The 60,948-nt window shown below is 41.2% G+C and overlaps 1 pseudogene; it reads right to left on the bottom strand.

The window, feature by feature from the left end:
• Positions 1–18,094: 18,094 nt before the first annotated feature.
• On the bottom strand, positions 18,095–20,263 carry LOC136335568 (60 kDa heat shock protein, mitochondrial-like; annotated as a pseudogene).
• Positions 20,264–60,948: the final 40,685 nt, after the last annotated feature.

The following is a 60,948-nucleotide window of genomic DNA, read 5'->3' as shown; positions in this document are numbered from 1 at the left end:
TAGACAACCAACACCTAAAAGCAAATCATTTTACTCTTGACTCAAATCTTTTCCTTATTTGCTTTTTGTGAGTGCACACCCCCCGACTTTTGTTTTGTTTTGTTTTTGCTTCTTTATTACTTCTCCCCAATTCAGGCCCTCCATTATAGGCATTGTTTGTTCTATTTAGTACAATATAATTTACAGTTCACCACAAGATTTTCTCAAGAAAGAGGAGAGGAGAGGAGAGGAAAAAAGGAGGAGGGGAAATAATTTCTTTTTTTAATTTTTATTTTATTTTTCTTTATTTCATTATTAATTTTTTAAAAAAACAACTCTTTTCAATTTTTTATTTTTTTTAACTTTTTATTCTTTATTAAATCTCATTAATACTATCAACAAAACCACCCTCAGATGCCATTAAGGAAGAGAAAATCGAATATCATGGATAAAAAAGAAAGAGAAGTAACACAGATAGATGAGAAAAAAATCTATGGAGAAAAAATTTAATATATTGGAAACCTTGGAGTTAAGCGACAGAGAATTTAAAATAGAAATTCTAAAAATACTCAGAGATACAAGAAAACACAGAAAGGCAATTTAGGGAGCTCAGGAAATAACTCAGTGAACACAAAGAATATATTTCCAAGGAAATTGAAACTATAAAAACAAATCAAACAGAGATGAAAAACTCAATTCACGAGCTGAAAAACGAAGTGACAAGCTTAGCTAATAGAAAAGGCCAGATAGAAGGTAGAATTAGTGAAATAGAAGACAAACAACTTGAGGCACAACAGAGAGAAGAAGAAAGAGACTCAGAAATTAAAAAAAATGAGATATCCTACAGGAGTTATCTGACTCCATCAAAAAGAATAATGTAACAATAATAGGTATATCAGAGGGAGAAGAGAGAGAAAATGGAATGGAGAACATACTCAAACAAATAATAGATGAGAACTTCCCAAGCCTGTGGAAAGAACTAAAGCCTCAAGTTCAAGAAACAAACAGAAATCCGAGTTTTCTTAACCCCAACAAACCTACACCAAGGCACATCATAATGAAATTGGCACAAACCAATGGCAAAGAAAAAATTCTCAAGGCAGCCAGGGAAAAGAAGAATACAACATATAAAGGAAGGCCCATTAGATTATCATCAGATTTCTCAACAGAAACTCTACAAGCTAGAAGAGAGTGGACGCCAATATTTAAAGTCCTGAAAGAGAGGAACTTTCAGCCATGAATACTATACCTATCAAAGCTATCCTTCAAATATAAAGGAGAAATAAAAACATTCACAGATACAGAAAAGATGAGGGAATTTATCATCAGAAAACTCCCACTCCAGGAATTACTAAAGGGGGTTCTCCAATCAGATACAAAGAACAACAACAACAAAAAAACAAAGCCACAAGTAAAAGCTCCAAGAAGAACACAATAAAACCAAATTTAAACTGTGACAACAACAAAAAGAAAGGGGAGGAGAGGATGGAGATTAACAGTAGCAAAGGATGATGGAGTGCAAAAGTACTCACAAAATAGTGCACTACAATAAACAGGGTAGGAATGCTTTTTATTACTTAAAGGTAACCACCATTGAAAAAACCACCACAGAAGCATATGATTTAAAAAAGATAGCAACAGAGGAAAGGTGTATGGAATACAACCAAATAAAAACAAAAGATAGAAAAATGAAAGAGAAGGATCAAACAAGACACAAAACTAACAGAAAGCAATCTATAAAATGGCAATAGGAAACTCACAAGTGTCAATAATTACACTAAATGTAAACGGATTAAACTCACCAATAAAAAGGCACAGAGTAGCAGAATGGATTAAAAAAGAAAATCCAATTGTATGCTGTCTACAAGAAACTCATTTAAGTAACAAGAATAAAAACAAATTCAAAGTGAAAGGCTGGAAAACAATACTCCAAGCAAATAACATCCAAAAAAAGCAGGCATAGCAATACTCATATCTGATAATGCTGACTACAAGACAGCAAAAGTACTCAGAGACAAAAATGGTCATTTCATAATGGCTAAAGGGACACTTAATCAAGAAGACCTAACAATTCTTAATATATATGCACCAAACCAAGGAGCACCAAAATATATAAGACAGCTACTTATTGACCTTAAAACAAAAACTGACAAAAATACAATCATACTTGGAAACCTCAATACACTGCTGATGGCTCTAGATCGGTCATCCAAAGAGAGAATCAACAAAGATATAGTGGCCTTAAACAAATCACTAGAGCACCTGGATATGATAGACATCTACAGGACATTTCATCCCAAAGTGACTGAGTATACATTTTTCTCCAGTGTACATGGATCATTCTCAAGAATTGACCATATATTGGGCCACAAAAACAACATCAGGAAATTCAGAAAAATTGAAGTTGTACCAAGCATATTTTCTGATCATAAAGCCTTGAAACTAGAATTCAACTACAAAAAAGAGGAAAAAATCCCACAAAAATGTGGAAACTAAACAACATACTTTTAAAAAATGAATGGATCAAAGAAGAAATAAGTGCAGAGATCAAAAGATATATACAGACAAATGAAAATGACAATACAACATATCAGAATCTATGGGATGCAGCAAAAGCAGTGATAAGAGGGAAGTTCATATCACTTCAGGCATATATGAACAAACAAGAGAGAGCCCAAGTGAACCACTTAACTTCACACCTTAAGGAACTAGAAAAAGAAGAACAAAGACAACCCAAAACCAGCTGAAGAAAGGAGATAATAAAAATCAGAGCAGAAATAAATGAAATAGAGAACAGAAAAACTATAGAAAAAATTAATAGAACAAGGAGCTGGTTCTTAGAAGAGATCAAAAAAATTAACAAACCCTTGGCAAGACTTACCAAGGAAAAAAGAGAAAGAACTCATATAAACAAAATCTTTTGGCACGCATGGGTGTGGGTGGTTCTAGCCAAAGTTTCCGGGCCTGGTTCCTCACGTGACCTTCCCCCATTGCCAAGTGACCTCACATTCTGACCTTTTATGTTAGATAGGGGTGCCGCTATTCGTCTGGCTACTTCCTGCTGGTTAGGGGCATTGTGGGGAAGGGAGGTCAGAAGGTGGTGGCTCTGAGGGTAGTCGCGTATATGGGTGTAGAAACATCTGTTTGACCATGACTTGAGAAACCTCGCACATGCAGCCTCTGGTGGCAGGTTTCTGGTGGGAGGCATATGAGCAACAGGAGGATCTACAGGTCCCAACCTTTTGGTGAGCCAGAGACGGATAGGGCCCAGTGGTTCCGACTGCCAACAGTCCTGCAGGGGGGCAAGCTTGAGGCGAGAGACATGGTTAGAAATGAGGGTAGTATTGATTATGGGAGAGACCATGGTAGTGAGGAAGATGCTGTCAGCTGGATAGTGGCTTCGAGACTTTGTAGACTATCCTGACCCAGAAGGGGTATAGGGCATGAGGGCATAACTAAGAACGAGTGCGAAAAGGGGATTCCGTCCAAACTGCATGTCAGGGATGGCGTGTGAAGGGAAAAAAAGGAGTCCCATCCACTCCCATAACCGAGACCTGTGAGGGAACTAGAGGTCCAGAATGTGATGGCAAAACAGAGAAGGTAGCCCCCGTGTCCACAAGAAATGAGATGGATATATCCGCTACTTGCAACATTACTCTGGGCTCAATGAGGGTGATGGGGGTCTCCGAGTCCCGTCCATGCCAGTTGTCCATGAGGGCCTAGGAATTCGAGTGGTGAGCCCACCTGGCTGGCTTGGCCTCCCATTTGGGTGGCTTGTCCTCCACGTAGAGGCGCCAAGGAAGAAGAGCCTGTTACCTGAAGGGGGCAATCGCTCCGTCAGTGACCGGGCTGCTTGCAGTTAGGGCAGGGCTTAGTGGGCAGCCTCGGGCAGGGGCACTGCTGGGACCAGTGACCCTCCTTGCCACACTTAAAGCAGGTTCCTGGTGGGATTCCTCTTTGTGGCTCGACTTGGGTCTGGCACCTCCTATGTCTTGCCCCTATTGCTCTGCTGGCCTCAGGGCTGCCACAATAGCCTGGGTTTGGAGTGTCACCCTTCTGCTGCATGCAGGCCTGGCAAACAGCCTTGGCCCTTTCCTACTAACCATGACCATTAAAAACTTTAAATGCCATGTTCATCAGGTCTCGGATAGGGGTTTGGGGGTTGAGAATAAGAGGAGGGGGGCTCCTGGGAAGCCCGGCACCCAGATCCAGCTGGAAATGCTGCAGCCAGAGGCAGGACAGGGCAGGCCTTCCTGAAAGAAGATCGGGGTTGGGCTGTGGGGTCAGGAGCCCTGCAAACTGGTGTGAGGGCCAATGGCTGGCAGAGGAGGGCCTGGCAGGGGAAGGGCTTAAGAATACAGCGGAGAAGGGAGAGGCTCCTGACCGGCAGGGAAGGGGGCTTCCTGGAAGGAAGAGACCTGCATAGAAGAGGTCCACAGAGGGGCCAGAGAGGGGTCCCAAGAGAGGGGTGCCCCCAGGGGTCGGGCAGGAGGGGGAGAGAGATGAGGGTCAGCAAAGGAGGAAAGATCAAGAGTGAAGGGTTTAGCTGGGGTTTCTCTGGCCAAAAAGGGCCTGCACCATAAAACAGGCAGCACAGAGATTAGGACAGGAGCGTAAACACTAGAAGCCCTAAATGTAAGGAATCTCCAACCCGTTTCCAGTTCTGTGGCAATAGTTAAATTGGTGAGGGTGTTAAAATTGAAAGTTCCTTCAGGAGGCCACCTGGTACAATTATCCAGTGAGTTCTGTGGCCTGGCCACAGTGGAGAAGAACAATTTTTTCTTCTTTAGAGAGAAAGAGATTTCAAATAAGGCAACTCCAGGAGTGTTTTTGAGTCAGGTTTAGATTCCTGTGCCCCCCATAGCCACCCTCAGCCCTCAGAGTGATCAGAGATGAGAATTGGCATCCCGCAACTCAAGCTCTGGCCACCAGACGGTTAGGTAGAGTGGGTGTGTCTGGGACATCTCCATGGGCACACATGCACTCGGAATGGATAAGAGGTCCCTGACGCAGCTGAGATTATGGACAGGGAGTTTTGGCAGAAAGAACTGAGGGGAGGCTTGTGGCAGGGGACTTACCGCACCATGTGCTGAAGTGGGTGGAAAGTCAGAGGTCCTGGTTCTTCCTCGGAAGGGAAGGGGAGAGGAGCAGTCCCTTGCGGGCTTCAAACTCCTCCTGGGTTTCAGCACCAAATGTAAGGTATTTTCCCCATTGAGGAAGAAAGAAGGACTTAGCCACCAGATGTGGAACACCAAAAGCTTTATTTAGTAGAGTGCATCCCAGATGAGGTTCTCTGGTCTGCGAGACGGGGGCCAGAGAAGTCATGCCGCTTCCCTGTTTGGGGGTAATTTATAGTGTCAGTAGGGTGGTCGGGTTGATATGATGTGGTGAAATTTCATTGGTTGACAGACAGGTGTTCTTTTTCAAAGGGCTCTTGGGAAGTTTCTTTTGGCGTGCATGGGTGAGGGCAGTTCTAGCCAAAGTTTCCGGGCCTGGTTCCTCACGTGACCTTCCCCCATTGCCAACCGACCTCACAGAAACCACTGTGGTTATTAGACCTCCTATCAGATTCTGTTATTTGATGTAGGAAGCACATGCATTACCACATCATGCAAGTTTAATATTTTGTTAATTATATATTTAAATTTTATCAAATTTATTGGGGTAACATTGGTTTAATAACATTATGTGGGTGTCAGGTGTACAACTTTATAATATGACATCTGTATACACTATGGAGTGCTCACCACCCAAAGACTAGTCTCCTTCTGTCATCATGCATTTGACTCCCCTTACCCTCTTTATTCCCGCCCAACCCCCTTTCCCTGGTTTCCATTCTGTTGTATCTATGCGTTTGTTTTTTGTTTGTTTGCATGTTTGCTTTGTTTGTTCATTTGTTGCTTTTTTTTTACATCCAAAATACGAGTAAAATCATACAGTTCTTGTCTTTTTCCATCTGACTTACTTCACTTATAATAACACTCTTGAGATCCACCCATGTTTCACAAATGACACAATATTTCATCTTCTTTATGGCAGAATAGTATTCCACTGTATATATATATATCATATCTTCTTTATCCAGACATTTGTTGAAGGACACTTAGGTTGTTTCCATGTCTTGGCTACTGTGAATAATGCTGCAATGAACATAGGGGTACATATATCTTTATGAATGAGTGTTTGCAAAAACATATTTTTAGGTAGATATGCAGAAGAAGAATTGCTGGGTCTTAAATTTTTGAGAACCCTCTATACTATTTTCCATAGAAGCTTCACAAACTTACATTCTCTCCAGCAGTGAATGAGTGTTCCTTCTTCTCCACATCCTCTCCAACACTTATTATTTCTTGTCTTGTTGATAACAGCCATTCTGACAGGTGTGAGTTGGTATCTCACTTTGGTTTTTTATTTTATTTTGCTTATAACTAGTGATGTTGGGCATTTCTAAAAAATAATTTATTGATTTTACGGGAGAGGTAATGAGAAGAAGTTGCTTTACTCTGAGCTGTTCATTAGTTGCTTGTCATATGTGCCTTGATCAGGCAAGCCCAGGGTTTCAAACTAGTGACCTCAGTGTTCCAGGTTGGCATTCTATCCACTGCACCACCACAGGCCAGGTGAGCATCTTTTCATATACACTGCTCACAAAAATGAGGAGATCAGGAAATGTGCAGATACTCCAGTACTTTCAGCCTTTTGTATAGTGCATTTTCACCAATGAAATATAAGTTGCTTTTGCATCTCATTTGCATAATTGAACAAGTTTCTTTGACTTGTTTGCTTTTCTCATGTTCTTGTTTAATAAAAATAAATCAAATCCTTTTTTAAAAAAATTACTTCATATTCATTTTGAACTATCCCCTAATTTTTGTGAGCAGTATATCTGTTGTCCATCTGTATGTCTAGTCAGGTCTTCTGCCCATTTTTTTTTTATCAAATTGTTTTTTTCTAGTGTTGAGTTGTATGAGTTCTTTATATATTTTGGACATTAGTCCCTTTTCTGAGGCACTGTTTTTAAATATCTTCTCTTATTTGGTTGGCTGCCTTTTTGTTTTATTGATGGTTTCTTTGGCTGTGCAGAAGCTTTTTAGTTTCATGTAGTCCCATTCATTTATTTTTTCTTTTACTTTCCTGGATTTTGAAGCCAACTTCACAAAAACTCCTTTGAGATCAAGGTCTGTAAGTTTAGTGCCTATGTTTTCTTCTATGTAATTTACTGTTTCAAGTCTTATATTTAAGTCTTTAATTCAGTTAGAGTTAATTTTTGTGTATACTTCCAGTATTTTGAATATTTCATTCCATTCTCTCCTGGCTTGTAAGATTTCTGCTGAAAAATCTGATGACAATCTAATGTGGTTTCCTTGCAGCTTACTGTCTTTCCCCACCAGCTGCCTTGAGACTTCTTTCTTTGTCATTAAGGCAACTTTTGACAATTTTAACATAAAATTTTGGAGAAGATCCTTTTTGCATTGAGATAGTTAAATATTCTGTTAGCTTCTTGAATAGCAGGGTCCTGGTCTTTCCATAGGTTTGATTATATTTGTTTAAAAAATCTCTCTGTTCCCTTCTCCCTCTCTTCTCCTCTCGGTATACTCATTATCCTTATGTTACTCTTTCTAATGGAGTCAGATTATTCTCATTGAGTTCTTTCATTTTTTAAAAACTCTCAGTTCTCTCTCTTCTTCCTCCTGAGTCATTTTTAGGTTCTATCTTAAGGTCACTAACTCTGTCTTCTATCTGTTCTGCTCTGTTTCCAATGCTCTCAAAGGCAGTGATTTTTCAACTGCCAGTCTGCCAGAACTTTTGTACTGGTTTGCAAAGGAGTTCTCAGAATAGTTAACTCTTTTTCAGACTGGCAAAACATTTCTGGCAGACTGGCACTGGTCTATGGACCAGTGGTTGAAAACCTACTCTAAGGGATTCCTCATCTCATTTATTGGGTTCTTCAGCTTCAGAATTTCTATTTGATTCATTTTTATAGTTTCAATCTCTGTGGTAAAGTACTACTTTTGTTCATTATTTTTCTTCCTGATCTCATTGACCTGCCTTTCTGAGTTCTCTTGTATTCCACTGATATTATTTATAACTGCAATCTTAAATTCTCTGTCACTTATGTCACAGCCTTCCATGACTTTGAGATCTGTTTCTGGAGACTTTTTATTTTCTGGGCTTCCATGTTACCTTGGTTGTTTGTGGTACTTGATGAATTGTTTGTCTGCATGCATATTTGAAGTAGTATGTTAATTTCCTAGTTAGAAACTTTTGCTCTCAACAATTCAGAGATCAATAGGCAGGACATTTTTAAAAATTTTCCAGTAGATGGTGTTATAAAACAAGTTTTTGTTTTCTCTTTCCTCTTTGTGCCTCTGGGATCACAGTAGAGCAGCATTATTTCAGTTAGGAAAATACTACATGTCCACTAGGATCAGGATTGTCTACTCTGTGACCAGCTCACCTCTGTTGTGGAGCACTGCTCCTGTGGTGCAGTATGTGGCTGGTGGTGGAGAACTGATTTTTCAAGTTCTTAGAACTGCCTCCTTTTTACTAATGGACACTGATCCTGCTGTGTTTTTGGTGGTGTCTCCACCGTTGCCTCTGCCAGTCTCTGCCAGGATGGGTGGGTGGGGTAAAAACTTGATGACTTCACAGCCCTGCTGTACTGTGTACTGTTTGAGGCATTTCAGTTTTCTCTACCTGGCTCTGTCCAGGTGATGGGGCTGTGGAGGCAGGTTCCCTATCCTGCAGCTGCCCCCTCTTCCAGTAATGGCTATCGATGGTGGTGTTCTGCTGTTTTTAGTTTCCCAGACACCCTGCTGCTGAGCTCATGGGAGTCTCAATGAATACCGACTGCATCTGCGGTGACCTTCCTATACTCCCCTCCTTGCTGCCTACCCTTCTCATTCTAGTTGCCCACCTTCAAATGTCTAATGGCTGGGTGTGTTTTTGTATTGAGCAGGGATCCTTTGTTGAGTTATAGTTGTCCAACTTGTTGCACTGACATACTTCCTTAGTTTAAATTTTTTTTTTTTACAGAGTCAGAGAGAGAAGGACAGATAGGGACTGACAGGAAGGGAGAGAGATGAGAAGCATAAATTTTTTGTTGTGGCACCTTAGTTGTTCATTGATTGCTTTCTTATACCTTAGTTTGATTTTTAACTTTATTTGTTAAACAATATATCAGGCCACAAAATGACTTTAGAATGCTTTTATTTTCAAATGAATTTATTTTAAAAAATGTATATAGAGAACCCTGCAAATCAATAAGTAAAAGATAAACAAATGGTAACTAATTAAAATTAAGTCATAAGGTAAAATCTAAATGTCTAATTAAAATATAAAAAATATTTAACCTCATAGTTAATCAGTGACTGCAAAATAAAAACCACAGAGAGATATCATTAGATACCATAAAACTGGCAAAAATAAAAAGAGTCTGTGAAATAATAGGCAAAAACATATTGAAAACTGAAACTCAGATATTCCTAGTAGAACATAAACTCAATAAGAGTTTATGAGTTTGGTGCTATTTAATAAACCTCAGTTAAGTTTCACTTCTGACAATATACTCTATGAATTGCCTGCTAGGGAAGTGACAAATCTGATGCCATAGGCTGTTCAGTCTTTCTTGGGATCTAAGCGTTGCAGAAGAAACTTTAGGCTGGGATGTTGAGTACATAGGAGTCCAGCAAGTTGTTCTAGAACAGTCTTTCTTAAAAATTTTTAAAGATAAAATGTGTCACACTTGTTTACTCCTTATTACCAACTCAAACACGTGTTCCTATGATGCACTGGTTAAAAGTTCATTTGTTCAGCAATTACCTCAGCTTCACACAGTTTATCCAGCAAACTTTTCTCATATTACTCTAAGAGCCCTGCACTTCAAGTGACTGCATGAGCATAAGATGATCAAGACACGCTAGAAAGAGGAGTTCTGCCAAAGAGGAGAAAGTGGAAAATTCATAACCAAGGAATACTGCCTGAAAGCAGAAACCTCTTTTCATTTGACTTCTCTCTTGGCACAGTAAGTTTGGGAAATTCTTCTATAGGAATTATTATGATTATTATTTTACTTATAGTGACAACTAGTTTTTAAAATCACAAATTTCCTGGGTTCAAATTAGACACTGCCAATTAATGACTATATAATCTCAGATAAGTTTTACAATGCCTCTCTGCCTCAGTTTTCTCAACAGTAAATGGGGCAAGTCACTATTTATCTTAATGTATGATTAAGTTATATGTGCAAAATACTGCAGTAGGCTGAACCACGGCTCCCAAAGATATCTGGTCTTGATCTCTGGAGCCTATAAATGCTACCTTATATGGTAAATAGTAGCTTTGAAGATGTGATCTAGTTAAGGATCCTAAGATGGGGAGATTATCCAGGTTGACCCTGAATCAATCACATATGAAGGAGGCAGAGGGAGACTTGAGCACAGACAGACACAGAAGAAGATCAGGTAAAGGAAGAGGCAGTGATTGGAATGATGTGATCACAAGCCAAAGAATGCCAGCAGCCACAAGAAGCAGAAGAGGCAAGGAATAGGTTCTCCTCTAGTCTTCGCTGGCCTCTCCATTTCAGCTCAGTGATACTGATTTCAGACTTCTGGACTCTACGACTGGGAGAGAGTAACTTCTGTTGTTTTAAGTCATCTAGTTTGTGGCAATTTGTTACAGCAGGCCAGGAAACCAACACAAATACTTAGACCCATGCTTATAGCATACTAAGCATTAAAAAAATGTTTGTTTTTTTAAAAAAATTAATATTCCAAGAAAATGGCCAGAAGTTCACACCATAAGATACTGAGAACTGGACAGCTCAAGAACCATTAACTGTGTATTTTCAGGTCATTTGAGTCTGAATACAGAAGGGAGTACCAGGAAGAAGCTTATTCTGGTGAGGGAAATGAATAGAATGTGTCATCTGGAAGTCTACCTTTCTTCAGCAGACCTTTTTATCAGCCACAAGAGTGAAAGGACCCTTGTAAGCCTTACAGGGAGGCAGAGGTCACACTCCAAAGCCTTCCCCTTCTGCTTAATTAAGAGGATGTCCAGTTTCTAGGCAGCAAAATAACCTGAAAGGGTATGGAAGATATTTTTCAAAGCCTTGAAAACAGTGGTTATAATCAGTATCTAAAGCAGAACTAAAGTTTGCTTCCCAATAAATTATAAGAAACTCATACAAACCCTGGCCAGATGGCTCTGCTGGTTGGAGCATCATCCTAATGCACAAAGGTTGCTGGTTTTTTTTTTTTTTGTTGTTGTTGTTTGTATTTTTCTGAACTTGGAAACAGGGAGGCAGTCAGACAGACTCCCGCATGTGCCTGACCAGGATCCAGCCGGCATGCCCACCAGGGGGCGATGCTCTGCCCATCTGGGGCATTGCTCTGTTGCAACCAGAGCCATTCTAGTGCCTGAGGCAGAGGCCATGGAGCCATCCTCAGCGCCCGGGCAAACTTTGCTCCAATGGAGCCTTGGCTGCGGGAGGGGAAGAGAGAGACAGAGAGGAAGGAGAGGAGGAGGGGTGGAGAAGCAGATGGGCGCTTCTCCTGTGTGCCCTGGCCGGGAATCAAACCCGGGACTCCTGTATGCCAGGCCGATGATCTACCACTGAGCCAAACGGCCAGGGCTAAGGTTGCTGTTTTGAACTCTGATCAAGGGACATACCGGAGAGATAAATGTTTCTGTTTCTCTCTCTCTCTCAAATCAATCAATCAATCAATCAATCAAAGAAACTTATGCAAGAGAAGGTGGTCTACAATAGTGATTTGGAGTCAAATACACTGGTCCCCTATTGAGTCCCTACTCTGCAGGTGCAGGATACATAACCCCAAGCAGCCATATCACCTTTTTGGACCTCAGGTGTTTTGTTTTTGTTTTTGCTTTTTGTAGGGCCAGTAGCCACGGCCACCATCACAGCCGCCTGGCCAATGCGGGTTCGCATTTGATTCAGACAGACGGTAATGAAACAATGGAGCCAAGAACTGGTGGGCTATTAGCTTTAGTCCTAGCTTGCACCCGACGGGAAAGAAATACACACAGTTGGAAAATACTTCCCTTTCCATTCAAGGCTCCCAAAGCCACTAACTCATCTGAGTTTCCCAGAATCAAAGATTTCTACCTCATCAGCCTTATTCACCTCTGTTCCCCATCTCCTTCTCTCTGCACAAACTGGCTTCTCCTTCAGCACTTTGCCATCTTGGCTGCTTCTCCTCTCCTCCATGTGGCCTTTCTCTGCTCTCTTCTAGCATAGTCTCCTCTGTCCCGCTTTATAGTGTAGAAATCAAAACCTTTAATCCAATATGCAAACAAGGAAGTTTCTCATAAAAAGTCACTTAGGGTGGGAAAGGCTTAGTCTTAAAACTAGGCCTTAGGCTATAATGACCCTGCCTGCTTAAAGCCTGTCCCCCATACCCAATGCAAAGAAACTATAAGCTAGCAAATATATATATATATTATATTTACAAACTTATTTGACCAACATTCCACCTCTTTTGCTCGCTTACAATCTAAAGCACAGGTATTCCTGCACAAGGAAATTAGGCACATTATACAAATTACAACAACATGACAAATCATACAATTTCAACAATTACAAAGATACACTTCACTAGTCTCTGAGCACTTTGCCAAAAGTGTAAAATGTCCTCGGCCTTCTTTCCAGCCATGGGAAAAGCTTCTCAGGGCAAGGGGAGGACCTCTGGCAAAGCCACCCCCCACCCCCCATCAGGGTATTTCACATTGTCCAAAATCTGTAAGTCCATCCAACAAAGGAGCCAGTGCCCACTCCGGTTGTAGTCCAGGAATCAGTCCATGCACATGGGGCCTTAGCCACCCGCCTCATCTGTGTCATCCTGGCAGGTCTTACATTGTCCCAAAGAGGAGCACGTGGCAATGGCAGTCAGCATTTCCATCTCTCCTCTGGAGAGCACGATGGCATTCACCCCTTGTCCAAAAATTGCAGACCTACCAGGGACATATTAGGTATTTCTTGCTGCTGGGCTCTCATATTCTGGACACTAAGAATCGCAACTCCAGCCCGATTCTCCTCATCCTCCAAAGAGGAACTGGAAACACCAGCTCTTGCTGCTGGGCTCGAGCTCCGGGCCTCCCACCACTGCTGGCTCTCCACAACATCCAGGGCAAGCTCTAACTCATGAACCTGTGATTCCTTCTCCAGCGGCTGCTCCATTTCCAAGTGAATCTCACGAACCTAGTTGGCCTCCTCTGGTGCTTGCTCTAGCTCCAGGGTCGGCATCTCTTTCTCCGATGTTTGCTCCAGCTTCTTCCACTGCTCGGTTTGCATGTCCTGGGCAGCCTCTTCCACAGAACTCTCAGTTTCCTCACGCATGGCTATAAAAGTCAGCCAGCCTACGGACCCCAAAAGGACAGCCATGGGGAATCATAACAGCAGCCAGTCCTCTACGCCACTGCTCAAAGGTGGTAGGGGCTTCATACTGATCTCTGAATCCGGCCACAGACTACACCAAATGTAAAGCCAGTAGCCGTGGCCACCATCACAGCCGCTTGGCCCATGCAGTTTCGCATTTGATTCGGAAAGACGGTAATTAAACAACGAAGCCAAGAACTGGTGGGCCATTAGCTTTAATCCTAGCTTGCACCGGACGGGCAAGAAATACACACAGTGGGAAAACACTTCCCTTTCCATTCAGAGCTCCCCAAGCCACTGACTTATCTGAGTTTCCCAGAATCAAAGTTTCTACCTCACCAACCTTATTCACCTCTGTTCCCCATCTCTTTCTCTCTGCACAAACTCTGCACAAACTTGCTTCTCCTTCAGCACTCCGCCATCTTGGCTGCTTCTCCCCTCCTCCACGTGGCCTTTCTCTGCTCTCCCTTCTAATGCTAATCTCAGGAACCAAGAGAGAGCAAGCTCCTGGTCTTCCCCACTTTATAGTGTAGAAATCAAGACCTTTAATCCAATATACAAACAAGGAAGTCTCTGATACAAAGTCATTTGGGAGGGAAAGCCTTAGTCTTAAAACTAAGCCTTAGGGTACAAAAACCCTGCCTGCTTACAGCCTGTCTCCTACACCCAATGCAAACTATAAACAAGCAAACCTATATATTATATTTACAAACTTATTTGACCAACACCTTTGTTTTTTTGTAAACTGTGGGGCATCTGAGGGGGAGGGGAGGAAGAAAATATTGTCTCATCGGATTATTGTATGAATCAAATTAAAGAATACAGGCAAAATGCTTAGTCTTGTACCTTCTAAGCTGTAAATATTCGATAAATAGTATCCACTGCCCTGGCCAGATAGCTCCATTGGTTAGAGTGTCAGCCTGAGCACAGAGGTTGCTGGTTTGATCCCCGGTCAGGACACATACAGGAACAGATGAATGCTCATGTCTTTTTCCCCTTCTAAAATGAATAATAGTAATAAATATCCAAAAAAGGTGAGACCAAAGCATTAATTCACTTAAAACATGAAGAATTAAGTAGGCAATTGATTTAAATAAGGCTCAGAAAAAGTAAAATAAATTTGTGTACAAAAAGCCCCATTAGGTTTTTTTGTTAGTTTTAACCCCAATTATTGTTTCTTTACTGTCTAAAGCTTAAAGATCCAGAAGCACAATGTTTGGGGGTATCATATTACAATTGGAGAGGCTGTTTATGAAAAGAAAAGTAAAAGTAATAGAAGATAATCCAATTTTTAAATCAACTTAAATTGGGGAAATTACCTGCCTATGGAAGTAGATGCTAGCATAAAAGCAATCTTTTTTTTTTTTTTATGGTATTTCTGGTTTAATTTGAAAAAGGGTAAAGATTACAGAGAATAAACAGATAGACAGGATTTTTGTTAAATCAGGCATTGTAAAGCCAGTAGCCACAGCCACCATCACAGCTGCCTGGCCCATGCAGGTTCACATTTGATTAGGACAGACGGTAATGAAACAATGGAGCCAAGAACTGGTGGGCCACTACATTTAATCCTAGCTTGCAATCAGCGGGCGAATAAATACACACAGTGGGAAAACAGTTCCCTTTCCATTCAGGGCTCCCCAAGCCACTGACTTATCCGAATTTCCTAGAATCAAAGGTTTCTACCTCACCAGCCTTATTCATCTCTGTTCCCCATCTCCTTCGCTCTGCACAAACTCTGCACTAACTGGCTTCTCCTTCAGCACTCCGCCATCTTGGCTGCCTCTCCTCTCCTCCACGTGGCTTTTCTCTGCTCTCCAACCTGCTCTCTGCTCTAATGCTAATCTCAGGAACTGAGAGAGAGCAAGCTCCTGGTCTGCCCCACTTTATAGTATAGAAATCAAAACCTTTAATCCAATATACAAACAAGGAAGTCTTTGATACAAAGTCACTTATCTGAGGCATAATGGGATTCCTCATGAGAGTGCACCACCCTACATCAAAAAGGGTGGGAAAGGTTTAGTCTTAAAAAAAAGCCTTAGGCTACAAGAATCTTGCCTGCTTACAGCCTGTCTCCCCACATCCAATGCAAACTATAAGTAAGCAAACATATATATCATTATTTACAAACTTATTTGACCAACATTCCAACCCTTTTGCTCACTTACAATCTATAGCACAGGTATTCCTGCACAAGGAAATTAGGCACATTACACAAATTACAACATGACAAATCATACAATTTCAACAATTACAAAGGTACACTTCACCAGTCTCTGAGCACTTTGCCAAAAGCGCAAAATGTCCTTGGCCTTCTTTCTAGCCATGGGAAAAGCTTCCTGGGGCATGGGAGTGCTTCCAACAAAGCCGCCCCCCAACCCCATCAGGGAATTTCACATTGTCCAAAATCCGTTAAGTCCATCCAACAAAGGAGCCAGTGCCCACTCAGGTCATAGTCCAGGAATCAGTCCATGCACATGGAGCCTCAGCCACCTCCCTTATCCCTGCTGTCCAGGCAGGTCTTACACTGCCCCAAAGAGAAGCACGTGGCAAAGGCAGTTAGCATTTCCATTTCTGCTCCAGAGAGCATGATGGTATTCACCTCTATGTCCCAAAATCACAGACCTATCAGGGGCGTAGTAAGAACTCCTTGCTGCTGGGCTCTCATCTTCTAGAGACTACAGATTGCAACTCCAGCCTGATTTTCCTCATCCTCCAGAGAGGAACTGAAAATATCAGCTCGCGCTGCTGGGCTTGAGCTCTGGGCCCCTGCCACCTTCTGTTCTGCAGGCCTTGCAGCTCCAGCTCTGGCCTCAGCCCCGGCCTCCTGCCACTGCTGGCTCTCCACAAAGTCCTGGGCAATCCGCAACTCATGAACCTGTGATTCCTCCTCCAGCCACTGCTGTATTTCTATGCAAATCTCATGAACCAGGTTGACCTCCTTCTCCGGTGCTTGCTCCAGCTCCAGGGCCGGCATCTCTTTCTCCCACGTTTGGTCCAGCTCCTTCCACTGCTCAGTTTGCAGGTCCTGGGCAGCCTCTTCCACAGAGCTCTTGGTTTCCTCACGCATGGCTGTAAAAGTCAACCAGCCTACTGTCCCCAAAAGGACAGCCATGGGGAACCATAACAGTAGTTAGTCCTCTACTCCACTGCTCAAAGGTGGTGGTAGCTCCTTGCCGATCTGTATCGAATCCTATGCCCAATATATGACCAGCAGCCACGGCCACCATCACAGCCACCTAGCCCATGCATGTTCACATTAGATTCAAACAGATGGTAATGAAACAATGGAGCCCAAAACTGGTGGGCCATTAGATTTAATCCTAGCTTGCATCCAGTGGGCAAGAAATACACACAGTGAGAAAACAGTTCCCTTTCCATTCAAGGCTCCCAGAGCCACTGACTTATCCGAGTTTCCTAGAATCAAAGGTTTCTAGCTCACCAGTCTTATTCACCTCTGTTTCTCATCTTCTCTCTGCACAAACTCTGCATAAACTGGCCTCTCCTCTCCTCCACGTGGCCTTACTCTGCTCCCCTACAACATGGGCTCCTCCTAGAATGTAATCACTCTTCTCACTGAACAAGGTGATCTCTCTTCCTTTTAAAACCTTTTGGCGTGAAAGCCCTACCCCAACACATATTAACATAATCCAACACATATTAACATAATCACGCCCATCCCAAGCAATCACTTGGGCAACGAGCTTCCAAGTGGGCAGCACCATCTTTAACAAAGTGAGCATAATATATTTTATCTGCCCAACAGGCATAATAGCTAGTTATGGAGTTGTGAGTTTGGCAGTTGTTCATGTAATATTACATTCTTGATATAAATTTTCAGGAGGCTCAGAGATTTCTGTGTTTCAGCAAAACACTTGAATTTTATTCCATCTTCAGGAAAACCTTGTTACTGGAATTGACTCTTTTTCACTTGGGGAGAGGGCTCTTCCCCTTCTTCTGTGGTGTCCTGCTGTTGTGTATCAGAAGGTGAATTGGCAAGACCTGTGACCTAGATCATGTGACTGTGGGGAAGACTCTTCCTCTTTTAAGACCTCAATTTCCTCATCTGTGAACTAAAGGAGTTAGACTAAGGTTCTTTCCAGCTCTTAAGGTCATAAGTCCTTCTTTCTTGTTTGGTGTAGTGGTTTCCTGTTATATTAAGGCCTAGTATGTACATAAATGGCCCATTTCTTCTTGTGATATCATGGTGTTGTAGATTAAATTATTGGTTGAAATTCTTTATTCCTTTTCCCAGGGGAATTATACATTTATAACCTTGTCAGTATCTTAGGATGGGAAAACATACTTTTCTGCTTTTTGGCTTTTAGCCAAACCAAATGTGACTTACTTTGACCAATGGGGGTGTTAGCAGATGTGACAAAAACAAAGGCATTGAAATAGGCTTGTGCATGTCTTAGGTATTGGTCCAAGAAGGATGAGAGGAACTGAACCTAAACACAGACCAGACCTAGGCACAACCCAGACTTACAGCCCAGTCTCCATCAGCTGAATTCTAACAGTTGCAAAATGAAAAAATAAATGCTTTATGTTTTTGCCCCTGAGGATCATATAGTTGTTTTTGTAAGGTTAATTAATCATGAAAGTGAAACATACTTCATGTATAACCTGGCCTAAATTTTTGTTCTCAATGGACATCATGCACTCATCTATTTAAAATCTTTTACTTTATTTTATTGATTTTAATTTGTTATGTTTACATAGTTACAAGTGAACACCTGCATTCTTAGCAATAGTCATTGCAGGAATTTTGAGCGCTTTTAAAGATAATTTTTATACCAATTTTTTTTTTTTTTGTATTTTTCCGAAGTTGGAAACGGGGAGACAGTCAGACAGACTCCCACATGCGCCTGACCGGGATCCACCCGGCATGCCCACCAGGGGGCAATGCTCTGCCCATCTTGGGGCGTCGCTCTGCAGCAATCGGAGCCATTCTAGCGCCTGAGGCAGAGGCCACAGAGCCACCCTCAGCACCCAGACAAACATTGCTTCAGTGGAGCCTTGGCTGCGAGAGGGAAAGAGAGAGAGAGAGGAAGGAGAGGGGGAGGGGTGGAGAAGTAGATGGGTGCTTCTCTCGTGTGCCTTGGCTGGGAATTGAATCCAGGACTCCTGCACACCAGGCCAATGCTCTACCAACTGAGCCAACCGGCCAAGGCCTATACCAATTTTTTGATCTTCATTAGTTAGAATTAACGAATCCAAGGCTGGAATGCACCAATGCTGGGCACAACCCCCTCCCAGAACAATGCCTTCCGCAACAGCCGCTCTTGTAGCATTGAGGGCATCTGCTACTCTGTCTTTCTTTTCATCGACTTCAACATCGCTCTTCCCACCAAACTTCAGCACAGCTACTCCATCTGAGAGTTTTGCCAGATGCTCATTTAGTTTTTCCTTTTCATCTTCACTAGTTGTGATATCTAACTGCTCGATGATTTTTTTAATATGTTTTTCAATTTGAGCCTTGTCACCTTTTCCTTTCAAGAGCATGGCACCATCTTTGGTCACAATGACCTCTCTAACTTTTCTTAAGTCATGAGGCTGAACATCTTCAAGATTTAGAGTCAATCCTTCTTCTCCAAACACTGCACCACCAGTAGCAATAGCCATGTCTTTAAGCTGGTTCTTTCTATTGTCACCAAAACCTGGAGTTTTGACTGCTACAACTTGAAGACCAACTTTTAGCCTATTCAAAACAAGCACTTAGAACATCTCCATCAAAATCTTCAGCAATTATGGCCCAGGGCTTATGGTGAGCACTGGAAATTTCAAGAGCAAGTATAATGGACTGAACACTAGAAATTTTCTTTTCACTCAATAGAACATAGGCATTTTGGGATTCACATTTTTGACCTTTTGCTGCATTAATAAAGTACGGAAAAATATAACCTCAATCAAACTTCATGCCCTTAATTTCTAATTCATCATTCAGTGTTTTTCCATCCTTTACTGCAGGGGTCCCCAAACTACGGCCCGCGGGCCACATGCGGCCCCCTGAGGCCATTTATCCGGCCCCCGCCGCACTTCTGGAAGGGCACCTCTTTCATTGGTGGTCAGTGAGAGGAGCATAGTTCCCATTGAAATATTGGTCAGTTTGTTGATTTAAATTTACTTGTTCTTTATTTTAAATATTGTATTTGTTCCCGTTTTGTTTTTTTACTTTAAAATAAGATATGTGCAGTGTGCATAGGAATTTGTTCATAGTTTTTTTTATAGTCCGGCCCTCCAACGGTCTGAGGGACAGTGAACTGGCCCCCTGTGTAAAAAGTTTGGGGACCCCTGCTTTACTGTGATGACACCCTTTCTTCCAACCTTTCTCATTGCATCAGAAATGATGTTGCCAATTTCTTTGTCTCCATTTGCAGAAATGGTAGCAACTTGAACTATTTATTCAGGGGTTGTCACAGGTTTAGACTGCTTCTTAAGTTCAGAAATTACAGCATCAACAGCTTATATCACACATCTTCTGATTTCCACTGGATTAGCAAGCACCTTTACTGATCTTTCCAAAGCCCTCCTTAGCAATAGAGCATGCCAATACAGTGGCAGTGGTGGTACCATCCCCAGCCTCTTCATTTGTATTATTGGCAACAAGTTTAGTGCCAATATTTTTATATTTATCTTTTAAGTCAATGGACTTTGCAATGGTCACACCATCTTTTGTTACTTTAGGACTTCCCCAGCTCTGTTCATAATCACTGTTTTTCCCTTTGACCCCACAGTAACGGCCACAGCATCAGCTAACAGGTCTACACCTTGAAGCATTAAGGCTTGGGCACCAAATTTTACATCTTTGGCATAAGCCCAAGCGAAGTGAGAAGCCAGTGCCCTGGACATTGGCCTAATCTGGCAAAGGATTCTGTGTAATCAAAGCATTTCTGTGGGGCAGTGGCTGGGCGTGTGAGTGGCAAGGAAGGCCGACGGCAGGAAGTGAGGGGCAAAAGCAATCTTAATTATAGAAATCCTCTCTTTGCCAAGCTTTAGTTCCAGAAAGGAAGCTATGAGAAAGCAACTAAAACTCTTCATAGCTAGATTTCAAAATTCAAAAGATGAAAGAATTGATAATATAAAGTGGCCACAGAGGCCACATAGACATGTGTTACTTGAGTGGAGAAAGCACAAAACCTTCCTGTCTGCTTCAATTATGATGCTCCATGTGTTAAAAAACATCCCGGCCCTGGCCAGTTGGCTCAGTGGTAGAGGGTCTGCCTGGTATGTGGATGTTCTGAGTTCAATTACCGGTCAGGGCACACAGGAGAAGTGCCCATCAGTTTCTCCACCCTTCCCCTTTTTCCTTCTCTCTCTCTTTCTCTCTCTCTCTCTCTCCTCCTCCCACAGCCATGGCTTGATTGACTTCAGTGAGTTGGCCCCAAGTGCTGAGGATGGCTCCATGGACTCTGCCTTAGGAGCTAAAAATAGCTTGGTTGTGGAGCAACAGAGCAATGCCCCAGATGGACAGAGCATCACCTCCTAGGGGGCTTGCTGGGTGGATCCCTGTTGGGTGCATGCAGGAGTCTGTCTCTGTCTCCCCTCCTCTTATGTAAGGGGAAAAAAAAGAAAGAGGAAAACATCCCAAGGGTGTGAGTAATGGCATGCATGCTGGGTCAAGACCATCTGATTGCTGCCTTTGTGAAACAAAGCCCAAGACAAACAGAGGCTGAATTTGGCCAAAAGAACAAGGGTTAGTTTAGAGCCTTGTTCTCTCCCCTTCCTTACCAAAATACCTACTTTTAAGTCTAAGGGTGGCATGTGGTCCACTTCTGGCCAATGACACGCAGGGAGAAATTTGCTCCAGGGTTTCTGGAAATATTTCTCTCTTCAACAATGGCAACAATGGCAAGGGAGGCAGAGAGATGTCTCCCGCTTGTGTTGTACAGTCAATCCCCAAGTTACAAACATCTGACTTATGTGCAACTTGTACTTACGAATAGAGCACCATAAGGGCTATTGGGAACCAACTGCAGTTAACATCAGTGAAAATGACATCATAGAGTTATGCGACAACCATGGCAAAGAAGTAACCCATGAAGACCTTATGGAACTAGAGCAGCAGATTATAGCATTTAGGGAAGAAAACAGGGGCCTAGAAACTCCAGAACCGAAAGAGTTTTCTACAACAGAGTTAGCTGATGCTTTTCATCTCACTGAAGCAGGAATGGCAAAGTTAGAGGAGCAAGATCCTGATACAGAGAGACTCACTAAAGTTTACTGTACAGTTACCAAATGCCTGAGGTGCTGCAGGGCCATTGATGATGAGAGAAAGAAAAGCCCTGTACTAACCTCCCTTGATGCCTGCATCAGGGAACTAACTCCAGACCCTGACCCATTAGCTTAGTTGGTTAAGAACGTGGTCCCAAAACAACAAGGTTGTGGGTTCGATCCGCGGTCAAGGCACATAAAGGAGCAACTCAATGTTCCTGTCTCTCCCTCTCTCTCAAAATAAACAAACAAACAAACAAACAAACGAACAAACAAACAAACAAATAAAATAAAGAAACTGACTCCAGCTTGACCTGTGGTGGTGCAGTGGATACAACGTCGACCTGGAATGCTGAAGTCACTGGTTTGAAACCCCGGGCCTTCCTGGTCAAGGCACATATGAGAAGCAATAACTATGAGTTGATACTTCCCATTCATCCCTCTGTCCTTCTCTCTCTCTATCCTCTCTCTAAAATCAATAAATAAAATCTATTTAAAAAATTATTATTTATTTATTTATTCACTTCTGTAGAGAGAAGAGACAGAGAAAGAAACAGAGAGAGAGAGAAGGGCGGAGGAGCAGGAAGCATCAACTCCCACATGTTCCTTGACCAGGCAAGCCCAGAGTTTCGAACTGCCAACTTTGGCATTCCAGGTTGACACTTTGTCCCCTGTGCCACCACAGGTCAGACAATAACAAAGGTGGATTAAGGTCAGTTGAGGCCCCGGGTGCAGAAGAAAATATTGGGCCCCTTGTCATTAGAAAAAAGTATAAAGTTGGGGTTTTGCAGGGTCTTTCAGAAGTTGGGGCCCAGGGCATGCGCCCACTGCACCCACCATTAAATCTGCCTCTGGGCAATAAATAAAATCTTAAAAAAAATTACAAAAAAGGAAACTGACTCCTGACTCCAGTTCATCATCTTTTGCATTATCCAAGATTGTTTAAGGCTGTATTTAAAAATGTTTAAGTATTTATATGCACAGAAAGGTAAAAATAATACTATGTTAAGACAAACATCTGTCTAACTTGCATTTAACAGGTAAATGCAACTGTTTCAACTTACACACAAATTCAACTTAAGAACAAACCTATAGAAACTATCTTGTTTGTAACTCGGGGACTGCCTGTACTTCCAGCCCCTGAATACAGTCGTGTGATGCCTGGAACTGCAGCGCCTATCGCAGGACCAATGAGAGAGAATTCGAGACATCAGCCTTAAACTATGACATTATTAAGCTGCTGCACCCACTGCCAGAGGCAGATTAAGGTTGGTTGAGGCCCCTGGAGCAGAAGGAAATATTTGGCCCCTTAACAAAAAGAGAGAGAGACAGGGAAAATAAAAATACATGTTAATCATATTTTTAAATAAATAATTTAAAAAATATTTTAAATAAATAACTTAAAAATATTTTTAAATAAATAATTTTAAAAATATTATGTACTATTAATGTTAAAATTGCACCTATGAAACCAAACTTGGTGCTATGAGAAAAAAGTGTAAAGTTGGGGTTTTGGGGGCCCTTCAAAAGTTGGGGCCCAGGGCGTGCGCCCGGTACACCCGCCATTAAATCCTCCTCTGCCCACTGCAGCCACCACCCTCTTCTGGACTTTTAGTTATGTGCAAACATAAACTATTTTCCCAGTATTCTGTTTGTTGCAAGTCAAAACTTTGTAGTCCACTTGACCAGTAATGGCACAGTGGATAGAGCTTCAACCCAGAATGCTGAGGTCTCTGATTTGAAACTCCAAGGTCGCTAGTTTGAACATAAACTTGTAGGCTTAAGCATGAAGTCACCAGCTTGAGCGCAGGGTCACTTGTTTGAGTGTGGAATCATCGACATGATCCCAAGATCACTGGCTTGAGCCCAAGGTCACTGGCTTCAGCAAGGTGTCACTGGCTCAGTTTGAGCCTCTCTCCTCGTCAAGGCACGTATGAGAAGCAATCAATGAACAACTAAAGTGAAGTAATTATGAACTGATGCTTCTCATTTCTCTCCTTCCTCCCCATCCTTTTTCTTTCTCTCCTTCTCTTCACCCCTAAGAAAAATAAGTCTTTGTAGTTCATACAATATATACAGATAAATTTAGATTGTCAAGAATTTAGGTTAGAGACCTTGAAGCGCCCTACGATATAACTACTGTCAGCCCTCTGTATCCACAGGTTCTACATCATAAATTTAATCAACCATGGATCTAAAATATTTGAAAAATGTTACGTTGTTGCTGACATGCACTATATATGGTTCCATCTGTACTGAACATGTACAGACTTTTCCCCTTGTCATCATTCCTGAAACAATACAGTATAACAACTATTTACACAGCATTTATACTGTGTTAGGTATTATAAGTAATCTAGAGATGATTCAAAGTATACAGGGAGATATATATGTAGGTTGTATGCAAATACCACGTCATTTTATGTAAGGGACATGAACTTCTGAGGATTTTGGTATCCAGAGGGGTCTTGAAACTGATCTCTGGCTCTGGCCAGTTGGCTCAGTGGTAAAGCATCGGCCCCATGTATGGATTCTGAGTTCAATTTCTGGTCAGGATACACAGGAGAAAAGCCCATCTGCTTCTCCACCTCTCCCTCTCTCACTTCTCTCTCTCTCTCTCTCTTCTCCTCCTACAGCCATGACTCAATTGGAGTGAGTGGCCTCAGGATCTGAGGATGGCTCCATGGCTTCACCTCAGGCTCTAAGAAGAGCTCAGTTGCTGAGCAACGGAGCAACATCTTAGATGGGCAGAGCATCACCCCCTAGTCGGCTTGCCAGGTGGATCCTTGTTGGGGTGCATGCGGGAGTCTATCTGTCTGCTTCCCTACCTCTCATTTAAATAAAAAAAAAAAGAAACTGATCTCTGTGGATATTGAGAGATGACTGCATATCACCATGTTTGGGGAAAGGGTGGGAAATGGCTTCAAATTACTCAATCAGATTATGAAAAGGATGTTAAGGAGAAAGATAAATCAAATTTAGCTCTTCACTGATTTGTTTGTGTATTTATTGAGTTTGTGTTATTTGACAGGCACTATGCTCCTGGGAATACTTTGATGAAAGAGGTGGACAAAGTCTCTGCCTCCCTTTAGTGTGTGCACTTCATAAAAAAAACTCATGAAAAAGATGAATACTGAATGGTAAGATACAGTTTGGAGATAGTGGGAGTTCTGAGTTTAAGAATTCACAATTTTACTTTTTCCTTACACTCTAGGAATCCCTTTATTGAAAAACCTTCCTAATGAGATATGCAGAAATTCTGAAATACAAAAATATAATAAAAATATGAACACTCTTCTATCTTTAAAAGGTTGTCATGGCAAGGTGAATGGATTACAGTGGACATATGGCTCTGAGAGAATATTCTTTGAAAAGAAAATAAAAACAGAGTTAGGAATACCATACAAGCCAAAATTATTACTGCCTTTAATATAGTAATATATATCTAAATTATACTAAGAATTAAGGATAATAGACATTTAAGAACAGTTTGCAAAATTATATATAATAAAGAAGAAAATATCTTGGACAACTTCCTCATTATTTTATTTCAAATTTATTAACCTGCCTGAATCCTCACCCAAATTCTCTGCCTTTTGTTCTCAGTAGAGCAAGTGTCCCTGAGCCTATGAGCAGCTCAACCCCCTCGACACACTGGGTTCCATCTAGTCAAGGATGGTGCTTTCAATTATTCTCTCTCCCACGTACCATACCTCTCTGTCTCTTTCTTCTGGTTAATTCTCACCACTGTAGAACAACAATCTAACATTTACAGCATTTTCTATCTTTAAAGAAATTCTTTTAGACTTATCAGGTGGTGGTACAGTGGGTAGAGTGTTGGCCAGGGATGCTGAGAACTCTGGTTTGTAACCACAACATTGCTGACTTGAGCAAGGGGTCACTTGGTCTGCTGTAGCCCCCCGGTCAAGGCACATATGAGAAAGCAATCAATGAACAACTAAGGTGCCGCAACGAAGAATTGATGCTTCTTGTCTCTCTTCCTTTGTGTCTGTCTGTCCCTGTCTGTCCCTCTCCCTCTCCCTAAAAAAAAGAGAAAAAAGAAAAAAGAAAAGAAATTCTTCTAAACACCCTAAAGAATTGATTGACTCATTTCTCACTAACAATTTTCTCTTTGATTTCAATAAACCAGGCTTTTAGCCTCTATATTTCACTGTACCTGCCTGTGTCAAAGTCACCAAGAACCTGTCACCATATTCTCCATGCTCACTCTCATCATAACTGCTCACTCAGCAGTATTTGACAGAGAGTTGGCCATTCTTTCTTTCTATGAGGTTGAACTATATGGAATTTCTGGTTTTGTAGTTCTAAAGCGATTTAGGCAATTTCATCTGGTGCAATATAATAGCAATTCTTTTTTGGTTAACTTTCTTGATTCCAGTGTCCAGCGTTTCTCCCCCCCCCAATTCGGTATCTATTCCTTATCAATCTCATTCCTACCTTTATCACCTTGGCTTAACCTTAATTCTGTGTCACAAGCCCTATTTCTCCTCTAGCTGTAGTCTCCCTCCAGGAGTTCTCACCTATCCTTGGGGTGTAAATACCTTCTTTGTGCTGATGTCTCTTGTATTTATATCATTGAGCTTCCTCTTCTATGAGGTACAGATACATATATGCAACTACCTACTCACCAACTAATTTTGATACTTAATCAGCATCTGAAACTTAACCCAGCCAACATAGAATTCTTATTTTCTAGCCCAACATGCCCACCCCTGAGCCTTCTTCATTTCGGTAACGGCGCCATGATGTTGCTAGATGCTCAGCCCAACAACTAGGAGTCATTCTGGATTTCTGCCTTTTCCAAATCTCCCACCTCTAATCTATCAAAGTTTTCTTGATTTTACCTCTAAAATAATAGCAGATTCACCCACTCATTTCCATTTATAGTACCAATATCCTAGAGCAGTGTTCCTGAGCCTTGGCATTTTGAGTGGAATTATTTTCATTGTGGGGGGCTGTCTTGTGCATTGTTGGGTGCTTGGCACCATCATTGGTGTCTGTCTATTAGGTGCTAGTAGCACCCCAGTTTCCAACTGGGACAACCAAAAATGTCTCCAGGTATTGCCAAATATGCCTCAGAGCAAACTTGCCCCTGGCCGACAGCCAGTGCTCCAGAGCTATCTGCCACATCTTGCCGGGGTCCAGCTCCGGGGTGGGGATCCAGGGGTCCCACAGGAGGAGACAGCGTCGGCGAAATCGAGTGAGAGAGCCGAATTCTTTTCTTTCTCTTTATTCTCTAGTTAGCATTTACTTCCAGGCATCTCTGCCAAATGCTGGTCTAGCTTTCTTTTTATGCACACACACTAAGTTACAATCACATTGTATTTTGTTTCACTATGGTTACATGTTTCCAGATAACAGTTAATTCATATCTATAAACTATAAATCAGGTGGCAAATCATTCAAAGTACAACTACAAAATAACTTGAATAGCGATAACAACATTGGTAAAAGCTTTTAAAGGATTAGTACTAACTAATAACTCAACTCTACTGTTGTTGTGAGTCAAGGGGCAGAGAGAGATTAACAGACAAAATCATTAACGATTAGCAAAGGACCACCGCTTGCTCAGGCAAATGGCCTTGAGTTCATGCAGTGTCCTAATTTTTCTCACAAGACTTCAAAAGGCTTGCTTATTAAGAAATTGTCATAACATTGAGTAACTTTTGCTTAAAGATATATAGAGTGCACCTGCAAGATAGCTTAGTAGCAACATAATATCAGAAGGCATTAATTGCTATTGCTTCTATGGATCCTTCCATATTTCTCTTTATTATCTGAACAAAAAAACCTTGCAAAGTATATAAATCTCATGAGAATGTCTCACTGAGAAAACCCAGTAACTGCCTTTAGTCATAAAACAAGTCTCTTAGCAAAACATTCTTTTCTTGCCGACTGTGCTCCCATCCAAGGCCACGCAACAGGCCACTTCACTACACTTTACCTAAGATTCTAATGTCTAGTTAAACTTTATTCATTTACTATATTCATACACTAGTTAAGTTCTTACTTTATTCTTTCTAACATGATTAATAAGAAGAAATTCTCCTACAAACTTAACCCTTTATGAGGGATATTATGGCCAGCCTCTTATATTTATGAGCCCAGTTCAAGGGGCTTACAGGCTTTTCTGTGGAACTTACACCTTCTGTCTCATTTCCAAAGAAATTACTACAAATCTACAGGGAAAGCACGGTACTATTATCCCTGTGCCACAAATAATAGCACACACCCAGAAAAAGGGGGAATATAAGGCCAGATTAATTCAAAAAGTCAAAGGGGGAAGTATCATTGTGCCTTTCCTTTGCGGTGACTTTGTTAACCCACAGCCATTGATCTTCACTGCTGTGACTTTGTCAATCAGCAGTTTTTGATCTTCTTCTGCTGTGACCTTGTCAGCCAGCAGTTGTGGGTCTTCTCCTGCTGTGACCTTGTCAGCCAGCAGTTGTGGATCTTCTCTGCTGTGACCTTGTCAGCCAGCAGTCGTTGATCGGCTCCCGACAACATCTTACAGGGATGACTGTGATAGCCAACCAAGCACGTCTCCTTGCTTCTACTGTTGACCTCCTACATGTAATCCTCCTAGTAAGATGAGTTTTTCAAAATCATAAATCAATTCACATCATTTTCCTGATTAAAGCATTTAATCAAAACAAAACCAAACTCTTTATGTGGTTACAGCCATTGCTCATATCTGTGATCTCATTCATACAATTCACTGTATTCTAACCCACATCATTCCTCAAACATACTGGGCTCATTACACTCTAAGAGCCCTTGAATTTGTTCTTCCTTCTGTCTGGAGTACTTTTTTTTATCACTGAGCTCACAGCTTTCATGTTTCCTTCTAAAAAAAGTAGATCACAGCCTGATGGGTGATGATGGTGCAGTGTGTAAGGTGTCCACCTAGAATGCTGAGGTCCCTGGTGTGAAACCCTGAGGTTGCCAGCTTGAGTGCAGGGTTGCCAGCATGAGCATGGGGTCATCGACATGATTGCCAAGGTTGCTGGCTTGAGCCAAAGATCACTGGCTTGAGCAAGGGGTCACTGGCTCAGCTTAAGGACTCCCTTCAACACCTGTCAAAGCACATATGAGCAGCAATCAATGAACAATTAAAGTGAAGCAACTACTAGTGGATGCTTCTCATCTCTCTCTTCTCTCACTCTCCTCCTTACTTCCTCTTTTTCTCTCTCTTAAAAAAAAGTGGTAGATCACAAACACTTTACTTAAAATATTCTGTAACCCAGCCCAGCTCTGTGACATGTTTTTCTTAGCCTTTTCACTCACTTGGGGTATATCATTCATTTATTTGTTTGTATGTTTGTTGTTTATCTTCCTTCAGTGTACTGTAGGCTCTATAAAGGCAATATCTTTGTTCACCACAGAATTCTTAGTGTATATTATTCATTAATTGAATGAATAGATGAAAAATTCAAACAATTCAACTTGATATTAATGTGAATTTGAATAACGTTATGGGTGGTAGTCACAGCTGGATGTGCCAGCCCATAACTGTAAGGTCTTTGGTGATGTTATCATAAAATAATAACTCCTAGCAATAATTTTCTGTAAGATGACTTCATTAGATGATGTCTAAGGTCTTGTGTGGGTCTAAAATTCACCTTGTAGCTTTTCAGATAATTGGATTGTATCACATTCCATCTATGTATAAAATGAACTTCTTGACACCCTTCATTTCTTTTGCAGAAAATTGTGAGAATTTCCTATGGAGGAGGGTAAAAGCTGTTTTGGATACTCAACTTTTTTTTGCTTTTCTTACCACAAAGTTTCCATAAAACACAATGGAATCAGGAAATCTTGTTTGGAGCCTGCTCAGAAATCCCACGATCCTTTAATAATAGCTATCTCAGGACCGATTTACAATGTAGACAAAGTATTCACCAAAAATATTACGTTTTACTGAATATATTTTTGATTTTTCAGAACAGTACACTGGAGATATATTCAGTGTAACAACTCTTCACCAAGTATTTGTAGAGAGCCTACTATGTGCCTGGAAGTATTTTAGGGGTTGCGATCCAACCACAAACAATAGAAGCAAGTCCCTGCCCTCACAATATATACAAACAGCAATAGGTGTTAAGAAAGAGAAGAAAAATGAAGCAGGAAATGGGTATAGATTGTGAGCACAGTAAGCAGTCTATTTCATATTGATAGTAAAGGTGGCCTGACCTGTGGGGGCACAGTGGATAAAGCGTTTACCTGGAATGCTGAGGCCACGGGTTCAAGGCCCAAGGCTTGCCCAGTCAAGGCACATATGAGAAGCAGCTAGTTGCTTCTCGCTTCTCCCCCCTTTCTCTCTCTTCTCTCTCTAAAAATCAATAAATAAAACCTTAAAAAAAAGGATAGCAAGAGTAACCTCTTTGCTTTGAGGTTCATATTTAAATACAGACTTAAATTAAACGAGAAAGCAAAAACTCATGTAGGCTCATGTAAAATTTAAATAATGTGCCTATCTGGGAGAAGAGTAGTTTCCAGGCAGAAAGAATAATAAGTACAGAAAAAGAGGAATGACAAAAGGTCAGTGGGTTGGAGTAGAGAGAGTGGCAGGAATTAAAGTCAGAGAAATAGTATATGACATTGGATTGTACTTTAAAAATTATTTTAAGGTAAAAATTTATATGCAGCAAAGCGCACAGCTCCTAAGTACACAAATGAATTATACAATATTTCCATCACCTCAGAAAATTATCTGACCCCTTCCAATCATTCCAATTCTCCCATAGGCAACCATTGTTTGAATTTCTATCACTAGAGATTGGTTTTATTGGTTTTTGAACTGCATTTATTTATTTATTTATTTATTTATTTTTTGATTTTTTTTTTTTTTTGAACTGCATTTAAAGGAATCACACAGTATATACTCTTTTGTGTCTGGCTGCACAGGTTTTTTTATTTTTATTTTTTTATTTTTCAGATTCATCCATGTTGTTATGTGTAGCAGATGCTTTTATTTCTGTGCAGTATTCCATGTGTAAATGTATCATCATCTGTTTATCAAATCTCATTGATATTTGTATTATTTTCAGTTTTTGGATATTGTGAATGGAACTGCCATGAATATTTAAATATCAGTCTTTTTGTGGACATATGTTTTAATGTATCTTACATAAATACTTAAGATTGAGATTTTGTGGTTAAAGATCAGGTGCGTGTGTCACTATATAAAAAACTGCCATATCAATTTCTTCAAAATGATTGTGCCTTTTACACACCCATTGCAAATGTATAAAAGTACTAGGTCCACAGTGTTGTCAGTCTTTTTTTTTTTTCCTTAGGTGAGAAGAGGGGACATAGGCAGTCTCCCTCATGTGCCTGGACCTGGATCTACCCGGTAACCCCATCTGGGGCCAAAGCTCAAGTAACAAGCTATTTTTAGCACTTGAGGCTGATGTGCTCCAATGGAGCTATTCTCAGTGCCTGGAGCCACACTCGAACCAATCAAGCCACTTGCTGTGGAAGGGGAAGAAGAAAAGAAAGGAGAGGAGAAGGGAGTGGGAGAAGTAGATGGTTACTTCTGTGTGCCCTGATCAGAAATCGAACCTGGGACATCTATATACTGGGCAGATGCTCCATCCACTGAGCCACTGGTCAGGGTCATTATTGTCTCTTTAAGTTCAGCTAAGTGGGGGTAAAGTAGTATTTTTCTTCTTGATTTAATTAGTATTTTCCTGACAATGAGTGATGATAAGCCCTGTGTCATGTGCTGCTGGATACTTGTTTTATCTTTTTTTCTGAAGTACCTCTTCAAGCTTTTTCTCCCACTTTTATTTGGTTGTCTTTTTATTATTGATTACTAAGATTTCTTTACATATTCTGCTTGTCTACGTGATGATACAGAGTCTGTCCTAAAGAGGATCGATCCTCTTGGGTGTGCTTTACTATGCAATATGAAAACTGTCACATTTGGTGCTCATTCCCATATGGACATTTTCATGTGTTTATCCCACTTCTTCTTGGGCCTGATCTTCCAATATTTCTTCTTCCATGTTCCTGACTAGCATGCTAACCTTTTGCCATTGCCTGTGATTCTGTGTATGCTCAGCCCCTCTGGGCATTGCCCCCTTGCAACTGGAGCCATTCTAGTGCCTGAGGCGGAGGCCATGGAGCCATCCTCAGTGCCCGGGGCCAACTTTGCTCCAATGGAGCCTTGGCTGCAGGGTGGGAGGGGTAGAGAGACAGAGAGGAAGGAGAGGGGGAGGGGTGGAGAAGCAAATGGGCGCTTCTCCTGTGTGCCCTGGCCAGGAATCAAACCCGGGACTTCCATATGCTGGGCTGAGCTCTGCCACTGAGCCAACCAGCCAGGACGAGCTCTGCTATTCTTACTATTAAGTCCTGGTCTTAGTTCTCAGCATTCTCTGTAGTCTCACTGCAGGAACTGGGGGCCTTTCTCAGTGCTACCAACAAAGGTCTTCTGGCTTTCCCACGTGGCTTTGTTCCCCACTAGGCTGGAATAGGTATGCTATTGAAATGGTACTGGAAGAATCAGTATGAACTCATGAATTTTAATTAAAGAGACAGTTGATGGCTAGATAGCAGGTAGACAGACGAGACAGATAGATAGATAGATTTCTGGACCAAGGCTAATATGTGTCTGTGGATGTATAGAGGGGCTTCTCACACAACACCAAACAATTCTCAAACATGAGCTGAATGCCCTACAATTAAACTCATTTAAACTGGCATCAGAGCCCACAGGTTAAGGGCTCAGTCCTAGAGGAATGCCACACACTCATGTTAGATGCCAGTTGCAAGTTCAGGTTTGTTACTTGTGCTTCTGACCAACTGACTGCAGATCAAAGTTTCCCAGGACTGCTTCTGACCAACTGACTGCAGATCAAAGTTGGGTTTAATTTGTTGGAGTGGCTCACTGAACTCTGAGAAACCCTTTACTCACTAGATTGCGAGTTTATTAAAATGATATAATTCAGGAATAGCCAAATGGAAGAGTTGCATAGGGAAATGTATGCAGGAAGGGGGAGGAGCTTCCTGCCTTCCCCGAGTGCACCCTCTTTTCTGCAGCTTCATGTATTCACCAACCGGAAGCTCTCAGAACATTGTCCTTTTGGGTTTTTATGGTGGTGTCTATGTAAGAACATCCAAACCTGGAGATAATTATTATGAGAGTATTTGAACTAAACTGTTAACATGCCAGGAAGCAAGATCTCAAATTTTCCACTTCACAATTAGCTTTTAATTATCATTTTTAGAGCATCAGTTGTACCTTGCAATTGTCACCTAATTTCTTTATCTTTATAATTAGTATTTCTTCACATTTTTGAAATGACTGCTACAGCTAAGGTATTCCTTTCCACTAGTATACCATCCCTGTTCACCACTGGTGAAAGTTTTAGCAATTGCCAGTGGCTATCTGTGCTCCACTTTCCGGAAGTGGTGAGGTATTCCTAGCCTGATAGTGGATGATCCAGCTCCCAAATTCCATCCACATTGCTTTTCTTGAATCATTCCTAGCACCAAATGTTACAGGTTGGTTACCTTGAAGCAGATTCTAAGATAAATGTGAGCATGCTAGTGACTTAGGACAACTGCTATTTTGGGCCATTATTTTTCAGATATTCTTTTTGCCCCACTCTGTCTCACTTCTCCTTCTTCAACTCCAATTACACATATGTTAGATTACTTGGGATTGCCTACAAGTCACTAAGGCTATCTTCATGTTTTAAAAATCTCTTTCTGTTATACATAAAAAAAGTAAAATTAAACCACTTTCTTAAACCATATACTAAAATAAACTCAAAGTGGATTAAAGATTTAAACATAAGACCTGAAAACATAAAACCTCTAGAAGAAACAGGCAATAAACTGTTTAACATTGGTCCTAGCGCTATTTTTTTGAATATTTCTTCTTGGGCAAAGACAACATAAGCAAAAATAAACAAATGGGACTACATCAAACTAAACAGCTTTTACACCACAAAGGAAACCATCAACAAAACAAAAAGGCAACCTATTGAATGGGAGAAGATATTTGCAAATAATATATCTGATAAGGGGTCAATATCTAAAATATATAAAGAACTCAAATAGTTCATCATCAAAAATATAGACAATCTAATTTAAAAATGGGCAGAGTACCTGAACAGACATTTTTCTTCAAAGAAGATATACAGATGGCTGACAGACAAATGAAAAGCCTCTCAATATCACTAATCATCAGGAAAATGCAAATCAAAACCACAATGATATGTTACCTCACACCTATGAGAATGGCTATTATCCATAAATCATATCTTTAAAGTGTTGGTGAGTATATGGAGAAGAGGGAACCCTCATGCACTATTGGTGAGATTGCAAATTGATGCAGCTACAATGGAAAACAGTATCAAGGTTTCTCAAAAAATTACAAGTAGAACTACCACAGCACCCAGCAATCCCACTTCTGGGTATTTATCCAAAGAGACCCAAAACACGAGTTCAAAAAGACATACGCACCCATGTGTTTACTGTAGCATTATTTCTAATATTCAGGTTATGGAAGCAGCCTAAATGTTCATCAATAGACAAATGGACAAAGACAAAGTGGTACATATATACAATGGAATATTATTTATACTTAGCAAGAAAAAGAATAAAATCTTACCATTTGCGACAACATGGATGGGCTTAATAGGTATTATGCTAAGTGAAACTAGTCAGACAGATAAAGACAAATACCATAGGTTTCACTTAAATATGGAATCTAAAAAAACAAAATGAACAAATGAAACAAATAAACTTATAGGTACAGAGAACAAATTGATGGTCATCAGATGGGAGGTCATTGTGGGATGAGTGAAAAAGGTAAAAGGGTTAAGAAGTTCAAATTGGCAGTTACAAAATAGTCACTGTGATGTAACAAACAGCTTGAGGAATATAGTCAATAATATTGTTTCCTGACCTGTGGTGGTGCAGTGGGTAGGGAGTTGACCTGGAACGCTGAAGTCGCCGGTTCGAGGCCCTGGGCTTGCCTAGTCAAGGCACATATGGGAGTTGATGATCCCTGCTCCTTCTCCTCCTCTCTTTCTCTCTATCTCCTCTCTCTGAAATGAATGAATAAAATCTAAAAAAAAAAATAATAATAATATTGTAATAAATGTGTATGGTGTCAGATGGGTACTAGATTTATCAGGGTGATTACTTCATAAGTTTGTCAATGTTTAATAATTTTATCCTACACCTGAAATGAATATATTATATGTCAATGGTAATCAAAAATAAATTAAAAATTAAATTAAATTAAGTTAAAAAATAAAATGGAGATAGCACCGCCAAATCTTTCTGCTCTTTACATTAGACAATTTTTATTAATCTGTTTACAATTTCACTAGTCATGTCTTCTGCAAACCATAACCTGATGTTTAGACTATCCGGTGAATTTTTCATTCCAGATATTATACTTTTCAGTTTTAAAAATATCTAGTTTTTTCATTTTAATTTCTCTGCTGATACTCCTCATCTGTTCATCCTTATGACCCTTCATCTCATTTTTAAACGTAATTATAGTAATTGTTATAAAGTTCTTTTCTCTTAATTCCAACCTTTGGGTTTTCTTGAGATCTGTTTGTATGCATTAGAGAATTTTGAACAGAAAGTAATGTACTCTGAAATTAAGTTCTTTATTTTTTTAAAGTATTCCTGATTGCCATGTGGTCAATGGACTTTGGGGTTCAAAAATCAAAGAATGGGCATAGTTTATGAGGATAGTGTTATCATCAGTGGGATGATAGTGGCCTGGTCTCGGGTGGTAGCTGCTGTGGAGAGGGTTCTGACCTCAGGTCTTGCTGAAAGATAAGAAGGAACACTTTCATAATTAGTCTTCCAGAATAGACCTTTTTAATTAGTCAGCCTAGAAGAAGTACCTTTCTCTTATTAGCACAGATTTACATGTCTGCATAAGGAAGGCCTTGCAATGGATTGATATCTGCAAAACTGTAATTTTGTGTCTGATGCATTCAGCCAAGAGTTTTAAATGTGATCTAAGTTTGATGAGAAGTTAGAAAACAGACTATTTTCAATAGTTTAGGTACAAGTGAGTAAAAAGTGGTCTTCTCAGCACCACTCTTGAAAGCAGTGGTTCTCAACTGGGGGCAAATTTGCCCCCTGGGGGATATTCGGCCATGTCTGGAAACACTTCTAGTTGACTAGGGAGGAGTGGAGTGCTACTGGCATCTAGTGGATAGAGGGCAGGATGCTTTGAAACATCCTGCAAATACACAAGATAATGCCCGGGTGAAAAAGGTCTGCAATACCATTGCGAAACCCTGTTTGAAAGTTATTATTTTGTAAGAAGAGGAAATCATAACATCTAAAACATAATTTTATGTTTGGACTCGTGTGTCTTTCTTCCCAGGACTTGATGTTAAGAAGATTTTGTTCATAGTGTATACTTATCTACATAATTCTAGTTAATTATTATACCTTTAGAGTGTTCATAAGGCAGAGGATTATAAAGTCTTGGTTGTTACTCTTAAACCTCTTCATATATTGCAATTCCCCATCAAAATTCTCCTGGAAATTGGGTTCAGATAAAGGGAGGTCAAGATCTCACATCCATTACTAGAGATGTGCTCCATGGTGCTGAAAAAACATGAAATTCTGAGGCTGGATGGCTCTAAGGAAGCCTTTTAAATTCCGCTTTTCTTCTTAGTCTATTTATCAGTCTGTCCTACTGGTTTTAAGATTACTGCTCCCATCTTTGAGGCTTCATGCCTCCACACAGGGCTGACAGATAATGCGTCCTAGCCGGGTCAGTCGGGCAGCCCTGTGTCCCCCAAGCTCAACTTTAAACTCCTCGAGAACACCGCTCCTTCGAAGGTGGGGGAGTCAAGTGCAAGGGGCGTGCCAAACCTCCTCTGTGGACTGGCACCCGGGCAGCCGCAGCCGGCCGTGTGTCTGCGAGGTGAGCAGGCTCTCTGAGGGGCCCCGCGCCGGGACTGCAGCGGCGCGACAGCTGGAAGGCCGGAGGGGTGCCCCGGGGATAGGCACAGGCTCTCGCTCTCCTTGGCGAGCGCACCCGAACCCGGCCTTCGCCGCCTGGAGCCCGCGGGCTGTGCAGCAAAGCAGGGTGTGCGCCTCGGCGGCCGCAGAGCCCGCAGACGGTCCCCGAGCAAAGCAATGGCGTCGGCGGAGGTGGCGGTCCCGGCTCCTCTCAACTACCCCATGTTCTTCTGCTTCTCGGTCTTCGCGCGACCCTTGTCCATGCTGCAGGGCGCGGGCTACGAGTTGCTCTCCTGGGAACTCTTCAGCCCGTACGGAGGACAGCTGGCCGTGCACCAAAAGTTTGTGGTGCAGCTCTTCGCGGAGGAGTGGAGCCAGTGCGTGGACCTTCCCTCGGGCTTCCCCGTGGGCGAGCGCCACGCGGTGCGCTTCGTGCCGCTGCAGATCGGGCCGCGCGCCCCACCGCTCCAGGTCCCCGGCCGTCCTTGTACCCTCCGCACTCCCCGCGTGCCCGCATTGCTCGGATGCCGGACTCTGCGCCCCTCGCCGGCTTGGAAGCACTGCACTGCTGTCAAAAGCCTCGGAGACGCCCACAGTATATGTCTATCCAAAGGTGACAGTCACCAGCTGTCTTCCATCGAGGCGGGGGCATGGGCCTCCTAGATGGTCGCGGTGTGCGCGATCGCCCCCACGTGGTGGCTCTTCTGCCACTGGCGACTGCTTGGTGTCCCAGAACAAGTCCCCGCCTCCTGCAGGACCAAAGGGCTGTGCAGTGGTGCCTGTGTTTTTATCGCCAGGTGCTGTCGAACGGGACAAAGAGATTGTGGGAGAATTATTGGTTTTAGAATTTGTTCCCCGGGCCCTGGCCGGTTGGCTCAGTGGTAGAGCCTCGGCCTGGCGTGCGGAAGTCCCGGGTTCGATTCCCAGCCAGGGCACACAGGAGAAGCGCCCATCTGCTTCTCCACCCCTCCCCCTCTCCTTCCTCTCTGTCTCTCTCTTCCCCTCCCGCAGCCGAGGCTCCATTGGAGCAAAAGATGGCCCGGGCGCTGGGGATGGCTCCTTGGCCTCTGCCCCAGGCGCTAGAGTGGCTCTGGTCGCAACAGAGCGACGCCCGGATGGGCAGAGCATCGCCCCCTGGTGGGCGTGCCGGGTGGATCCCGGTCGGGCGCATGCGGGAGTCTGTCTGACTGTCTCTCTCGGTTTCCAGCTTCAGAAAAAAAAAAATAAATAAAAAATAAAAAAAATAAAAAAGAATTTGTTCCCTGGAGTTGTGTTCACCACGGGGGGAAACACGAACTCCAGGAGTCAGACTCTTTTTTCTGCTCTTCCCCAATTCTCAGTTTCTTGAGCTTAAGCTTCCCCTAACCTTAAGTGAAATAACCGTTTGTACAGCCTCTTCCTAGTAACTGTGAACCGAATCTGTTCATTACATACTCGTTGCCTGCCCTGAAAAATCGTTTGAGCCTGACCAGGCGGTGGCGCAGTGGATAGAGCGCTGGACTGGGATACCGAGGACCCAGGTTCGAGACCCCGAGGTTGCCAGTTTGAGCGCGGGCTCATCTGGTTTGAGCAAAAGCTCACCAGCTTGGACCCGAGGTCTCTGGCTCCAGCAAGGGGTTACTCGGTCTGTTGAAGGCCCACGGTCAAGGCACATATGAGAAAGCAATCAATGAACAACTAAGGTGTCACAACTGATGATTGATGCTTCTCATCTCTCCGTTCCTGTCTGTCTATCCCTCTCTCTGACTCTCTTTCTGTAAAAAAAAAGAAGTCCTTTGAAGCCAGGACTGCAGTACCTTCTTAAATATCAACTTTAGCCAGACCGTGATTTCCAGGTCATGCTGGCTGAGAAAGTTGTGATGTCGGAAGATTATTTTATAGATTGTTAATGTTTGTTAAAAAGCCATGCTCTCATACCATGGCGACTCGGCCTCCTGTCCCCCTTTTACGCTCAGAGGATTCAATGGAAGATTTATACTTTTGAAAAGAAAGAACATAAAGGTATAGTTTAGGGCAGGGGTCGGGAACCTTTTTGCTGGGAGAGCCAAAATTTAAATGCCACATATTTTAAAATGTAATTTTGTGAGAGCCATACAACGACCCGGGTACGTTTTGCATTATCCAATAAAAATTTGGTGTTGTCCGGAGGACAGCTGTGATTGGCTCTAGCCACCTGCAACCATGAACATGAGGGGTAGAAATGAATGGATTGTAATACATGAGAATGTTTTATATTTTTAATGTTATTATTATTTTTTTTTATTAAAGATTTGTCTGCAAGCCAGATGCAGCCATCAAAAGAGCCACATCTGGCTCCCAAGCCATAGGTTCCCAACCCCTGGTTTAGGGACTACATCATCAACATTTTTTCTCTAGTTGAGAAACTGGAAGCCATTTCTTCCAAAGACCAAACTAGAATTGGGGGTTAGAAAACATTTTAATATTCAAGTGTCATTTTCTGAGGATTATTTTCTGGTTTTGTTTTGTTTTGTTTTTTTTCCCAGCTGAAATTGGTTGGCTGTGTAATTGGTTTTGTTTCCTATCACCTCAGCACCCATGCCAGAAGCTTCCAAAGCAGGTAGTTTAACCTAAGTAAAGGTCTTGTGTTCAGAGAAGAAGGCTTTGAGAGTCTACTGTCCATCCCTGGAAAGCCTAGAGGGAGGTGGTTGGTTTCAGATATCCTAGAATTTGCCTTGCTGTCTGTGGGGAGGATTTAGACAATTGAGGTTTCTAGGTGTTTACCCCTCCCTATTTTTACATCTTTACGAGTTTTCACAGAGGCGTATATAATGATACGCCCACCCAGCATGCACCCTGGACTCCAACTTCTGAAAGACCCTGCAAAACCCCCAACTTTACACTTTTTTCTAATGATACTAAGTTTGGTTTCATATGTGCAATTTTAACGTTAATAGTACATAATATTTTTTATTTAAAAATATGGTTAACGTGTTTTTATTCTCTTCTCTCACTTTTGTAGTTTTCTGAAGTGAGAAGCGGGGAAAGCAGAGAGACAGACTCCCATATGTGCCCTACCAGGATCCACCCAGCAAGCCCATTATGGGGCGATGCTCTGCCCATGTTGAGCATTGCTCCATCACAACCAGAGCCATTCTAGCAGGTGGAGGCCATGGAGCCATCCTCAAGGCCCAACTTCGCTCCAATGGAGCCTTGGTTGCAGGAGGGGAAGAGAAAGACAGAGAAAAAGCAGATAGGTGATTCTTCTGTGTGCCCTGGCTGGGAATCCAACCTGGGACTTTCACATGCCTGGCGGCCAATGCTCTACCACTGAGCCAACCAGCCAGGACCCCTGTTTCTCTCTTTTTTAAGGAGCCAAATATTTTCTTCTGTGCCCAGGGCCTCAACCGACCTTATTCTGCCTCTGAATTTTCATAAATGGCCTCTCTCTGCAGCCTTCCATATCAGTCTATTTAGATTATCACTGCCAAAATACCTAAGATGTTGGATGCACCTTTGATAAATCCATTAATAAAGGCGAGAATCTAAATACTGACCAAGGAGCTCTGGAGTTGCCCTGTGGAGGCAAACTCCTTGTGGTGATTAACTGTAGTGGTTGGCAGGGAGGGCAGGTTGGCACTTAATAAGATGTGATGCCAAATAAATGTCCCCCCATCAGAAAGTCCCCCCTCCCCAAGATAGGATGTTTATTTTGAAAAATTCAAGGCATGGGTCTGAAAATTGTTTTTTATTTTTTATTGTTTTTATTGATTTTAATTTGTTGTGTTTACATAGTTACAAGTGTATCCCCAAATATATCTCCCTCCCTCCCCCCCTTGTTCTTGATACCCCCTTTGCCTCTCCCCCACCACCTTCCCCCTTTTCCTCCATAATTTACTATCCTGCCCTTTATCTCTCTGTGTTATGTTTATATACTTTCACTAATGTCTTTCCTTTCTTTGATCCCCTCTTCTCTTTCCCTTTCCCTCTGGAATCTTTGACCCTTTCTCTGCCTCTCTTCCATTCCTCAGTTCTCATTGTTCATTGAATTCCTCATATGAGTGAAGTCATATGATATTTTTCTTTCTCTGCCTGGTTTATTTTGCTTAGCATAATAGACTCCAGGTCCATCCATGTTGCCACAAAGGGTAAGGTTTCCTTCTTTTTCATAGCTGCATAGTATTCCGTTGTGTATACATACCTCAGAGTTTTGATCCATTCGTCTACTGATGGACACTTGGGCTGTTTCCAGATCTTCGCTATTGTAAACAATGCTGCAATAAACATGGGGGTGTATTTCTTCTTTTGAATTGGTGATTTGTTATTCTTAGGATATATTCCTAAAAGTAGTATAGCTGGGTCAAAAGGCAGTTTCTATTTTTAATTTTTTGAGGAGTCTCCATATTGTTTTCCACAATGGTTGCACCAGTCTGCATTCCCACCAGCAGTGCAGGAGGGTTCCCTTTTCTCCACATTCTCACCAGCACTTATTCTGTGTTGTTTTGTTGATGAGTGCCATTCTGACAGGTGTGAGGTGGTATCTCATTGTGATTTTAATTTGCATTCCTCTAATGATTAGTGATGTTGAATATTTTTTCATATGCCCATTGGCAATCTGTATGTCCTCTTTAGAGAAATGTCTATTCAATTCTTTTGACCAGTTTTTGATTGGATTGTTTACTTTCCTGGTGTTGAGTTTTCCAAGTTTTTTGTAGGTTTTGGTTATTAACTCCTTATTGGACATGTTTGCAAATATGTTCTCCCATTGTGTGGGTTGTCTTTTTATTTTGTTCATGTTGTCTTTTGCTGTGCAAAAGCTTTTTAGTTTGAAATAGTCCCACTTATTCATCCTGTCCTTTATTTCACTGCCAATGGAGTTAAATCAGCAAATATATTGCTGCGAAAGATGTTGGAGAGCTTATTGCCTATGTTTTCTTCCAAGATGATCATGATTTCACGACTTACATTCAAGTCTTTTATCCATTTTGAGTTTATTTTTGTGAATGGTGTAAGCTGGTGGTCTAGTTTCATTTCTTTTGCATGTATTTGTCCAATTTTCCTAACACCATTTTTTTTTGTTTGTTTTTTTGTATTTTTCTGAAGCTGGAAACGGGGAGAGACAGTCAGACAGACTCCCGCATGCGCCCGACCGGGATCCACCTGGCATGCTCCCAGGGGCAACGCTCTGCCCACCAGGGGGTGATGCTCTGCCCCTCTGGGGCATCGCCTTTGCTGCGACCAGAGCCACTCTAGCGCCTGGGGCAGAGGCCAAGGAGCCATCCCCAGCGCCCGGGCCATCTTTTGCTCCAATGGAGCCTTGGCTGCGGGAGGGGAAGAGAGAGACAGAGAGGAAGGAGGGGGTGGGGGGTGGAGAAGCAAATGGGTGCTTCTCCTATGTGCCCTGGCCGGGAATCGAACCCGGGTCCCCCGCACGCCAGGCTGACGCTCTACCGCTGAGTCAACCGGCCAGGGCCCACCATTTGTTAAAGAGACTGTCTTTACTCGCTTGTATGCTCTTACCTCCTTTGTCGAATATCAATTGACCATAAAGGTGTGAGTATATTTCTGGGTTCTCTGTTCTGTTCCATTGATCTATGTGCCTGTACTTATGCCAGTACTAAGCTGTTTTGAGTACAATGGCCTTGTAGTATAACTTGATATCAGAAAGTGTGATACCTCCCATTTTATTCTTCTTTTCAAGATTGCTGAGGCTATTCGTGTTCTTTTTTGGTTTCATAGAAAGTTTTGGAATATTAGCTCTATATTTCTGAAATATGATATTGGTATTTTAATAGGAATTGCATTGAATTTATAGATTGCTTTGGGTAGTATAGACATATTAATGGACATGGTATATGCTTCCACTTGTTTGTATCTTCCTTGATTTCTTTTATCATTGTTTTATAATTTTCTGAGTATAGGTCTTTAACCTCCTTGGTTAAATTTACTCCTAGGTACTTTATTTTATTTTTTGCAATAGTGAAGGGGATTGTTTTCTTAATTTCTCTTTCAGACAGTTCATTATTGGTGTATAAAAATGTCACTGATTTCTGAATATTGATTTTATATCCTGCCGCCTTACTGAATTCATTTATCAGGTCCAGTAGTTTTTTGACTGAGACTTTAGGGTTTTCTATGTACAGTATTAAGTCATCAGCAAATAATGAAAGTTTTACTTCTTTTTTTCCAATTTGGATGCCTTTTATTTCTTCTTGTCTGATTACTGTAGCTGGGACTTCCAGGACTATGTTGAATAAGAGTGGTGAAAGGGGGTACTCCTGCCTTGTTCCTGTTCTTAAGGGGATTGCTTTTAATTTTTGCCCATTGAGTATGATGTTGGCTGTGAGTTTGTCATAGATGCCTTTTATTATTTTGAGGTATGATCCCTGTATTCCCACTTTGCTGAGAGTTTTGATCATAAATGGGTGCAGATTTTATCAAATGATTTTCTGTATCTATTGAAATTATCATGTGGTTTTTATTCTTCCTTTTGTTTATGTGATGAATCATGTTGATTGATTTGTGAATATTGTACCAGCCTTGCCTCCCTAGAATAAATCCCACTTGATCATGATGTATGATTTTTTTTATGTATTGCTGGATCCAGTTTGCTAATATTTTGTTGAGAATTTTAGCATCTAAGTTCATCAGGGATATTGGCCTATAGTTTTCTTTCTTTGTAGTGTCTTTATCTGGTTTTGGAATGAGGATTATATTTGCTTCATAAAAGGAGTTTGGAAGTTTTCCCTCCTCTTGAAATTTTGATATAGCTTGAGAAGGATAGGAGTTAGTTCTTCTTTGAATATTTGGTAAAATTCTCTTGTGAAGCCATTAGGTCCAGGACTTTTGTTTGTTGGGAGTTTTTTGATAACCGTTTCAATCTCTTTTGGTGTAATCAGTCTGCTTCCATTTTCTGATTCTTTCATATTAATTTTTGAATGATTATATTTTTCAAGAAATTTATCCATTTCATCAAAGTTGTCCCATTTTTTGGCATACAGTTCTTCATAGTATTTTCTTAGAATCTTTTGGATTTCTGCTGTGTCAGTTGTTACTTCTCCTCTTTCATTTCTAATTTTATTTATTTGAGTCCTCTCTCTTTTTGTTTTGGTGAGTCTGGTTAAAGGTTCATCAATATTGTTTATCTTTTAAAAGAATCAGCTCTTGATTTCATTGATCTTCTATATATATATATATATATATATATATATATATATATATTTTTTTTTTTTGCTTCTATGTCATTTATTTCTGCTCTGACCTTTATTATTTCCTTCCTTCTACTTCCTCTGGGCTTTACTTGCTGTTCTTTTTCTAATTCTTTTAGATTCAGGGTTAAGTTGTTTATTTGAGCTTTCACTTGCTTCTGAAGGTATGCTTATAATACTATGAACTTCCCTCTTAATACTGCTTTTGCTGTGTCCCATAAATTTTGAATTGTTGTATGTTCATTTTCATTTGTTTCAAGGAATTTTTTATTTCTTCCTTGATCTCATTGTTAACCCATTCATTATTTAATAGCATACTATTTAGTCTCCAAGTATTTGAATGTTTTTTGGTTTTTCTACTGTAGTTGACATCTAGTTTCATGTTGTTGTGGTCAGAGAAGGTGCTTGTTATGACTTCAATCTTCTTTAATTGATGAAGACTTGTTTTGTGTCCTAACATGTGGTCTATTCTAGAGAATGTACCATAAGCACTTGAAAAGAATGTATAGTCTGCTGCTTTGGGGTGAAAGGTTCTAAAGATATTTATTAAATTCATTTGATCTAGTGTGTCATTTAAGGCCACTGTTTCTTTGTTAATTTTCTGTCTGGAGAATCTATCCATTGATGTTAGTGGGGCATTAAAATCCTCTACTATTATAGTATTGCTGTTGATCTAGCCCCCCCTTTTATCTAGCCCTTTTTGTCCAACAACATCTGTTTTATATATTTAGGTGCTCCTATATTAGGCACACATATACTTATAATAGTTTTATTTTCCTGTTGTAATGCTCTTTTTATCATTATGTAGTGATCTTCTTTATCTCTTACTATAACTTTGTTTTAAAGTTTATTTTGTCAGATATTAATATTACTACTCCAGCTTTTTTCCTTTTTGTTTGTGTGAAATATTTTTTTTCATCCCTTTACTCTCAGTCTATGTGTATCTTTTGTTCTGAGGTGGGTCTCTTTTAGGCAACATATATACTAATCCTGTTTTCTTATTCATGCAGCTACCCTATGTCTTTTGATTGGAGCATTTAATCTAATTACATTTAAGGTTATTATTGATATGTAGTTGTTTATTGCCATTTTATTCTTTAGATGTATAATTCTCTTTTTCTTGATTTCTTTTTTCCTTTGCTCTTTTTACAGCAAACCCCTTAACATTTCCTGTAGCAGTGGTTTGGTTGTAATGAATTCTTGAGTTTTTTGTCTGTGAAGCTTTTTATTATTCCTCTGTCTTCCCAATCTTTCTGTGTGTGGTTTGCAAGCTTATTAGAGTTGTGGGTCTGAGGTTGGTTTATGGTATATGGCTTCTCCTCTGGGACTTTATTCCTCAGCCTCTGCTTGTTGCTTGGATTTTTAAATTCTCCTTAACTAGTAAAGTCTCTTAAAAGACTTAATTTATCTGCTGTTCGTTTGCTGATCCCAGCAGAGAGCTTTTGTCTTTGGGGGGGGGGGGGAAGTGGGCGTATCTTTCTTTTCTTTTCTTTTTTTTTTTTTTTAATATATATATTTTTTTATAATTTTATTTTTTTAATGGGGTGACATCAATAAATCAGGATACATATATTCAAAGATAACAAGTACAGGTTATCTTGTCATTCAATTATGTTGCATACCCACCACCCAAAGTCAGATTGTCCTCTGTCACCTTCTATCTTGTTTTCTTTGTGCCCCTCCCCACCCCCTATCCCTCTCCCATTCCCCCCGCCCCCCCGTAACCACCACACTCTTGTCAATGTCTCTTAGTTTCAGTATTATGTCCCACCTACGTATGGAATAATACAGTTCCTGGTTTTTTCTGATTTACTTATTTTGCTTCGTATCATGTTATCAAGATCCCACCATTTTGCTGTAAATGTTCCGATGTCATCATTTCTTATGGCTGAGTAGTATTCCATAGTGTATATGTGCCACATCTTCTTTATCCAGTCATCTATTGATGGGCTTTTTGGTTGTTTCCATGTCCTGGCCACTGTGAACAATGCTGCAATAAACATGGGGCTGCATGTGTCTTTACGTATCAATGTTTCTGAGTTTTGGGGATATATACCCAGTAGAGGGATTGCTGGGTCATAAGGTAGTTCTATTTGCAGTTTTTTGAGGAACCACCATACTTTCTTCCATAATGGTTGTACTACTTTACATTCCCACCAACAGTGTATGAGGGTTCCTTTTTCTCCACAGCCTCTCCAACATTTGCTATTACCTGACTTGCTAATAACAGCTAATCGAACAGGTGTGAGGTGGTATCTCATTGCCGTTTTGATTTGCATTTCTCTAATAGCTAAAGAAGATAAGCATCTTTTCATATATCTGTTGGCCATTTGTATTTCTTCCTGGGAGAAGTGTCTATTCATATCCTCTTCCCATTTTTTTATTGGATTGTTTGTTTGTTTGTTGTTGAGTTTTATGAGTTCTTTGTATATTTTGGATATTAGGCCCTTATCTGAGCTGTTGTTTGAAAATATCATTTCCCATTTAGTTGGCTTTTTGTTTATTTTGTTATCAGTTTCTCTTGCTGAGCAAAAACTTCTTAGTCTGATGTAGTCCCATTCATTAATTTTTGCCTTCACTTCTCTTGCCATTGGAGTCAAATTCATAAAATGCTCTTTAAAACCCAGGTCCATGAGTTGAGTACCTATGTCTTCTTCTATGTACTTAATTGTTTCAGGTCTTATGTTTAGATCTTTGATCCATTTTGAGTTAATTTTTGTACAGGGAGAGAGACTGTAGTCCAGTTTCATTCTTTTGCATGTGGCTTTCCAGTTTTCCCAGCACCATTTATTGAAGAGGCTTTCTTTTCTCCATTGTGTGTTGTTGGCCCCTTTATCAAAAATTATTTGACTATATATATGTGGTTTTATTTCTGGACTTTCTATTCTGTTCCATTGGTCTGAGTGTCTATTTTTCTGCCAATACCATGCTGTTTTGATTGTCGTGGCCCTATAATAGAGTTTGAAGTCAGGTATTGTTATGCCCCCAGCTTCATTCTTTTTTTTAGGATTGCTTTGGCTATTCGGGGTTTTTTATAGTTCCATATAAATCTGATGATTTTTTGCTCTATTTCTTTAAAAAACGTCATTGGAAGTTTGATGGGAATTGCATTAAATTTGTATATTGCTTTGGGTAATATAGCCATCTTGATTATATTTATTCTTCCTAGCCAAGAACAAGGTATATTCTTCCATCTCATTATATCTTTTTCGATTTCCCTTAACAATGGTTTATAGTTTTCATTATATAAGTCCTTTACATTCTTTGTTATATTTATTCCCAAGTATTTTATTTTTTTTGTTGCAATCGTGAAGGGGATTATTGTTTTGAGTTCCTTCTCAGTTGTTTCATTGTTGGCATATAGAAAGGCTATTGACTTCTGTATGTTAATTTTGTATCCTGCGACCTTACTGTATTGGCTTATTGTTTCTAGTAGTCTTTTTGTGGATTCTTTGGGGTTTTCGATGTATAGGATCATATCATCTGCAAAAAGTGATACCTTTACTTCTTCTTTTCCGATATGGATGCCTTTTATTTCTTTGTCTTGTCTGATTGCTGTGGCGAGAACCTCTAGTACCACATTAAATAAGAGTGGAGAGAGTGGACAACCCTGTCTTGTTCCTGATTTAAGGGGGAAAGCCTTCAGTTTAGTGCAATTTAATACGATGTTAGCTGATGGTTTATCATATATGGCCTTTATCATGTTGAGATATTTTCCTTCTATACCCATTTTGTTGAGAGTCTTAAACATAAAATTGTGTTGTATTTTATCGAAAGCCTTTTCTGCATCTATTGATAAGATCATGTGGTTTTTGTTCTTTGTTTTGTTGATATGGTGTATTACATTAACCGTTTTACGTATGTTGAACCATCCTTGAGATTCTGGGATGAATCCCACTTGATCATGATGTATTATTTTTTTAATATGTTGTTGTATTCGATTTGCTAGTATTTTGTTTAGTATTTTAGCATCTGTATTCATTAGAGATATTGGTCTGTAGTTTTCTTTTTTTGTGCCATCCTTGCCTGGTTTTGGGATGAGGGTTATGTTGGCCTCATAAAATGTGTTTGGAAGTATTGCTTCTTCAATTTTTTGGAAGACTTTGAGTAGAATAGGAACCAAGTCTTCTTTGAATGTTTGATAAAATTCGCTGGTATAGCCGTCAGGGCTTGGACTTTTATTTTTGGGGAGGTTTTTAATGGTTTTTTCTATTTCTTCTCTACTGATAGGTCTGTTTAGGCTTTCTGCTTCTTCTTGACTCAGTCTAGGAAGGTTGTATTTTTCTAGGAATTTATCCATTTCTTCTAGGTTGTTGAATTTAGTGGCATAAAGTTTTTCATAGTATTCTACAATAATTCTTTGTATATCTACAGTGTCCGTGGTGATTTCTCCTCTTTCATTTTGGATTTTGTTTATATGAGTTCTTTCTCTTTTTTCCTTGGTAAGTCTTGCCAAGGGTTTGTCAATTTTGTTGATCTTTTCAAAGAACCAGCTCCTTGTTTTATTGATTTTTTCTATAGTTTTTCTGTTCTCTAATTCATTTATTTCTGCTCTGATTTTTATTATTTCCTTTCTTCGGCTGGTTTTGGGTTGTCTTTGTTCTTCTTTTTCTAGTTCCTTAAGGTGGGAAGTTAAGTGGTTCACTTGGGCTCTCTCTTGTTTGTTCATATATGCCTGAAGCGATATGAACTTCCCTCTTATCACTGCTTTAGCTGCATCCCATAGATTCTGATATGTCGTATTGTCATTTTCATTAGTCTGTATATATCTTTTGATCTCTGCACTTATTTCTTCTTTGACCCATTCATTTTTTAAAAGTATGTTGTTTAGTTTCCACATTTTTGTGGGATTTTTTTCCTCTTTTTTGCAGTTGAATTCTAGTTTCAAGGCTTTATGATCAGAAAATATGCTTGGTACAACTTCAATTTTTCTGAATTTGCTGATGTTGTTTTTGTGGCCCAACATATGGTCAATTCTTGAGAATGATCCATGTACACTGGAGAAAAATGTATACTCAGTCACTTTGGGATGAAATGTCCTGTAGATGTCTATCATATCCAGGTGCTCTAGTGTTTTGTTTAAGGCCACTATGTCTTTGTTGATTCTCTGTTTGGATGACCGATCTAGAGCCGTCAGCGGTGTATTGAGGTCTCCAAGTATGATTGTATTTTTATCAGTTTTTGTTTTAAGATCAATAAGTAGCTGTCTTATATATTTTGGTGCTCCTTGGTTTGGTGCATATATATTAAGAATTGTTATGTCTTCTTGATTCAGTGTCCCCTTAGCCATTATGAAATGGCCATTTTTGTCTCTAAGTACTTTTCCTGTCTTGTAGTCAGCATTATCCGATATGAGTATTGCTACACCTGCTTTTTTTTGGATGTTATTTGCTTGGAGTATTGTTTTCCAGCCTTTCACTTTGAATTTGTTTTTATCCTTGTTACTTAGATGAGTTTCCTGTAGGCAGCATACAGTTGGATTTTCTTTTTTAATCCATTCTGCTACTCTGTGCCTTTTTATTGGTGAGTTTAATCCGTTTACATTTAGTGTAATTATTGATACTTGTGAGTTCCCTATTGCCATTTTATATCTTGCTTTCTGTTAGTTTTGTGTCTTGTTTGATCCTTCTCTTTTGTTTTTCTATCTTTTGTTTTTATTTGGTTGTATTCCATACATCTTTCCTCTGTTGCTATCTTTTTTATCTCATGTGCTTCTGTGGTGGTTTTTTCAATGGTGGTTACCTTTGAGTAATGAAAAGGGTCCCTACCCTGTTCATTGTAGCGAACTATTTTGTGAGTACTTTTGCACTCCATCGTCCTTTGCTACTGTTAATCTCCATCTTCTCCCCCTCTTTCTTTTTGTTGTTGTCACAGTTTAAATTTGGTTTTATTGTGTTCTTCTTGGAGCTTTTACTTGTGGCTCTGTTTTTTTTTTGTTCTTTGTATCTGATTGGAGAACCCCCTTTAGTAATTCCTGGAGTGGGGGTTTTCTGATGATAAATTCCCTCATCTGTTCTGTATCTGTGAATGTTTTTATTTCTCCTTCGTATTTGAAGGATAGCTTTGATGGGTATAGTATTCGTGGCTGAAAGTTCCTCTCTTTCAGGACTTTAAATATTGGGGTCCACTCTCTTCTAGCTTGTAGAGTTTCTGCTGAGAAATCTGATGATAATCTAATGGGCCTTCCTTTATATGTTGTATTCTTCTTTTCCCTGGCTGCCTTGAGAATTTTTTCTTTGCTGTTGGTTTGTGTCAATTTCATTATGATATGCCTTGGAGTAGGTTTGTTGGGGTTAAGAAAACTTGGAGTTCTGTTTGCTTCTTGAACTTGAGGCTTTAGTTCTTTCCACAGGCTTGGGAAGTTCTCATCAATTATTTGTTTGAGTATGTTCTCCATTCCATTTTCTCTCTCTTCTCCCTCTGATATACCTATTATTCTTATGTTATTCTTTTTGATGGAGTCAGATAATTCTTGTAGGGCTATCTCATTTTTTTTAATTTTTGAGTCTCTTTCTTCTCTCTGTTGTGCCTCAAGTTGCTTGTCTTCTATTTCACTAATCCTCTCTTCTATCTGACCTGTTCTATTAGCTAAGCTTGTTACTTCATTTTTCAGCTCGTTAATTGAGTTTTTCATCTCTGTTTGATTTGTTTTTATAGTTTCAATTTCCTTGGACATATATTCTTTGTGTTCATTGAGTTGTTTTCTGAGCTCCCTATATTGCCTTTCTGTGTTTTCTTGTATATCTCGGAGGATTTTTAGGATTTCTATCTTGAATTCTCTGTCATTTAGCTCCAAGGTTTCGAATATATTAAATTTTTTCTCCATAGATTTTTCCTCATCTAGCTGTGTTACCTCTCTTTCTTTTGTATCCATGATATTCGATTTTCTCTTCCTTAATGGCATCTGAGGGTGGTTTTGTTGATAGTATTAATGAGATTTAATAAAGAATAAAAAGTTAAAAAAATTAAAAAAAAAAAATAAATCGAAAAGAGTTGTTTTTTTTAAAAAAATTAATAATGAAATAAAGAAAAATAAAATAAAATAAAAATTTTTTAAAAAAGGAAATTATTCCCCCCCTCCTTTTTTCCTCTCCTCTCCTCTCCCCTCTTTCTTGAGAAAATCTTGTGGTGGACTGTGAGTTATAACAAACAATGCCTGTGATGGAGGGCCTGAATTGGGGAAAAGTAATAAAGGGGAAAAAAAGAAAAAAAAAAAAAAAAAGGAAAAAAAAAAAAAGAAAAAAGAAAAAAAAAAGAGCGTATGGACCCACAAAAAGCAAATAAGGAAAAAATTTGGGTCAAGAATAAAATAATTTGCTTTTAGGTGTTGGTTGTCTAAGAGTTATGATGAGAGGAATAAGAGGAAAACAGAAAAATGGGGGGACAAATTAAAAACTTACTATTGTATTTAGTGGAACAAGAACTAGATAATATGGAGAGCCAGGGATGGGAGCACTGCTAGTGAGTTAAAAAGGTGAAGTAAAACCCCCCCAAAACGCCACAAACATAGGTTTGAGTCCCAGATAAGGTAATTTGTTTGTTATTGAGGTTTGAATGAGAGGAGATGTAAAGGAGAAAGGAAGAAACTAATATAGAGGGAGAAAAGAAAGAGAGAGAGAGAAAAAAAAGAGGGAACCACTAAAAGAAGAAAAAAGAAAGGAGAGAGAGAGAGAGTTAAGGGTTTTGGAGTGCAACCCTCATAGAGAGAAAGGAAGAGAAGAGAAAAGATAATGGGAGATGTAACACTTATGGGTAGTGTAGTTCAAGGAGAGGAGAGAGTAAGACCAGTAGAGAGTTAATCGGCCAAATTGGAGGAAGAAAAAAAAGTATCAAGAATGAAGATAAGAGAAACAAATGAACAAATATAATAAAATGTGATAGGTTATAAAGTCTGCAGATTATTCTTGATTTTGAGAGGTTATCTTCTTGCTTTTTCTTTTCTCTCCCTCTTCCTGGTCGGTGACTCTGTACCCCGGGTTCTGCCCCTTTGGCACGCTCAGGTAGAGGCTTGCAGTTGATAAGTCTCTATGGCAATGTCATGTATTGTGCTTTAGTCTCGTGGGAGTCGAGGCTCATTAGCATTTATAGGCTCCGACAGTGAGAGAGTCCGTGTTCCTGGAGCCTTTCTCCTAGTCTTTCCTTCCTCAATTAGTAGCCTGATAATCCAGCTATGGGGTTGCTGCTGCCTCTGCCTGGATAGTAAGAGGCTCAAAGAGCTGGCAACTCCCCACTCTATTTCCACTCAGCACAGGGCTCTGGGTAAGGCTCAGTCAGTCAGAGCTGCTAGCATAATCAGGCGGGCTTTCCGCCCACTCAAAGACCACTGGCTCTGCCTCTCTGTCCGGTAACACAAGCGGGCGCCCACTTCTGGGGGGCGCTTGGAGGAAACTCTCACTCACTGTCTGCGACCAGGATATCCAGCCAGCAGTCTCACGCTCTGAGTGAAACCCCCAACCGCAGGGAAAAGTTGCAGCATTGGAATTGAGTCTCGCTCCGTCCCCGTGCGCGGCTTTTGCAAGGCGCTGGGGCGGCTCGAGATTCCTCTTTGGCCCACACAAAGGCCCCTGACTCTGCCCCTCTCTGCGATAACACGGGCGCGCACTGCGGAGGCACTTGGAGGAATCGCTCACTCCTTATCTGCGCGCGCACACCAGGATATGAGGCCGGCCGCGGTTCCCTCTGAGTGAAACCCTCACCAGCACGGAAAATCTCCACCGTTGGAAGTAGTTCTCACTCCCTCCCGTGCGTGGCCTTCCCAGGGCACTGGGGCTGCCCAGAGACTCTGTCCTCGGCCCACAGAAAGGCCTCTGACCCTGCCTCTCCGTGGGGCAACACGGGCACCCACTCTCGGGGCCTAGGAAGAAATTCTCACCCACTAACTGCGCAGCGACCAGGAGACCGGGTAAAATGGCTGCTCCGCTTGTCTTTCTTTGTTTGGGTTTGGCGCGAATGTTAGCTTGTATTGCCCGGGTTGCCACAGGATCAGATTTTCCTAGGCTTGGATCTGTGTGCCACAGCCTGGTTCGGCCGTTTGTGCCGCGGCGGCCTGGATCTATTCACCCCCTTTGCCCGCCTCAGTTTCTATATTCACAGTTACCAGAGAAAGCCGCCCTGTTTAGGTTAGTGAGGAAGGCGGAGCATTTCTTACTCCCTTTTTCCTTCGGGGTTTGGTTATATATTTAGCCAATTTTTCACTCAATCATACCTTTGGGTGTATTGCGAAGCATCTGGAAGCTCCAAGTATAGGTTTTTTTGTTTCTGGTTGAAGATCTCGTTGAGTTTTGGGGGAGATTTATCGGTATCGCCTCCTACCCCGCCATTACTCTGACGTCATCCTTCTTTTTTTAGTTAAAACTGTATCCAGGAATGTGATAGGTGTGACCTCTGAGATTCTGAAGGTGTGGTCTGCCCAGTGACCCTCTGGGGGCAGGGCGTGTTCTCAGTAGGAGAGGGAAGTATAGCTCAGGTCTCCCTAGAAACTTGAGTCAGTGCCCTTTCCCTTTACTTCCTCCTTTCTGAGCAATCTTTTGTTCTGATTGGAGCTGGAGAGCTTTTTGGAAGTGGGTCAACTGGTTCCACACTTGGCTTGTGCAGGGTGGAGGGAGCGACCTCTCCCCCAGCTATGGTGCCTCAGCACTGGAGAATGACTCAAATCAGCTTTGGCTCTTCTCTCCTTGTCACCGTTTGTGTCTCTGTGTCTCGTTCTCCCCACTCTCCTCATGCAAGAGCAGTCCTTTCATCCCTCCTCGTCCCCAGAGTCCCAGGCAAGTGGCTGTGAGTGATATTTACTGCACTGGCCCTTTAAGGCTGCACTTTCTTTCACCAGCCGCTTCCCACAGACAGAACTCTTGCTCTTCTCCCCACTCAATGCTGTCCAGGCTGTCTCCTCAGTCCCTGGATTTCTAGACTGGGGCTCCAGTCCTGGGACTGAGGACCCTTGCCTCTCAAGGTTTCTCTCCTTGTATTGGAAGCCCTTCTGAACCCTCAGCCTCAACCTCCCCTTGCTCCTGGAGACGGGGGAGCCTCCACCGTGCCCCTGCACTCCCTTCCATGATCGGTTTGGATTCTTCTGTGCTCCTTGGTTGTCCAGTCCTGTTCTTTTAGTCCAAGTTGGTTTTTCATGATGATTGTGACAGATACATGAATTTACCAGGAATTCCAAACTGCCCTCTTGATGTTCCACTTATCTGTCAGACCTTACCCTTACTCACTACACTATTGCCCCTGAGACAGAGGAATTCCAAGAAGCTGGCAAGCCGCCCCAAGGAGGAGCATTCCGGACATACCAGGACTTCTGATTCAACACCCACATGCTCAGAATTCTTCCTTACCCTATATAATTTGTTCCCCTATCTTGTACTGGTGCTCTTCTCCCCAGGAGAAGTGCCCGACAGGGTTCCTCTTTTCCTTTCAATAAAGCCTGTTACTCTGTTTTTTTTGGACTCCTATGGATTCCAACATTTGGTGCTGAAACCCAGGACAGGGTACTAACTGCCTATATTATCCCTCTTTGCTGTCCAAACTTACAACCAGGGAAGCAATGGGCAGCAGCAGCTTGTCTCAGGCTTACTCCCTGATTCTGTTTGGACGTGTAATTGTAGGTTGATTGGCCAGCAGTCTAACCCTGTCCTGAACCCCTAATGGACCAGAGAAAGGTAAGAAGTTTCTCCTTCCACCTTCCTTGGTTGGCCTCCAAATTTCTCTCTAAAAACACCCCTTCCTGGTCAGATGGTTTTGACTTTGGACCCCATATCTACGAGTGGTCTCCTCTACTCCTTTATGGACTTCTACAAAAGTCTAGGCATGCCTAGCCAGGCCCCTCTCCTACATCCTGGAATCTCAGCCATGGAGTGATGACCTCCTGTCTGAGACTCTCTTTCTATGGAGATTTTCTCCTCTCAGAACTGTGACTGAAGGCGGGACGCTCCCTTCTCTCACGAGTCTCCTCTACTGTAGGCTCCTCTCAGTCCAAACCATCAAGCCATACTCCCCTCAGAACATGGGCTCCTCCCAATCTTAGGCCTCAGAGACTACTCCTCTACTCCTTCGGGACTCTACTTTTTGAGGTTCACAGTTTGGGAGGTTTCTACTCTGCGCGGCCTGCTTCTATGGACTTCCTTGAAAGTCTAGGCACCTAGCTAGGTTGCTTTTTACTACCATTACAATATCCTAAGAGATCTTGACAATTTCTGCCACTGGACAGGGAAGGCATCAGAAATTCCTTACGTGCAGGCTTTCTTTTACCTTTGCTCCTGTCCTTAATTTCTGTGCCACTTGTTCTACACACAGGCCATTTTTGGCCAAAGAAACCTCACCTAAAACCTCCATTCCTAATCTTTCCTTCTCCGCAGACTTCCAACTCTCTTCCCCTCCTGCCTGACCCCCGGGGGCACCCCTTTCTTGGGACCCCTCTCTGGTCCCTCTGCAAATCTCTTCCACTTGAGTCTCTTCCCTCCAGAAAGCCCCCTCCCTTCGCAGGATTCTGTTTCTTATTCACCTGCAAATACCATTCTCTTTCTCCTCGCCTGCTGGCCGGGGCCCCTCCCTTCTCCACTGTGTTCTTAAACCCCTTTTCCCTCCTTACAGACTGCTAGCTCTGCCTTTCTTCTCCTCACCCAACCTCCCCTCCTCACAGGCTACAGCTATGCCCTTCTCCCCCTCATCATCTCCCCTCTCTTCAGAGCTCCAAATCTTTTTGACTCCTCTAACCATGTGGTGCCATCACCAGTACCTCAACCTCCTCCACCTCCTGCAGATTCTGACCCTCCTTCTTTTCCATCAAGTTGCTCACACTGTCCATACATCTGCTTTCTCTCTTCCTCCCCTCTATGCTGGCAACTCCCTGCCATCTTGAAAAACTTAAAAAAGCAGAATTGTATATTAAGCTATGTAAGTAATTTGTTTTTTCTCTTTGTCAGAAAATATTTCTAGTATAATTTTAATTGAAACCAGTAAAGCATGCTTATTTAAATTCCTCAATTTATAATTTATATGTGAAGTCTTTGTTTAATGTGTAACTGTGTCTGTTTCTAAGGCCTTAAACCAATAATTACCTACCTCTTAAACCAGGCTTACTCATTCCCACAGACTCTCCCTGCAATACCCCCATTCTTCCTTTTTAAAAACCTTCAGGGGCTTATTGCCTCGTACAAGACTTACACCTAATCAACAAGGCAGTAATTCCCCCCCATCCAGTAGTCCCTAATCTCTACAAGTTACTGTCACACATTCCCTCAAACACCACTTACTTCATGGTCCTAGACCTCAAGAATGCCTTCTTTACCATTCCTCTACACCCTGACTCTTACTTTCTGTTTACCTTAATTTAAACTGACCCAGACACTAATGCAGCCCAGCAACTTACATGGACTGTCTTACCCCAGGGGATCAAAAACAGCCCACACCTGTTTGGGCAGGCACTAGCTCAGGATTTAGCAGCATGCAATCTCAAAACTAGTATTCTCTTACAATATGTAGATGATCTACTCCTCTGCAGCCCCTCCCTGCCTGCCTCAAGGAGTCACACCACCACCCTCTTAACTTCCTCTCCATGAAGGGATATTGCATCTTCTCTGCTAAGGCTCAACTTTATTCTCAGTCATAGTCTATCTAGGCATCACCTTAACCCCCACCACCTGAGATCTCACCCTAGATCGAACTCAGACCCTCCACAGTCTCCAACCACCTACCACCACAGATCAAATTCTTTCTTTCCTCGGTCTAATAGGCTTTTTTAGACACTGGATTCCCAATTTTGCTCTCTTAGTCAACCCCCTCAGTGAGATCTTCTGAGCATGGCTTTTAAGGTCTATAATGACCAAGGAAGTAACAGAAGAAGCAAATAAGGATCAAAAGAAGTCAGGAAATACCAGCTTTTGGCATGTGCTCTTAAAGGCTCCAGCACCTTAAAGGACTTTATAGAATTCCACCAGGGCCCTGCTCCTAAGTGGAAAGAAATGTCATTGAACTGAAGCCTGTGAGGCTTCCCAGCCTACCAAGGGACACATCTCTGCTGTGAAAAAGGGACATGAGAAGGTAAGCTGCCCCCTTGCTCCATGGAGAGAGGGTTCAGTCTCTTCTAGCCCTACTCCAGCTACCTGTGACCTGACCTTGCCCAGCATGCTGGGAATTGCCACTGAAGGCCCAAGGACATTGTTCAGGAGCCTAAGGTATTTCTTCCAAGTAGCAGATAAGCTGATCTCATTTCTTGTAAACACAAGGGCCATCTACTATGCCTTGCCTGAATATTTAAGTTTTATTTATCCCTCAAAGATCTCTACTGTGAGTATTGACAGTCTGATTTTGTTGCTTTATTTAATGTATAGCATCTCCTTCATTTCTCTTGTCTCATTGCCCCATGCCTATTGAAGGCTGGGACCTGCTGCTAATTCCGGCTAGAAGCAGTAGTCACTAGGACTTAAACTGTAGCTACAAAGTGTAGAAATGTAACCACCCTTTCCCTAAGTACTTGCAGGATTTACAGGTTACTCAACAAACTGTTCAAAGACTGTCCAAGAGGCACTTCCAGCATTACATCACCCAAGGATTGACTTTCATGTGGACAGGTTCACATACTGTGATCCTGACGACTCCCACTGCAGCTAAGGACAACTCTTTCCTCCACCCTGACCATCTGGAGCTCAGAAACAGAGAAACAAAACTAACCCCTTATCCATCAATTCTCTATCCACCTCTCATCCTGTATCACCCAATCAGGGGCTTTTTACTCATGTGGGACCAACACCTATATGTGTCTCCCTACTAATTGGACAGAAAACTGTACCCTAAACTATCTCACCCCAAATATCAACCTAATCCCACTCCATGAGCCTCTTTCAGTTCCTAGTACACTATCCGTCAATCTAAAGACCAAACGAGCTATACAAATAATTCCTCTTCTTGTTGCTTTAAAAATTTCTATAAAAATAGGTCTAGGGGCAGGGGAACTAGCAACTTCCCTATCTTATTCCTACTCTCTTTCTCTCTCTTTCTGAAGCCCAGAAAATTTGTATACATGGAATCAGTGGTTTCATACAAACTGGGTGTCTTGACTATTGCCTTTCACTGGTCCATTCACTCTTCTATTTATTTTTCTAATTTTTGGACCCTGCCTCTTACATTTTTTTACTAGTTTCTTACAGAATTGCATGCAGACCTTTGCCAATCAGAAAATTGGAAAAATCTACCTAAGCCTACACACCAACCCTGAAACTTGCCTTCGCAAAACATAAAAATCTGATACCCTATATCAGCAAACCTCCTGAATCCTATCTTTCAACCCCTACAGGTCCCCTAACCCTAAAGCTCTCCCATATCTCTGAAGAACTAGGAGAATAAATAGCATTCACCTCTTAATGCTTCTTAGTCTTTTTACCCTTCACATAGTAAGGGGACAAGATCGCTGGGTCTTCTTGGCTAAAGAAGAGCCTAGAAATGAACACGAAACATTTCTTTTAGCTCAAGCTAACTGCTCTCTCCAGGGCTGCCAGGAAAAAATATCTCTAACTTTACCATGGAAGAGCTTTCTCCCTGCTATACAACCCTTCTTATCCAAATACTTGCCCCCTTCTTTATTGAGTTCCTACAGGCCCGGATGAGAGAAATCTCTAGGATTACCTACAACCAAATGCTCCTACACTTCTATTCCCCAATACCCCAAGAAGAACTTCACGAGGGAAATATCAAATAGGTAGGGATGACAGCAGGAAGAAGCTGCCCCTCAGCCCAAGAAGTTCCCTCCTGAATGTTCTCCAAACCCCCTTCCTTTTAAACCACACATATTCAGTCCTTTTAAAAATGTACACCAACAGGTTTCCTGTCTCTAAAAATCTCCACATGTTCTCCCATTCGAGAGGAACCAGACCAGCATGTCTCATGAGGCTCATCCAGGAGACCATGTATCACCATGTCATCCTGTCCACTTGGCACTCGCAGCAAGCAATTCACAATTATTACTTTGCAAAATTTTTTTACTTCCTCGATGTTTTTTCGAAAACATTGCCTGGTTCAGACATTATACCACGGAAATTGATGACCTCCTTAACTGGATGCAGGACTTGGCTTGGCAAGGTTCTTTTCTTGAGTTCTCTCCAGAAGAAACAATAATTTCCAATTTTTTCTCCTCTTTCTCCTCGTCACCCCTTACCGTATATTATAAAATTAATAACTGCCTTTTCTTTTATATGTAACCACAGATTTGAGAAATGATAGATACATGAATTTACCAGGAATTCCAAACTGCCATCTTGATGTTCCACTTATCTGTCAGACCTCACCCTTACTAACTGGACTATCTATCGCCCCTGAGATAGAGGAATTCCAAGAAGCTGACAAGCTGCTCCAAGGAGGAGCACTCCGGACATACCAGGACTTCTGATTCAACACCCACATGCTCAAAATTCTTCCTTACTCTATATAATTTGTCCCTCTAGCTTGTATGGGTGCTCTTCTTCCTGGAGAAGTGCCCGGCAGGGTTTGTTTCTTCCTTTCAATAAAAGCCTGTTACTCTGGTCTTTCCAGACTCCCATGGATTCCAATAGATTGTTCTTAAATTAATTTGTAACCCAGTTTGTTTGTGGGAGGTGGCAGTCTGTGCGTTTGCCTACTCCTCTGACATCTTGGAATCTCTAAAAACTCTTTTTAATTAAACATTCTGGAAATTAATAATCTATATGTTTATACTTGAAATGTCTTGTATATTCTCAAAAGCCATTATATAATTCATGTTACTTGTATCTTTTCTGACGTGTTTTGCTTGGTATAGGAAAAATATTTTTAGGCTTTTATGGTTTAAAATAATTATAATAAAACCCTATTCTATTCCATTCCTTTAAATGCTATTTTTTACTAAATAGTCCAAGAATTGTTAAGTATCTGTTATACTTTAATTTTTTTTATTATAAATTTTTATTAATGGTAATGGGATGACATTAATAAATCAGGGTACATATATTCAAAGAAAACATGTCTAGGTTATTTTGTCATCAAATTATGTTGCAAACCCCTTGCCCAAAGTCAGATTGTCCTCCGTCACCCTCTATCTAGTTCTCTGTGCCCCTCCCCCTCCCCCTAACTCTCTCCCTCCCTCCCTCCCTCCCATGTCCTCCCTCCCCCCCCCACCCTTGGTAACCACCACACTCTTGTCCATGTCTCTTAGTCTCATTTTTATGTTCCACCAATGTATGGAATCATGTAGTTCTTGTTTTTTTCTGATTTGCTTATTTCACTCCTTATAATGTTATCAAGATCCCACCATTTTGCTGTAAATGATCTGATGTCATCATTTCTTATGGCTGAGTAGTATTCCATAGTGTATATGTGCCACATCTTCTTTATCCAGTCTTCTATTGAAGGGCTTTTTGGTTGTTTCCATGTCTTGGCCACTGTGAACAGTGCTGCAATGAACATGGGGCTACATGTGTCTTCACATATCAATGTTTCTGAGGTTTTGGGGTATATACCCAGTAGAGGGATTGCTGGGTCATAAGGTAGTTCTATTTGCATTTTTTTGAGGAACCACCATACTTTCCTCCATAATGGTTGTACTACTTTACAGTCCCACCAACAGTGAATGAGGGTTCCTTTTTCTCCACAGCCTCTCCAACATTTGCTATTACCCGTCTTGTTGATAATAGCTAATCTAACAGGAGTGAGGTGGTATCTCATTGTAGTTTTGATTTGCATTTCTCTAATAACTAATGAAGCTGAGCATCTTTTCATATATCTGTTGGCCATTTGTATCTCTTCCTGGGAGAAGTGTCTGTTCATGTCCTCTTCCCATTTTTTTATTGGATTGTTTGTTTGTTTGTTGTTGAGTTTTATGAGTTCTTTGTAAATTTTGGATATTAGGCCCTTATCTGAGCTGTCGTTTGAAAATATCAGTTCCCATATAGTTGGCTGTCTGTTTATTTTGATATCAGTTTCTCTTGCTGAGCAAAAACTTTTAATTCTGATGTAGTCCCATTCATTTATCTTTGCCTTCACTTCTCTTGCCATTGGAGTCAAGTTCATAAAATGTTCTTTAAAACCCAGGTCCATGATTTTAGTACCTATGTCTTCTTCTATGTACTTTATTGTTTCAGGTCTTATATTTAGGTCTTTGATCCATTTTGAATTAATTTTAGTACACGGGGACAGGCTGTAGTCGAGTTTCATTCTTTTGCATGTGGCTTTCCAGTTTTCCCAACACCATTTGTTGAAGAGGCTTTCTTTTCTCCA

The sequence above is a fragment of the Saccopteryx bilineata genome, chromosome 4 (assembly GCF_036850765.1).
Source record: "Saccopteryx bilineata isolate mSacBil1 chromosome 4, mSacBil1_pri_phased_curated, whole genome shotgun sequence".
NCBI classification, from domain to species: domain Eukaryota; kingdom Metazoa; phylum Chordata; class Mammalia; order Chiroptera; family Emballonuridae; genus Saccopteryx; species Saccopteryx bilineata.
The sequence above is the reverse complement of the archived record's forward strand: the minus strand, read 5'-3'. Positions and strand labels throughout refer to the sequence as shown.